Source organism: Salvelinus namaycush, chromosome 3 (assembly GCF_016432855.1).
Source record: "Salvelinus namaycush isolate Seneca chromosome 3, SaNama_1.0, whole genome shotgun sequence".
Lineage (NCBI taxonomy): Eukaryota > Metazoa > Chordata > Actinopteri > Salmoniformes > Salmonidae > Salvelinus > Salvelinus namaycush.
In genome coordinates this window covers 57,319,358-57,380,305 of record NC_052309.1, presented here as the reverse complement: position 1 = coordinate 57,380,305, position 60,948 = coordinate 57,319,358, and the positions used below count along the sequence as shown (strand labels likewise).

The 60,948-nt window shown below is 43.1% G+C and overlaps 2 protein-coding genes across 3 annotated transcripts; one reads left to right on the top strand and one right to left on the bottom strand.

Moving 5' to 3' along the window:
* Positions 1-696: 696 nt before the first annotated feature.
* On the bottom strand, positions 697-26,306 carry cln3 (CLN3 lysosomal/endosomal transmembrane protein, battenin). Of its 2 annotated transcripts, none has more exons than XM_038979341.1 (15): positions 25,927-26,306; positions 25,761-25,797; positions 21,995-22,091; positions 21,804-21,878; positions 21,390-21,469; positions 21,081-21,166; positions 11,187-11,259; positions 10,898-11,041; positions 9,600-9,745; positions 9,366-9,418; positions 8,985-9,053; positions 8,779-8,834; positions 7,007-7,100; positions 1,666-1,806; positions 697-1,423 (listed from the first exon to the last, which is right to left on the bottom strand). In XM_038979341.1, the coding sequence occupies exons 1-15, from the start codon at positions 25,979-25,981 to the stop codon at positions 1,307-1,309; spliced, it is 1,323 nt and encodes a 440-aa protein (XP_038835269.1). In that variant the 5' UTR covers positions 25,982-26,306; the 3' UTR covers positions 697-1,306. The 2 variants fall into 2 exon arrangements, with proteins under 2 accessions (XP_038835269.1, XP_038835277.1); XM_038979349.1 differs by having other exon boundaries at positions 25,933-26,306.
* Positions 26,307-39,022: 12,716 nt separating this feature from the next.
* LOC120043941 (tryptase-2-like) lies at positions 39,023-41,637 on the top strand. The gene is made up of 4 exons (XM_038988538.1): positions 39,023-39,101; positions 39,861-40,118; positions 40,894-41,033; positions 41,449-41,637. Exons 1-4 carry the CDS (start codon positions 39,023-39,025, stop codon positions 41,635-41,637), a joined length of 666 nt encoding a protein of 221 aa, XP_038844466.1.
* The last annotated feature ends 19,311 nt before the right edge of the window (positions 41,638-60,948 follow it).

Below are 60,948 nucleotides of genomic sequence, written 5' to 3'. Positions count from 1 at the left end.
AAGCAACATCTCAAGACATCAGTCAGGAAGTTAAAGCTTGGATGCAAATGGGTCTTCCAAATGGACAATGACCCCAAGCATACTTCCAAAGTTGTGGCAAAATGGCTTAAGGACAACAAAGTCAAGGTATTGGAGTGACCATCACAAAGCCCTGACCTCAATCCTATAGAAAATGTGTGGGCAGAACTGAAAAAGCATGTGCGAGCAAGGAGGCCTACAAACCTGACTCAGTTACACCAGGTCTGTCAGGAGGAATGGGCCAAAATTCACCCAACTTATTGTGGGAAGCTTGTGGAAGGCTACCCAAAACATTTGACCCAAGTTAAACAATTTAAAGGCAATGCTGCCAAATACTAATTGAGTGTATGTAAACTTCTGACCAACTGGGAATGTGATGAAAGAAATAAAACCTGAAAAAAATAATTCTCTATTATTCTGACATTTCCCATTCTTAAAATAAAGTGGTGATCCTAACTGATCTAAGACAGGGAATTTTTACTAGGATTAAATGTCAGGAATTGTGAAAAACTGAGTTTAAATGTATTTGGCTAAGGTGTATGTAAACTTCTGACTTCAACTGTATAATTAATTTAAAAGTCTAAATGGATGTAGCAACTAAGGATTCTAGCTTTAATTATGCAATTTATCTTATTTAAAAACAAAGTAGGCCTACAGAACAATAAACCACACATTTGATTCAAAATCAAATCTTTAATCACTTGTCCGTTTTCAAAAGTTACAACAAAATATAACATTGATCATAAAAGCCCACATGTAAAACACTGTTAGTAGAGCTAAGTTAGAGCATTCACAATTTTATAACAGTAATCAATAACTCAACAATAGCAGCAAAGAAAAAGTTAGTGGTTACATTTTTTTATATGGAGGATACTAGACATTGGAATGTAGTGAAAAGAGAAATATATTAAAACATAAAATCCTGATAATTATCAAAGGCACATTGACAAATGTTGTCTTTGGTGATGGCAGAAAAATATTAAAAGTTACAGTTGGCTAGTGACCGTTATCTTTCGAAGTGATATGAAACTTGTACCAGTTGTAACAATGTGATTTCTAAGTAAATGGAGGAATCTACCACACCCAGCAAGGTTGCTAAGGTGCAGGAAGATGTGTCTGAACAGACCTCTAATTTAAGCAAAAATGTAACACAATAATTATCAGCAATTTCCATCCACCCCAGCTGCAGAGAGTCTCTTCTTCAGACCTCCAAGGAAATACCAAGCACTTCAAAACATGACACTACCTCTTTTGCACTTCCCACCAGTCTTTCTCCCTCTACTATCGCTTATAGTGAGCAGAAGTATCTGTGGACTGGGAAAGCTGTGAGGCCGGAGATGGCGATGCCCAGACTGTCTCCTACACTGGCTGCCGCCATGGCAAACTCCCTCTGTCTGTCTCCAGTCTGCAGGGAGAGAGGGGAAAGGTAAGGGGAGTGGCACACAAACACACACAAACATGTCCGATGGCTGACCCTCCAGCTAATGTTATATATTGACATGCACACAACCGTATACGCAGGCTGACAAACACACACAAACATGTCCGATGGCTGACCCTCCAGCTAATGTTATATATTGACATACACACAACCGTATACGCAGGCTGACAAACAAACACACACACACACACACCCTGGTGACTGACCTCCTTGCTGATGAAGTAGAATGTGTTGACGTATGCAGCTCCTCCCAGCAACCCCTCGTAGAGGACTATCACAAACACCAGCCACGCACTGGGCAGGAACTGGTAGTACACCGACAATAACAGCAACACCGCGTTCACACACTGAGGGAGACAGAGCAACACCTCGTTCACACACACTAAGGGACCAGGGACCGTATTCACAAAGCATCTAAGAGTAGGAGTGCTGATCTAGGACAATAAAATGACATGGACAGGGGGGACCCGATCCTAGATCAACACACCTACACTGAGATGCTTTATGAATAAGGGTACAAAAGGTAGTGGTGGGGATGGTGGGGGAGGGGAGGAAGAAGAAAATATAAAGCCAGCTGGAGAGAGATAAAGATCAAAGAAAGTTATAGCTCCAACACTAGGTCTGTTACGGTGACTGTATTACCCCAACACCGGCAATCACGAGTCATGACCGTTGAGTCACTGTAACTATGCTTCTCCAAAACTGCGCTCTAATCCATATCCTTGCTGATATCATGGATAGTAATGGTTCGTGAACATTCCAAGAATTGAAAAACAGATACCTACCAGGCAAATCTCTTTTCTATATTTACAATTTAGCTCAGCTTTGCTGGCCTATGGAGTCCCTTGGGAAACCCAACTACCGAACCATCCAATACTGGGATTTATAAATAAATGATCTGGGCTCCTGAAAGGACTGATCTCTATAAATTTAGAAAACTTTTGGAAAGCTCATATTCTGATCTAGTCATAAAAAAATGGTCCACAGATCTAATTGAATCGGAACAACCCTTTAACTGGAACAGAACATTGAAAAATATGACTTTGGCATCCTGTAAACTGAACCATCAATTTATACATTAAGTCTGTTCAGACTGTATTTAACACCAAGGAAATGTTTTACGATTAAATTGACCCCAACTCCTAGCTGTGTCCCCTAAATCAGGTAGGCACATTCCTCCATATGTGGGTGTACCCTGCAGTTAAATGCTTCTTGGGCAAAGACACAAAATTAATTTAGAAGCGCATGAATGTAAATGCAATGCTTTGTATCTATTATGTTACTTAACAATGATAGCTCCTTGAATCTCTCAATCAGAGATGATTAATGCTGACAGGCAACACTGCCGCAAAATATTATGTTGGATCTTACATGGCAATCACCTCACTCTCTCCCAATTCGCCAGTGGATACAGTTACTTTTAGAAGTTATAACATCATTTGTATTTATTATGGATCCCCATTAGCTGCTGCCTTGGCATTGGAAAACCTTCCTGGTCTTTGAGGTTAAATCTGTTTGAAATTCACTGCTTGGCTGAGGAATCTTACAATTATCTGTATGTGTGGGGTACAGAGATGAGGTAGTCATTTAAAAAATCATGTTAAACACTATTATTGCACACAGAGTGAGACCATGCAACTTATGTGACTTGTTTAGCAAATGTTTACTCCTGAACTTATCTAGGCGTGCAAAGGGGTTGAATACTTATTGACTCAAGACATTTCAGCTTTTAATTTTTTATTAATTTGGAAACATTTCTAAAAACATAATTCCATTTTTACATTATGGGGTATTGTGTGTAGGCCAGTGACACAATCTCAATTGAATCCATTTTAAATCCAGGCTGTAACACAATAAAATGTAGAAAAATCTAAGGGGTGTGAATACCTTCTCAAGGCACAGTACCAAATAAAAATGGCCTAGAAGGCCAGCATCCCGGAGTCGGCTCTTCACTGTTGACGTTGAGACTGGTGTTTTGAGGGTACTATTTAATGAAGCTGCCAGTAGAGGACTTGTGAGGCGTCTGTTTCTCAAACTAGACACTAAATGTGTCCCACTCTTTCTATTCTGGTTAGAGCCAGTTGCCACAGATGTCTCAAGTTTTTAGGGAGAATGCAATTGGCATGATGACTGCAGGAATGTTCACCAGAGCTGTTGTCAAATAATTAAATGTTCATTTCTGTACCATAAGCCACCTCCATTGTTTTAGAGAATTTGGCAATACGTCCAACCGGCCTCACAACCGCAGTCTGTATGGCATCGTTTGGGCGAGCGGTTTACTGATGTCAACGTTGTGAACAGAGTGCCCCATGGTAGGGTTATGGTATGGGGAGGCATAAGCTACGGACAACGAATACAATTGCATTTTATCGATGGCAATTTGAATGCACAGAGATACCGTGACGAGATCCTGAGGCCCATTGTCGTGCACGGCCCCATGTCGCAAGGATCTGTACACAATTACTGGAAGCTGAAAATATCCCAGTTCTTCCGTGGCCTGCATAGTCAGACATGTTACCCATTGAGCATGTTTGGGATGATCTGGATCGACGTGTACGACAGCGTGTTCCAGTCCCGGCCAATATCAAACAACTTTGCACAGCCATTGAAGAGGAGTTGGACAACATTCCACAGGCCACAATCAACAGCCTGATTGACTCTATGCAAAGGAGATGTGTCACGCTGCATCAGGAAAATGGTGGTCACACCAGATACTGACTGGTTTTCTGATCCAGCCTCTTTTTTTTTTTTTAAGGTATCTGTGACCAACAGATGCATATCTGTATTCTCAGTCATGTGAAATCCAAAGAGTAGGGCCTAATGAACTAATTTCAAATGACTGATTTCCTTACATGAACTGTAACTCAGTAAAATCTTTGAAATTGTTGCATTTTGTGTTTATTTTTGGTCAGTACATTATTTAGTATGTAAAGACAACATTACATTGAGAATAGTCTAATGTGTGAGAATAGTATCACTTGTGAATGATGCCCAGTGTGTGCAGTCTAAAGAAAAACAGCACATGCATTATTTTTCAACTTTTTCAGCTCATAGGCCTATATGTTTTGATACGGTTTGTATCACTGTTTGTATCATGGCCAAATTACTCGAAGCGTAGCCTATAAGCCTAGGACCCCTGGAACAGGGTTGGAGAGCCCATAGCCAACAGAACTTAGTGAAACGTGTTCTTATAAGCCCAGTCATTGCGCCATAGCGTGTGAACAGAGTTTTGACTGGCCACTATTTAAAAGAGGATCCCAGCTTTCTTGTGATGCTATATTTATTGCTCAATTCTTAAAATTAAGCACATTAATCCTCTTTATGACCAGTGTAGCCTTCCTGGCATATAAAACATTAAATCCCACGTAAGGTTCTTTCTATTTAAGTGCAGGCTAAGGATTTTTTTTTGTGGGCCATTCTAAATTAAAGTGCACAAATATGTAAACACCAGATTACATTGAGAATAGTCAGATGGGTGAGAATATTATCAAGTACTTGTCAAATTGTGAATGAGAGACTGATGAAGTGTGTGCAACCTGGGCAAGAAACAGCAGAGCGCATGTCTTTCATCCAATTTTTTCCAAATCATCATTAGTCGCACAACTAAAGTTGCATACATAACTACATATTCAGCATATAGAAGGACCTGTTTCAAATCATCACTTTGTTTACCACTCAACACAGAATAGCCATGTGGGCACACCCTCTGAAGTCAATATCCTTTCTATTTTATTCAAACTATTTTCAATTATATTCTTCTCCCTATCAAATAATGCCACAGAATTCTAAAAAAATCTTGTCTGCCAAAATAATTAGTGTAGCTCACAGCCATATAGCAGAGCCAGATCAGGGCCTAACATGAGGACAACTCAAAGTATGCTGTTCTGTTCTTTGGTATAGGCTACATTTTCTTCATATCATAATTTTTCTTTAGACCTGCTTAAAATAATACATTTATTGTGATGGTGTAGGCTATATTAAATGGATTTATTAGACTTTAAAATGCAGATGTTCCAAAGATCTGCATCAGTGGCTTGTAGGCTATGCATGGAAGCCCGAAGATGCTAAACATTTTTGTTATTTAAAGGACTATTACCGTGAGACAGGCAGTTATTTGCATAACAGTTACCGGCTGATAAAAATTCATGACCGACACAGCCCTCTCCATCACGCAGTAACTAAAAAAAGTGTGAAACAAATCAAAATATATTGCATTTGAGATTATTCAAAGTAGCCACACTTTGCCTTGCACACTCGTGGCATTCTCAGCTTCATGAGGTAGTCACCTGGAATGTATTTCAACTAACAGGTGTGCCTTGTCAAGTTAATTTGTGGAATTTCTTTCCTTCTTAATGCGTTTGAGCCAATCAGTTGTGTTGTGACAAATTAGGGGTGGTATACAGAAGATAGCCCTATTTGGTAAAAGACCAAGTCCATATTATGGCAAGAACAGCTCAAATAAGCAAAAATAAATGACAGTATCATTACTTTAAGACATGAAGGTCAGTCAATCTGGAACATTCCAAGAACTTTTAAACTTTCTTCAAGTGCAGTCGCAAAAACCATCAAGTGCTATGATGAAAATGGCTCTCGTGAGGACCGCCACAGGAAAGGAAGACCCAGAGTTACCTCTGCTGCAGAGGATAAGTTCATTAGAGTTACCAGCCTCAGAAAATGCAGCCCAAATAAATGCTTCACAGAGTTCAAGTAACAGACATCTCAACATCAACTGTTCAGAGGAGATTGCGTGAATCAGGCCTTCATGGTCAAATTGCTGCAAAGAAACCACTACTAACAGACACCAATAAGAAGAAGAGACTTGCTTGGGCCAAGAAACACAAGCAATGGACATTAGACCGGTGGAAATCTGTCCTTTGGTCTGATGAGTCCAAATGTGACATTTTTGGTTCCAATCGCCGTGTCTTTGTGAGACGCAGAGTAAGTGAACGGATGATCTCCGCATGTGTGGTTCCCACCGTGAAGAATGGAGGAGGATGTGTTATGGTGCTTTGCTGGTGACACTGATTTATTTAGAATTCAAGGCACACTTAACCAGCATGGTTACCACAGCATTCTGCAGCGACAGTCCCAAACCAGATGGAGTGGCATATCATTTTTCAAGGGCTATTTGTCCAAGGAGAGTGATGAGTGCTGCATCAGATGACCTGGCCTCCACAATCACCCGACCTCAACCCAATTGAGATGGTTTAGGATGAGTTTGACCGCAGAGTGAAGGAAAAGCAGTCAACAAGTGCTCAGTATATGTGGGAACTACTTCAAGACTGTTGGAAAATCATTCCAGGTGAAGCTAGTTCAGAGAATGCCAAGAGTGTGCAAAGCTGTCATCAAAGCAAAGGGTGGCTACTTAGAAGAATCTCAAATATATATTTGTATAACACTTTTGTTTACTACATGATTCCACATCTGTTATTTCATAGTTTTGATAATTCTACAATGTAGAAAATAGTCAAAATAAAATAAAAACCCTGGAATGAGTAGGTGTCTAAACTTTTGACTGGTACTGTATCTCATCTATTGTTCACTCACCTGAAGCAGAGAGAGAGCCCAGATTCTCCTGAACTTCACACAGCAGAGAGAGGATCGCGAGACCAACACCCCCACCTGGTACAGTGTCTGGTACCTGAACACACACGAAGAATGTGAGTTAATAGCTTTACACCACTTAATCATACCATTACTATGGAGAAATATTAATCTTTATATGGCACTAAAGTAAAAAAAGATATACAGTTGAAGTCGGAAGTTTGCATAGACCTTAGCCAAATACATTTTAACTCAGTTTTTCACAATTCCTGACATTTAATCCTAGTAGAAATTCCCCGTCTTAGGTCAGTTAGGATCACCACTTTATTTTAAGAATGTGAAATGTCAGAATAATAGTAGAGAGAATGATTTATTTCAGCTTTTATTTCTTTCATCACATTCCCAGTAGGTCAGAAGTTTACATACACTCAATTAGTGTTTGGTAGCATTGCCTTTAAATTGTTTAACTTGGGTCAAACGTGTCGGGTAGCCTTCCACAAGCTTCCCACAATAAATTGGGTACATTTTGGCTCATTCCTCCTGACAGAGCTGGTGTAACTGAGTCAGGTTTGTAGGCCTCCTTGCTCGCACACACTTCTTCAGTTCTGCCCACAAATTTTCTATAGGCGTGAGGTCAGGGATTTGTGATGGCCACTCCAATACCTTGACTTTGTTGTCCTTAAGCCATTTTGCCACAACTTTGGAAGTATGCTTGGGGTCATTGTCCATTTGGAAGACCCATTTGCGACCAACCTTTAACTTCCTGACTGATGTCTTGAGATGTTGCTTCAATATATCCAGATAATTTTCCTCCCTCATGATGCCATCTATTTTGTGAAGCACCCCCACAACATGATGCTGCCACCCCGTGCTTCACGGTTGGGATGGTGTTCTTCGGTTTGCAAGCCTCCCCCTTTTTCCTCCAAACATAACGATGGTCATCATGGCCAAACAGTTCTATTTTTGTTTCATCAGACCAGAGGACATTTCTCTGTTTTGGAGCAGTGGCTCTTTCCTTGCTGAGTGGCCTTTCAGGTTATGTCGACATAGGATTCGTTTTACTGTGGATATAGATACTTTTGTACCCGTTTCCTCCAGCATCTTCACAAGGTCTTTTGCTGTTGTTCTGGGATTGATTTGCACTTTTCGCACCAAATTACGTTACTCTCTAGGAGACAGAAGGCGTCTCCTTCCTGAGCGGTATGACGGCTGCGTGGTCCCATGGTGTTTATACTTGCGTACTATTGTTTGTACAGATGAACGTGGTACCTTCAGGCGTTTGGAAATTGCTTCCAAGGATGAACCAGACTTGTGAAGGTCTACAATTTTTTTCTGAGGTCTTGGCTGATTTCTTTTGATTTTCCCATGATGTCAAGCAAAAAGGCACTGAGTTTGAAGGTAGGCCTTGAAATACATCCACAGGTACACCTCCAATTGACTCAAATGATGTCAAATGATGTCAATTAGCCTATCAGAAGCTTCGAAAGCCATGACATAATTTTCTGGAATTGTTTAAAGGCACGGTCAACTTAGTGTATGTAAACTTCTGACCCACTGGAATTGTGATACAGTGAATAAGTGAAATCATCTGTCTGTAAACAATTGTTGGAAAAATGACTTGTGTCATGCACAAAGTAGATGTCCTAACCGACTTGCCAAAACTATAGTTTGTAACAAGAAATTTGTGGAGTGGTTGAAAAACGAGTTTTAATGACCCCAACCTAAGCGCATGTAAACTTCCGACTTCAACTGTATATATTCTGAATGGTACTGACCAGCGATACTGCTCTGCATGGGAGAGATAGAAGTTTGGGAAATATAGGAGTTCCAACTGTAAAGAAAGTTGAAAAATTAGGAAATTAGTTCTACTGTAACAAGAAGTTGGCGTTCATCCATACAATGAGAATGGAAGTGATGGTGAGAATATCAACTAGTTGCAGTGACACTATAAACTGCCAAGGGGCGACAGAGGCCTACTCACCAGGCCCTGGTTGATGAAGTACTCCGCGAAGTAGACAACTCCTAACGGAACCACAAACCTCAGCAGACCCTGAGGGGAGGCGGTAGAATTGATATTAGCAGATTGGCAATAACACATATAGTACTGCAGCACATCAAGACTGAGTAAAACTTACTAGGCCAGGGTTAAACTGATTATTTAGCACATGTGAAAATGAAATTCAAGTAAAGCTGTTCTGTGTATTTCGCATTGGGGAATTGAGTTTGTATCAACTGGGAAATAAGGATATTTATGAGATTTTGGCCTGGCTTACCCTGGCCTGGGCCAACTTTGAGAGTATAACTTTTTAATCTGAAAATGGTACAGACCAAGTCCACTTTTCTAAAGTGACTTCAAACTCACTTTAATGATGTGTCGTTTCTCAATAAATGTCAGTGGTCCAGTGACCTTGTCTTCTGTTATATTCAGAAGGAAGAGAAGATGGGCTGTTTGGTTAATCAATGTCCTACAAAATATTTTACAATTAAAATGTAATATTTCACTACTTAGAAATATCTTGTGTTAAACATCCATATTACCACACATCACTTTCCTCAAAATTCTTTACCTTACCACATGCTGACATGATAAACACACCTTCAGCACCTTTCTCCCGCTCCTCCTCTTCATCAGTGTCATCCAATAGGGGCCGCCTGTTCTGTGAGTCTCCGCCCCTCACAGACTCCACCTCCCTGCACTTCCACTGTGGGAAGGATGGGGGGAAGACTAGCAGGAAAAAATAGCTGAGGGGAATGTGGGGGAAAAGGAAGAGAAAAAGACAAAAAGGGGGTGAAGGGTTCAGATAAACTGACAGAAAAGGAGTGATCCTTTCCCCACTCACCTAACAAACGACACATTAACTTAACATCACATCAACATTGTTTATGGGACCGACCAGGGGTGAAAGTATACAGAACAAAAATATAAACGCAACATGCAATTTCAACAAGTTATTGTTCATAAGGAAATCAGTCAATTGAAATAAATAAATTAGGCCCTAATCTATGGATTTCACATGACTGGGCAGGGGTGCCGAGTCACTTCCACATGGAAGCAAAGCCCACCCAATCAGAATGTGTTTCCCCCCCCAAAATTGCTTTATTACAGACAGAAATTCTCCTCAGTTTCATCAGCTGCCCGGGTGGCTAGTCTCAGAAGATCCCGCAGGTGAAGAAGCCCGGATGTGAAGCCCGGATGTGGAGGTCCTGGGCAATGGCTGGCATGGTTACACGTTGTCGGCGGTTGTGAGGCCGGTTGAACGTACTTCCAAATTGTGCACAACATTTTAGAGAAATAAGCTGTTTGTGTGTACGGAAAATGTCTGGGATGTTTTATTTTCAGCCCATGAAACATAGGACCAACACTTTACATGTTGCGTTTATATTTTTGTTCAGTAGAGAACGAATTTCTTCCCAGTATGGGACCTCCTATGTGTGCATGCGCTTGTCAAACTATCACTTCAAAGGGCTCCTTTACTAGACTACCGACACACGCTCATCCACTCACAACATATTTCCAGCCTCCAAACAGTGGTGAATGAAAAGAGACATCGGTTACACAAAACACAAAAAAAAAATGTAATGACATTTGGCGATTTGAGAATTTATGCACCCACTGCTGTCCTCGCGCGTCTCGGCCACTCATCTCTGCCTTGGCAAAATGTCAGTGTTCACGTGGAACCACATCGCAGTTGAGTGTAGACTATACCACCATTCGCAAATTTTTCATGCCTCTGACTTGCGGTAATGATAAATAGTGTCGGAATAGCCTACAGTTTAATTTACATTTTGTTTGAATTATTGTGGTAGGCTCATGTTTCTTGTACGATGTACCCCCACTATTTACTTTGCCAGGACGCCTTACCGAACTACCTTACTTTCACCCCTGGGACTGACCTGATCACCATGGCTACAGGTACGACCAGCATGATGAGCAGCGTGTTCCTGGGCGAGAGGCCAGCCTGCGTGAGAGCAGAGTACAGCAGAGCCCCGGCCACACCTGCTCCACCGGTGCCCGAGCCCCAGCCCCCCAACACATCTCTGAGAGGGCGGATAGGAGACATGGGGTGAGAGTGTCGAGAAAAAAAACTATGAGGGGGTTGAGTGAGAATACCTTTTATGTAAAAAAAAGAACTGCAAAGTAAACAACTTACTGAACTGTTAGTAAATCAGAGAGATAGTCTACCTGCTAAAGAAGACAGTGAGAGAGAGGAAGGAGAGCTCTCCCAGTCCAGCGCTCACACTGGCAAAGATCACACCTAGAAGATACACAGTACTTTAATATGGATGCAAATATGTACTCTAATACGATACACATAGTAATAGGGTTTCAAAAATGAATGGTTAAAATACGGTCTCACAGCATATAGAGTAAGGGTGAAACAATTGTAATACAGTGCCTTATGAAAGTATTCATTTTCCTTGAATTATTCCACGTTGTTGTTCCAGCCTGAATTCAAAATGGATTAAATAAAGTAAGTATCACCCATCTACACACAATACCCCATAATGACAAACTGAAAACATGTTTTTAGAAATGCTTTGTTAATTTATTGAAAATGAAATACAGAAATCTCATTTCCTTTTCCTCTAGGATTTTGCCTGTGCTTAGCTCCATCCTGTTTCTTTTTTATCCTAAAGTACTCCCCAGTCCTTAACGATTACAAGCCTACCCATAACATGATGCGGCCACCACTATGCTCGAAAATATGGAAAGAGGTACTCAGTAATGTGTTGTATTGGACTTGTCCCAAACATAATACATTGTATTCAGGACAAAAATGTAATTGCTTTGCCATTTTTTTTTGCAGTATTACTTTAGTGCCTTGTTGCAAACAGGATGCATGTTTTGGAATATTTGTATTCTGTACAGGCTTCCTTCTTTTCACTCTGTCAATTAGGTTAGTATTGTGGAGTAACTACAATGTTGTTGATCCATCCTCAGTTTTCTACTATCACAGCCATTAAACTCTAACGGTTTAAAAAAAGTCGCCATTGGCCTCATGGTGAAATTCCTGAGCGGTTTCCTTCTTCCCGGGCAACGGAGATAGGAAGAATGTCTGTATGTTTGTAGTGACTGGGTGTATTGATACGCCATCCAAAGTGTAATGAATAACATCACCATGCTCAAAGGGATATTCAATGTCTGCTTCTTTTTTACCATCTACCAATAGGTCCCCTTCTTTGCGAGGCATTGGAAAACCTCCCTCGTCTTTGTGGTTGAATCTGTGTTTGAAATTCACTGCTTGACTGAGGGATCTTACAATTATCTGTATGTGTGGGGTACAGAGATGAGGGAGTCATTAAAAAATCATGTTAAACACTATTATTGTACACAGAGTGCATGTAACTTATGTGACTTGTTAAGCAAATGTTTACTCCTGAACTTATCTAGGCTTGCCATAACAAAGGGGTTGAATACTTATTGACTCATGACATTTCAGCTTTTAATTTGTAATTAACATAATTCCACTTTGACATAATGGGGTATTGTTTGTAGGCCGGTGACAAATTCTCAATTCAATACATTTTAAATTCAGGCTGTAACACAACAAAATGGAAAAGGGGTGTGAATACTTTCTGAAGTTACTGTACGTCCTGCCTTTCTTGTGAGTTGAAAGGGTCTATCTGGGATTGGTACATTATTTTTAAACTATATACAGTATATAGCCATGGATTCTTGAAAAATACTTATCTAATGCTTCGTGAGCTTAGTTCAACTGTCCTAACCCATCAAAACCCCAAATGTAAGTCTGCTTTACTCCATTGTTTGTAAACAATGGCATTGTAAACAAATAAGGTTAAGATTCAAAACATGGTTAACATGGCCTTCAGAAAGTATTCATACCCCCTTGACTTATACCACATTTTTGTTGTGTTACAGCCTGAATTCAAAATGTTTCTCACCCATCTACCTCATAATGACAAAGTGAAAATATGTTGTGACATTTTTGCAAATATATTGAAAATTAAATACAGATATATCTAATTTACATAAGTATTCACACCCCTTTGCTATGACACTCCAAATTGAGCTCCAGTGCATCCAATTTCCTTTGAACATCCTTGATATGTCACAACAACTTGGAGTCCACCTGTGGCCAACTCAGTTGTTTGGACATGATTTACAAAATAAATAAACTCTATATAAAAAGGTCCCACAGTTGACAGCTCATGTCAGAGCAGAAACTACACCATGAGGTCCAAGGAACTGTCCATAGATCGCCGAGATTTGTGATGAGGCATATATCTGGGGAAGGGTATAACACAATTTCTAGAGTGTTGAAAGTTTCCAAGAGCACAGTGGTCTCATCATTGCAAAATTGAAAAAAATATGGAATCACCCATACTCTGCCTAGAGGTGGCCATCTGACCAAACTGAGCAACCAGGCAAGAAGGACCTTGGTCAGGGATCTGACCAAGAACCCAATGACCACTGACAGAACTACAGAGTTCCTTGTCTTAGATAGGAGAACCTACCAGAAGGACAACAGTCTCCAGAGCACTTCACCAATCTGGGCTTTATAAGAGAGTGGTCAGACAGAAGCCACTACTTAGAAAAAGGCACAACAGGAGTTTACAAAAAGACATGAAAGACTCAGATCATAAAGTAAAGGATTCTGTGGTCTGATGAGACAAAGAATGTACTCTTTGGCCTGAATGCAAAGCACCATGTCTGGAGAAAAGGATATTTGAAATTGGATGACAACTTGTTTTTAACAGGAAAGAATCATTTATAACTTACTTTTTCCTGACATAACATAGGTACTGCAGATCCCCTTATTGTATGGGACACTTTTAAAAATGTGCCTTTAGAGGCCATGCAATTCAACTCATCTTTTTTTTAAAAGCACAGGAAATAGCAGGACTAACAGTACAGATAGATAGCAATAAAAACTGTACCATAGAGGCACAGAAAATGTTAGAGGGAAAACAAAAACAAATAGACTTATTCAAGAAAGATCAAGTGTAATATATTATTAAAAAATAACGCCAACTGCTAAAAGCTTGGAACACCTGTATTTGGGGAGTTTCACCCACTCTTCTCTGCAGATCCCCTCAGGTTTAAGTCCGGGCTCTGGCTGGGCCAATCAAAGACATTCAGAGACTTGTCCCGAGGCCACTCCTGTGTTGTCTTAGCTGTGTGCTTAGGGTTGTTCTCCTGTTGGAAAGGTGAATCTTCGCCCCAGTCTGAGGTCCTGAGAGCTCTGGAACAGGTTTATCAAGGATCTCTCTGTACTTTGTTCCATTAATCTTTCCCTCAATTCTGACAAGACTCCCAACCCCTGCTGCTGAAAAACATCCCCACAGCATGATTCTGCCACTATCACGCTTCAATGTAGGGATGGTGCCAGGTTTCCTCCAGACGTGATGCTTGGCATTCAGGCCAAAGGGTTCAATCTTGGTTTCATCAGACCAGAGAATCTTGTTTCTCATGGTGTGAGAGTCTTTAAGCGCCTTTTGGAAAACTCCAAGAGGGCAGCCATTTTACTAAAGGAGTGGCTTCCGTCTGGCGACTCCACCATAAACACCTGATTGGTGGAGTGCTGCAGAGACGGTTGTCCTTCTGGAAGGTTCTGCCATCTCCACAGACGAACTCTAACACTCTGTCTGAGTGACCATCGGGTTCTTGGTCACCTCCCTGACCAAGGCCCTTCTCTCCCGATTACTCAGTTTGGCCGGACAACCAGCGCTAGGAAGATTGGTGGTTCTAAACTTCATCCATTATTGAATGATGGAGGAGGACACTGTTCTTGGGGACCTTCAATGCTGCAGACATTTTTTGGTACCCTTCCCCAGATCTTTGCCTCGACACAATACTTTTTCAGCGCTCTACGAACAATTCCTTCAACCTCAAGGCTTGGTTTTTGCTCTAACATGCACTGTCAACTGTGAGGCTTATATAGAGAGGTGTGGGCCTTTCCAAATCATGTCCAATCAATTGAATTTACCACAGGTGGACTCCAATCAAATTGTAGAAATATATCAACGATGATCAATGGAAACAGGATGCACCGGAGCTCAATTTCTAGTCTAATAGCAAAGGGTCTGAATACTTACATAAATAAGGTCTTTTTTAAAGTTGAAATAAATGTGCTAAAATTTCTAAAAACCTGTTTTCGCTTTGTCATTATGGGGTGTTGTCTGTAGACGTTGTCTGTAGGCTGTAACGTAACAAAATGTGGAAAAAGTCAAGGGGTCTGAATACTTTCCGAAGGCACTGTATACACACACACACACACACACAGTACCAGTCAAAAGTTTGGACACACCTACTCATTCCAGGGTTTTTATTTTTACTATTTTCTACATTGTAGAATAATAGTGAAGACATCAACACTATGAAAGAACACATATGGAGTCACTTAGTAACCACAAAAGTGTTTTAAAAAATCTAATCTTTAAGTAGCCATCCTTTGCCTTGATGACAGCTTTGCACACACTTGGAATTCTCTCAACCAGCTTCATGAGGTAGTCACCTGGAAAACATTACATTAGCAGGTGTGCCTTGTTAAAAGTTCATTTGTGGAATTTATTTCCTTCTTAATGCGTTTGAGCCAATCAGTTGTGTTGTGACAAGGTAGGGGTGGGTGGTATACAGAAGATAGCCCTATTTGGTAAAGGACTAAGTCCATATTATGGCAAGATCAGCTGAGATAAGCAAAGAGAAATGACAGTCCATCATTACTTTATGACATGAAGGTCAGTCAATGCGGAAAATTAAGAACTTTGAACGTTTCTTCAAGTGCAGTCGCAAAAACTATCATGCGCTATAATGAAACTGGTTCTCATGAGGAACGCCACAGGAAAAGGAAGACAGAGTTACCTCTGCTGCAGAGGATAAGTTCATTAGAGTTACCAGCCTCGGAAATTACTACCCAAATAAATGCTTCAGAGTTCAAGTAACAGACATCTCAACATCAACTGTTCAGAGGAGACTGCGTGAATCAGGCCTTCATGGTCAAATTGCTGCAGAGAAACTACTACTAAATGACACCAATAAGAAGAGACTTGCTTGGGGCAAGAAACACGAGCAATCAACATTAGACCGGTGGAAATCTGTCCTTTGGTCTGATGAGTCCAAATTTTACATTTTTTGTTCCAACCGCCGTGTCTTTGTGAGACGCAAAGTAGGTGAACGGATGATCGCCGCATGTGTGGTTCCCACCGTGAAGCACGGAGGAGGAGGTATGAGGGTTCTTTGCTGGTGACACTGTCTGATTTATTTCGAATTCAAGGCACAACTAACCAGCATGGCTACCACAGCATTTATGTAAATAGCATTTATGTGAATATTTATGTAAATTACATATTTCTGTATTTCATTTTCAATAAATTCTTAAAACATGTTTTCACTTTGTCATTAGATGGGTGAGAAATGTGTAGATGGGTGAGAAAGTAATATATTTAATCCATTTGTAATTCAAAATGGAAAGATGTGAAACCACAACAAAATGTGGAAAAAGTCCAGAGCTGTGTTCGAATACTCATACTAACCGCACTATTTGTGATGTGAATTGACTATATATAGTATGCTTACTCATAGTATGGATATAGTTAGTAAGCCAAAGGTTCCCGGATGTCGGACTAAATTCGCCAAAATAGGAAGTATACACGCAGATGACACTATTTCTGTACTTTTCGGGCCCAAAATGCAATTCTTCAGAAAATGGGCATGGCTTCACAACATTTTCAGATTTGAAGCAAATGGCAGAAAATATGCAGCTGAAGTCCGACGAGAGTGAATACAATGTCATTGAACTAATTAATGACAAATGTTAAGAAAATGTTGAGCAATGTAAAAAAAGTAATGACTTTTCAAATAAGTTACGTTACGTTGGCTGACAATTTGTTAGCTACGCTATCCTTACGAACCGCATAGCATTACAGCAGTATGTACCGGTATGTTAGCTAGTTAACTAACGTTTGTTGGATACTAATACATCGAACTTGCCAGGCAGTATATTAACTAACCAACGTTTAAAGACTTGATTATTCACATCATTCTTAGCTAAGTGGTATAGTCGTTGTGCGTTTCCATGGACATTTTTAATTTTGGCTAACTACTACGATTTCAGAGCACTCACTCTCGATGTCAGTAAACATTGGCAAAAAAAGCATAATAAATTGTTGCCAGCAGCACAGTTACAGTCACCAACGCTCTGGATAACCAGCTCTGCTATGGCGAATAAAATGGTCAGAGTGAGGTGTTCTCTCATTTGTGTCTGGAAGTAGCTAGCCAATGTTAGCTAGTTAGCTTGGGTTCTTGACTGCAGTTGAACGCTTGGATCAACCCAACTACTTGGCCAGAGCGTCCAGCGTGCGCTCTGAACGCTCTGAGAGCAAAACGCTCTGAATTTACAATCTGACAACGCTCTGGATTTACGAACGCCCAGTGCACACTCTGGCACTGCAGATTGAATTTACAAACTCACCTGAAATCGTAAAATGTTTAGCTTGTAAATTGTTACGCTAACAAGCTACGATACTGTTTGTTTAGAGTATAATAAAATGAACTAATAGTACATGGTATATACTCATTAAGTATGTAGTATACAGTATGTTAGTATGGGTTTTCGAACACAGCTAAGGTGTATGGATACATTCTGACGACACTGTATAATTTTGATCTCATGGACTCACAACTGTCTATGAATTAATATTTACATTTCTCCAGCCACATTCATCTGTTTACCAAAACAAGTGGCGTGGGGTGACTGCTTTGTTGTTTTTTACCCTTTAATGACCGAAAGGTTGCTGGATCGAATCCCTGAGCTGACAAGGTAAAAATGTGTCGTTCTGCCACTGAACAAAGCAGTCAACCCACTGTTCCCAGGAACCACTGCTTTTAAAATCAGGTTAAGGCGACTGGAAACATGACTGAATACAATCAGTGTAGCTATTCCCTCCGCAAGGCAATCAAACAAGCTAAGCGTAAGTATAGAGACAAAGTAGTCGCAATTCAACGACTCAGACACGAGAGGAATGTGGCAGGGTCTACAGTCAATCACGGTCTACAAAAAGAAAAACAGCCTTGTCGCAGACCCCGATGTCTTGCTCCCAGACAAACTAAACTTCTTTGCTCGCTTTGAGGACAATACAGTGGCACCGACACGGCCTGCTACCAAAACCTGAGGACTCTCCTTCACCGCAGCCAATGTGAGTAAAACATTTAAACGTGGTAACCCTCGCAAGGCTGCCAGCCCAGACTGGATCCCTAGCCGCCTCCTCAGAGCATGCTCAGACCAGCCGGCTGGTATGTTTACGGACATATTCAATCTCTCCCTATCCCAGTCTGCTGTTCCCACATGCTTCAAGAGGGCCACCATTGTTCCTGTTCCCAAGAAAGCGAAGGTAACTGAGCTAAACGACTATCGCCCCGTAGCACTCACTTCTGTCATCATGAGATGCTTTGAGAGACTGGTCGAGGATCATATCACCTCCACCCTACCTGACACCCTAGACCCACTTCAATTTGCTTACCGCCCCAATAAGTCCACAGACGACGCAATCGCAATCACACTGCCCTAACCCATCTGGACAAGAGGAATACCTATGTGAGAATGCTGTTCATCAACTACAGCTCAGCATTTAACACCATAGTACCCTCCAAACTCGTCATTAAGCTCAAGACCCTGGGTCTCGACCCCGCCCTGTGCAACTGGGTCCTGGACTTTGACGGGCCGCCCCCAGGTGGTGAGGGTAGGAAACAATATCTCCACCCCGCTGATCCTCAACACTGGGGCCCCACAAGGGTGCGTTTTCAGCCCTCTCCTGTACTCCCAGTTCACCCATGACTGCGTGGGCATCCACGCCTCCAACTCAATCATGAAGTTTGCAGACGACACTACAGTGGTAGGCTTGTTGACCAACAACAACGAGACTGCCTACAGGGAGGAGGTGAGGGCCCTTGGTGTGGTGTCAGGAAAATAACCTCACACTCAACAACAAAAAAGGAGTTGATCGTGGACTTCATGAAACAGCAGAGGGATCACCCCCCTATCCACATTGACGGAACAGTAGTGGAGAAGGTGGAAAGTTTTAAGTTCCTCGGCGTACACATCACGGACAAACTGAAATGGTCCACCCACAAAGACAACGTGGTGAAGAAGGCGCAACAGTGCCTCTTCAACCTCAGGAGGCTGAAGAAATTTGACTTGGTCACCAAAAACACTCAAACTTTTACAGATGCACAATCGAGAGCATCCTGTCGGGCTGTATCACCACCTGGTACGGCAACTGCTCCGCCCACAACCGTAAGGCTCTCCAGAGGGTAGTGAGGTCTGCACAACGCATCACCGGGGGCAAACTACCTGCCCTCCAAGACACCTACACCACCCGATGTCACAGGAAGGCCAAAAAGATCAACAAGGACAACAACCACCCGAGCCACTGCCTGTTCACCCCGCTATCATCCAGAAGGCGAGGTCAGTACAGGTGCATCAAAGCGGGGACCGAGAGACTGAAAAACAGCTTCTATCTCAAGGCCATCAGACTGTTAAACAGCCATCACTAACATTGAGTGGCTGCTGCCAACATACTGACTCAAATCTCTAGCCACTTTAATAATAATAAAATTGGATGTAATAAATGTATCACTAGTCACTTCAAACAATGCCACTTTATATTATGTTTACATACCCTACATTACTTATCATTTGTATATACTGTACTCTATACGAGAGGTCGACCGATTATGATTTTTCAACGCCGATACCGATTATTGGATGACAAAAGAAAGGCCGATACCGATTAATCTGGCAAATTTTTAATTTTTTTTGTAATAATGACAATTACAACAATACTGAATGAACACTTATTTTAACTTAATATAATAGATCAATAAAATCAATTTAGCCTCAAATAAATAATAAACTTGTTCAATTTGGTTTAAATAATGCAAAAACTAAGTGTTGGAGAAGAAAGTAAAAGTGCAATATGTGCCATGTAAGAAAGCTAACATTTAAGTTCCTTGCTCAGAACATGAGAGCATATGAAAGAAGTTTTAGGTTGTAGTTATTATAGGAATTATAAGACTATTTCTCTCTATACGATTTGTATTTCATATACCTTTGACTATTGGATGTTCTTATAGGCACTTTAGTATTGCCAGTGTAACAGTATAGCTTCCGGCCCTGGGCCTGGGCTCGAACCAGGAACACATCGACAACAGCCACCCTCGAAGCAGCGTTACCCATGCAGAGCAAGGGGAACAACTACTCCAAGTGACGTCACCGATTGAAACGCTATTAGCGCGCACCCCGCTAACTAGCTAGCCATTTCACATCGGTTACACCAGCCTAATCTCGGGAGTTGATAGGCTTGAAGTCCTAAACAGCTGCTGGCAAAACGCACAAAAGTGCTGTTTGAATGAATGCTTACGAGCCTGTTGGTGCCTACCGTCGCTCAGTCAGACTGCTCTATCAAATCATAGACTTAATTATAACACACAGAAATACAAGCCTTAGGTCATTAATATGGTCGAATCTGGAAACTATCATCTCGAAAACAAAGCGTTTATTCTTTCAGTGAAATACGGAACCGTTCCGTATTTTATCTAACGGGTGGCATCCATAAGTCTAAATATTCCTGTTACATTGCACAACCTTCAATGTTAAGTCATAATTTCGTAAAATTCTGGCAAATTAGTTCGCAACGAGCCAGGCGGCCCAAACTGTTGCATATACCCTGACTCTGTTGCAAGAGAAGTGACACAATTTTCCTAGTTCAAAGAAATTCATGTTAGCAGGCAATATTAACTAAATATGCAGGTTTAAAAATATATACTTGTATATTGATTTTAAGAAAGGCATTGATGTTTATGGTTAGGTACACGGCGCAACGACAGTCCTTTTTCGCGAAATAAAAATTATTAATTAAATCAGCTAAATCAGCTATTAACAGAACTGCTTACTGGCTAGATGCGTCCCCATGTTTACCATATCAGTGAAATAGTGTCTGGTTTCAGGGGAAATGTCAGAGCTGCAATGTTCTAGGAATTAAAATAGTGATCAATGATCATATCATTTTTCAAATGTTGCCGTCCCCATGCACAAACATAGGCCTACACACACATTACCCAAAATGCTTATCCACACGGTAGAAGAAAAGGACACCAGAAGGAAGCTTGTAATTGCTGTTGCAACGCATACCAACACTCGGAAACTGTGGACAAAAACACAACCTCCAAATTGACATGTGCACTCAAATTGCCAAACCTTTGCAAACTCAAACAAACTGGTAATGTAGGATAATATTGTTCCTGTATTATGTTATGATTAGCAAAAGCTAAGATACGGCCATTGTCAACATCTTACTACAATGTTAATTTACTGTAAGAAAAAGTATTCAAAGACAACTGGGAAAGCACCGTCTGTCCTTCTCTTACCCATAAGGGAGTTTGTGGATGAAGAATGGAGCAGAGAACTTGATTAGGAGAGTGGGAAGAATATCAGCCAACAAAACAGCCTTGGAGAGGGGGGACAGAGAGGTCACACACATGTTAACCAGGCAGGATCAGGCTGGTCACTTTAATAATGTTTACATACTGCTTTACTCATTTCATATGTATATACACTGTATTTTAGTCAATGCCACTCCGACATTGCTCGTCCTAATATTTATATATTTCTTCACTCCATTCTTTTACTTTAGATTTGTGTGTATTGTTGTGAATCGTTAGCTATTTCTGCACTGTTGGAGCTAAGAACACAAGCATTTCGCTACACCCGCAATAACATCTGCTGAATAAAATAAAATTTGATCACACACACTTTCACAGCTGCAGTGCATCTCTATTTACCGCGGTAGAAACAGGGCTGCAGTCGTAGTGACTTCCTTTTCCACCTTCAACGTCCAAGGCAACTGTGGATGGGGTCTGAAGAAGGAAACGAAGAGAGAGAGAGAATGAAAGAATATTGCAAATATAGTACTTTGACACTAACAATAGATAGGAATGTTATGGTGATACAGCATTCTACAACCCATTCTTACAGGTGATGTGGAGTTGTGAGACCCTTGTTGTTTTAAGATGTCATGGGCTGCACTCAGCATCACCACGTACGCAAAGTTGTTGCACAACCCCAGCAACCTGAAGACAAGGGTCAGGAGGAAAGGTGGGAGACACAATGTTGAATTTCAAATAATGAATTTCTATTGCTTGCATTTCAGAACATTCAGTGCAGGGAGGGGGGGCATGCAGAGATGATAAGTGTCAGTGGGCCAATGAATGATAGCAAGTTCACTGAGGCTACGCAATGATGTTGTAGGGCAAACTGAGGCTAAGATGTAGCCAGCCTTCCTATGTAGATTAAGACACCGCGGAGCCAGTGCAAGATATGGCTTCAAAACGTACCTCAAACTAGGGATGACAATTGCGTTGTACTACGAATTGTCCCAACTGCTACACCGAGTAGATGGAACGACTGCTAATTTAAGTAAACTGACGTTTTAGTCCTCATGCTAGCTAGCAGAAGCCACAGCAGACATTTTAGAATTCCATAATGGCTGCTGTGGCTACATACATACTTATCGCTGGGGCCAGACAGAATCTACAAGGAGTGGTTCAGTCAGTCTTTACAACATATTGTGCCTTCAGAAAGTATTCACACCCCTTGATGGTTTCCACATTTTGTTGTGTTACAAAGTGGGATTAAAATGTATTTAATTGTCCTTTTTGTCAACAATCTACACAAAGTATTCTGTAATGTCAAAGTGGGGGGGGGAAAAACACTAATATAAACTACTTAACCAAAAGTATGTGGACACCTGCTCGTCGAACATCTCATTTCAAAATCATGGGCATTAATATGGAGTTGGTCCCCCTTTTGCTGCTATAACAGCCTCCACTCTTCTAGGAATGCTTTCTTCTAAATGTTGAAACATTGCTGCGGGGACTTGCTTCCATTCATCCACAAGAGCATTAGTGAGGTCGGGCACTGATGTTGGGCGATTAGGCCTGGCTCGCAGTCGGCGTTCCAATTCCTCCCAAAGTTATTCGGTGGGGTTGAGGTCAAGACTCTGTGCAGGTCAAACAAGATCTTCCACACCGATCGACAAACCATTTCTCGATGGGACCTCACTTTGCACACGGGGGCATTGTCATGCTGAAACTGTTGTCAAAGTTGGAAGCATAGAATGTATGCTGTAACGTTAAGATTTCCCTCCACTGGAACTAAGGGGCCTAGCCCGAACCATGAAAAATAGCCCCAAACCATTTTTCCTCCTCCACCAAACTTTACTGTTGGCACTATGCAATGGGGCAGGTAGCGTTCTCTAGGCATCCGCCTAGAGATTCATCACACCAGAGTCCAATGGCGGCGAGCTTTACACCATTCCAGCTGACGCTTGGCATTGCGCAAGGTGATCTTAGGCTGGTGTGAGGCAGCTCGGCCATGGAAACCTATTTCATGAAGCTCCCGACGAACGGTTATTGTGCTGATGTTGCTTCCAGAGGTAAGTTGGAACTTGGTAGTGAGTGTTGCCACCGAGGACATTTTTATGAGCTATGCGCTTCAGCACTCGGCGGTCCCGTTCTGTGAGCTTGTGTGGCCTACCACTTCGCAGCTTAGCCGTTGTTGCTCCTAGATGTTTCCAATTCACAATAACAGCACTTACAGTTGACCGGGGCAGCTCTAGCTAGACAGAAATTTGACAAACTGACTTGTTGGAAAGGTGGAATCCCATGACAGTGCCACGTTGAAAGTCACTGAGCTCTTCAGTAAGGCCATTCTACTGCAAAGGTTTGTCTATGGAGATTGCATGGCTGTGTGCTCTATTTTATACATCCGTCAGCAACGGGTTTTTAAGGAGTGTCCAAATACTTTTTTTTATTTCTGGGTACGTCTCTAAGAGCTTTCCACACCTGGATTGTGCAACATTTGCCCATTCTGTTTTTCAAAATCCGTCAAGCTCTGTCAAATGAGTTGTTGATCATTGTTAGACAACCATTTTCAGGTCGTGCCATAGATTTTCAAGCAGATCTAAGTCAAAACTGTAATTCTGCCTCTCAGGAACATTCACTGTCGCATTGGGTAAGCAACTGCAGTGTAGATTTGGTCTTATGTTTTAGGTTATTGTCTTGCTGAAAGGTGAATTCATCTCCCAGTGTCTGGTGGAAAACAGACTGAACCAAGTAAAATCCTTTATTTTTTATCCTGAAAAACTCTGCTGTCCTTAATGATTACAAGCATACCCATAACATGATGCAGCCACCACTATGCTTGAAAAATATGTATTGAATTTGACCGAAACATAACACTTTGTATTCAGGACAAAAAGTGAATTGCTTTGCCACATTTTTTGCGGTATTAGTGCCTTGTTGCAAACAGAATGTATGATTTGGAACATTTGCATTCTTACATTTACATTTACATTTAAGTCATTTAGCAGACGCTCTTATCCAGAGCGACTTACAAGTACATACATTCATACTTTTTTTTGTACTGGTCCCCCGTGGGAATCGAACCCACAACCCTGGCGTTGCAAGCGCCATGCTCTACCAACTGAGCCACACGGGACAGGCTCTTTACAGGCTTCCTTATTTTTACTCTGTCAATTAGGTTAGTATTGTGGAGTAACTACAATGTGGTTTATCCATCCTCAGTTGTCTCCAATCACAGTCATTAAACTAGTTTTTAAGTTACCATTGGCCTCATGGTGAAACCCCTGAGTGGTTTCCTTCCCCTCCGGCAACTGAGTTAGGAAGGATGCCTGTATCTTTGTAATGACTGGGTGTATTGATCCACCATCCAAAGTGTAATTAATAACTTCACCATATTGAATGGATGATTTTTTTTTTTACCCATCTAAGAATAGGTACCCTTCCTTGAAAGGCATTGGATTACCTCCCTGGTCTTTGTAGTTGAATCTGTGTTTGAAATTCACACCTCAACTGAGGAACCTTACAATTATCTGTATGTGTGGGGTATAGCGATGAGGTAGTCATAAAAAAGGGCTAGTCATAAAAAAGAAATCATGTTAAACACTATTATTGCACACAGTGAGTCCATTCAACTTATTATGTGACTTGTTAAGCAAATTTTTACTCCTGAACTTATTTAGGCTTGCCATAACAAAGAGGTTGAATATGTATTAACTCAATACATTTCAGCTTTTCAGTTTTAATTAATATGTAAAAAAAAAAATATATATTTCTACTTTGACACTTTGGAGGGGCTCACGAGTGGTGCAGAGGTGTTATAACCGACCCTGGTTCGATCCCAGACTGTACCACAACCGGCCGTGATCGGGAGTCCCACAGGGCGGCGCACAATTGGCCCAGGGTTGTCTGGTTAGGGGAGGGTTTGGCCGACATAGTAAATAAGAACGTGTTCTTAACTGACTTGCCTAGTTAAATAAAATACAATTATGTGGTGTTGTGTGTAGGCCAGTGACAACAAATCTCAATTTAATCAATTTTAAATTCAGGCTGTAACAACAACCTAGGGAAAAAGTAAAGGGATGTGAATAGTTTCTGTAGCTTGCCTGCCCTATTCCATCGAATACTTAACATGCGCACCACTAATTCAATATTCAACTGATTATGGCATTAGGCCGAGTATGGCATTAAACTATTGTATTAACCTGACTATCCACAGTAATCACATGATTGTGTGCATGTAACCGTGTTCACTGTAGTTAACTAAATAGGTTTGATTCAAATAACGTTACATTTAAATAAATAAAATACTGGTAGTTAGGCTCATTTCTGATTTCACATCACATTCACCATAGTAGAACATCTCAAAACTAAACTCACCAAAAACCAGTCCAATTTCTCCAGCGCGAGCTACGACCTACAGACAGTACAGAGACATGGTGTTAATAAAATATAAATAGTTAAATAGCCTACTAGCTAGCCAGCCACACAGCAGTGTGATCTGTCTGGTCGGTGTAACAAATCATAAGTGTGACACACGATTTACCCTCACTGTCAGATGGCATATCTGGGTCTGCATTGACGCCGACTGCTTCGTCCATGATTAAAAGCGATTAAAATCTAATTGTAAACAAAAGCTACATAAACAGCTAACGTTACTCTTACACAGCTGTCCAATTAGCTAGCAATCTAGCTAGCTACTTCCTCAATGTTATCTTGTGGTGTTCCGCAAATTTCCATACGTCACAGATTTGACAGCATTTTTTACAGAACTTCAGGCAGACAGGCGAATGTTATAGCTAACTGACTAGTATAAAACGTTTTCCTTATCGCTTTCATTTTGGTTCATAGATGTTTACTACATTGCAACTTCGGACCGATTCAAGGCAAACAACAAAACATCGCGTGTAGCAGCGAAATATCCCCCCTTAGAAATACTACTGCACACTGGTTCCACATATTGCAGATAGAGTACCACAGTATGAGTCATAATACTAAGAAAACCTAGAGGTCAAACAGGGAAATGGTTCCAATCGTTTTTCCACCATTCATTTTTCCCATAAGGAATTTCAAAAACATTTAAAATAAGGGCTACATTTTGTATAGACTTACCCTGACATGACGTTTTGATAATCATGCATATCTCTCTAGGACAAGGTAACTTTTTTTGACAAAAACTACTCAGCTGCAAATGTAATGATGTCCAGCTAATTGGACTTCTTGGACACTTGTGCAGTACAATTAATAACTGTGGCTATAAATGCTACAAAATCCACCTTCTTCACAATAAGTGTATCTAGATCACTTGATTGACATATAACATTTGCAACTGGTTGAGGTGCATCCAACGCCACATCTTCTCCAACACTGTGGCCTCTTGCCCCTTCAACTCTCTTCACAACCTCCACATAGGAGATTTGCTGTACAACCCTGATCCTTGACACCTCAACCTCTTTCACCCTAACCAGGGTACTGAGGGAATTCAGGAATATGATCCCCACCACAGTTGTAACATTCAATAACGTCTGCAAACACTTGACACGTGGCCAAACGTTTTACACTTCTTGCATTGCATCAGGTTTTGCACGAACACTCACAAAGTATCTTATACAGTGTATTCGGAAAAGTATTCAGACTCCCTGACTTTTTCCACATTTTATTACGTTGCAGCATTATTCTAACATGTATAAAATATTTTTTCCCCTCATCAAGCTACACACAATACCCCATAATGACAAAGTGAAAACAGGTTTTTAGAAATTTTAGCAAATGTATTACAAATAAAAAACAGAACTACCTTATTTACATAATCATTCAGACCCTTTGCTATGAGAATTGAACTTGAGCTCAGGTGCATCCTGTTTACAATGATCATCCTTAAGCTGTCTCTACAACTTGATTGGAGTCCACCTGTGGTAAATTCAATTGAATGGACATGATTTGGAAAGGCACACACCTGTCTATATAATGTTCCACAGTGGCAGTGCATATCAAATCAAATCAAATTGATTAGTCACATACATGTGTTTGGCAGATGTTAATGCGGGTGTAGCAAAATGCTTGTGCTTCTAGTTCTGACAGTGCAACAATATCTAACAAGTAAAATCTAACAATTTCCCAACAAATACCTAATACACACAAATCTAAGTAAAGGAATGGAATTAACAATATATAAATATATGGATGAGCAATGTCAGAGCAGCATAGACTAAGATACAGTGGATAGTATAGAATACAGTATATACATATGAGATGAGTAATGCAAGATATGTAAACATTATTAAAGTGACTAGTGTTCCATTTATTAAAGTGGCCAATGATTTCAAGTCTGTATATGTAGGCAGCAGCCTCTCTGTGCTAGTGATGGCTAACAGTCTGAAGGCCTTGAGATAGAAGTTGTTTTTCAGTCTCTCAGTCCCAGCCTTGATGCACCTGTATTGACCTCGCCTTCTGGATGATATCGGGGTGAACAGGCAGTGGCTCGGGTGGTTGTTATCCTTGATGATCTTTTTTGCATTCCTGTGATATCGGGTGCTGTAGGTGTCCTGGAGGGCAGGTAGTTTGCCCCCGGTGATGCGTTGTGCAGACCGCACCACCCTCTGGAGAGCTTTGCGGTTGTGGGTGGTGCAGTTGCCGTACCAAGCAGTGATACAGCCCGACAGGATGCTCTCAATTGTGCATCTGTAAATGTTTGTGAGGGTTTTAGGTGACAAGCCAAATTTCTTCAGCCTCCTGAGGTTGAAGAGGCGCTGATGCGCCTTCTTCACTACACTGTCTGTGTGGGTGGACCATTTCAGTTTGTCAGTGATATATACGCAGAGGAACTTAACTTTCCACCTTCTCCACTGCGGTCCCGTCGATGTGGATAGGGGGGTGCACCCTCTGCTGTTTTCTGAAGTCCACGATCATCTCCTATGTTTTGTTGACGTTCAATAGCAGTCAATATTAATCGTCACCTTATTTCAGTCTCATCTGAAATTTGTAAATTCTTGGTTATCTTCATGAACCCTGGCTAACAAGTTGAATCAGCAATACAAAATTGGGTTTAATTATTTATTTACTAAATACCTAACTAATCACACAGAATTACATGTACACAGAATGAATCATACCTTGATTACAAATTATGTCATAAAAGAAAACGTCCCTAGCGGACGGAACAGATATGACAGCTGGTTACACAAAGAAAAGGGGTTGGGTTTGAGTGAAAGAGCGGGAAGACTGAAGAACAAAGGGAGATGCGATGTCTCTATCGGGCCGTAGGCAGCTACTCTATCGTAAATACAGAATCTTATGCATTCTAAATTACCGCCCATTTGGAAAAGGAAAATGCAATAAATATTTACTCTGAGGTGCGCTTCAATAGGTTGGTGGTAGATGGAAGGCTGTGTTGCCCAACAGAGTCCTTTGTCCTTTGAAGAGTGTCTCTGGTGGTGAACGGGAAACGTTATAGTGTCGTCGTTGTGTGGTAGACGGGATACTCTGTCCGTCCTTTGCTAGCCCACGTTTACAGCGGCCGCTGCTAACTCAACGGCTAGGAGGTATCACTTCTGTAGCGAATAAGAGTTCAAAGTTCATACCATTCGCAACCAAAGCTCATGCTGAGGTTGGCTTCGTTCTGTAGTTATTATCTGAATCATTCTGACATCGGATCGTCATCCTAATGTACCCGGAACAGGAGGTTACATTTACATCAAGGGCTTATATAGTGGAGGGAGAAGGGTGTGTTTCATAGTTTATAACCCTTGTCACTTCACAGGGGCAGGCCTCTGATTGAGCAGAACCCTAACTTTATGAAAACCCAAATCTCTCATTTGGAAGCTAAAATTACATTTAATCTTTTCACCAATAATTTTATATTTAAAAATTTGAATTGCACAACAATTCCAGGTGAATCTGATAACTATAATGTGTAGACTTTCCCAGATACAGTTTAGGTCGTCCTGTCATCAGTCACAATGTCTCAGATGACCACCGAACTGACATCATATTCATTAAGTACCAACGCATATTTTCAACTGGTTCTATTACCGAAATATGGTTCCTTTCCCGCCACTTGTTTGATGTTCCCAGACTCTCTATGTTTAACAAAGGCTTTACAAGAGTCCCTCTGTAGAGTCAAGAGAGAGGGAAGGGAGAAAGGTATTTATGGGGGGGTCATAAACCTTACCCACAGGCAAACGTCATGACACCAGGGCCTGAACATTAGCGAGTAAAATACTCGGAAGTGGTGGGTGGTGTGCGCGCCACCTAAGTCGGACTAGAAGACCTTATCGAGTCCCTCTTTTTCACCGGCGTTGTTTTGGTCGGCCTCTGGAATCAGTTCAATTGCCCAAGGTGGTGCGAACAAAGGATCTGATTCGGGAAAGTCGTATTCCTGATCGTAATGCTGATAGTGCTGGTGATTTACCGCTGTTGTCACGCCCTGACCTTAGAGATCCTTATTATTCTCTATGTTTGGTTAGGTCAGGGTGTGACTCGGGTGGGAAAGTCTATGTTGTCTATTTCTTTGTTTTTGGCCGAGTGTGGTTCCCAATCAGAGGCAGCTGTCTATCGTTGTCTCTGATTGCGGATCATATATAAGTTGTCATTTTCCTTTTGGGTTTTGTGGGATCTTGTTTTCTGTTTAGTTTCTTAGCCTTACAGAACTGTGCGCTTTCATTTTTTTTACTTTGTTATTTTGTTTGGTGTCATCAATGAAGTTACGATGTACGCCTACCACGCTGCGCCTTGGTCCACTCTTCATCATTCCACAAACGAGAGCTGTAACAGCTGTTCTTATATCAAAAAGTTATTTCCAGCTGTATGTAATAACACATAACATTTTCTTGGCTAACAATGTAAGAAATAATACATAAATTCACAAAATACTGCAAAGTTTCCTAAGAACTAGAAGCAAGGCAGCCCTCTGTCAGCGCCATCTTATCTCAATATCAGAGCAAAAACCAAGCCATGAGGTCGAAGGAATTGTCCTTAGAGCTCCGAGACAGGATTTTGTAGAGGCACAGATCTGGGGAAGAGTACCCAAAACATTTCTGCAGCATTGAAGGTGCCCAAGAACACAGTGGCCTTCATCATTCTTAAATGGAAGAAGTTTGGAACCACCAAGACAGGAAGGACAAGCATCTCTGCAGCATTCCACCAATTCCTTGCTGAAAACCTGCTCCAGAGCGCTCAGGACCTCAGACTGGGGCGACGGTTCACCTTGCAACAGGACAACAACCCTAAGCACACAGCCAAGACAAAGCAGTGGCTTCGAGTCAAGTCTATGAATGTCCTTGATTGGCTCAGCCAGAGCCCTAACTTGAACCCGATTGAACATCTCTGGTGAGACCTGAAAATAGCTGTGCTGCGACGCACCTCATCCAACCTGACAGAGCTTGAGAGGATCTGCAGAGAAGAATGGGAGAAACTCCCCAAATACAGGTGTGCCAAGCTTGTAGCGTCATACCCATGAAGACTTAAGGCTGTAATCGCTGCCAAAGGTGCTTCAACAAAGTACTGAGTATAGGGTCTGAATACTTGTCTAAATTAGATTTTCATTTCTATTATTAATTTTTTAGCAAAAACTTCTAAAAAACTGTTTTTTCTTTGTCATTATGGGGTATTGTGTGTAGGTCAGTTTTAGAATAAAAAAGTCAAGTGGTCTGAATACTTTCCGAATGCACTGTATATCCAAGCTTTACATAGGTTGGTAGATACTCTTCATCAAACATCAATAATATACCTCCTTTTTCTCATTCTCCATATGGGTCAAGCGATGTGCATTAACTGGCCCTGGATTCTTTTGCCTAAGATATTGATTATCAATGTCCAACGGGATGCCAGAAAACACCTTTTACCGGTGCCGTGCTCCAAAAATCAAAGCTGTCCAATTCATGCTTTGATAATTTTGAGAGCCACAATGGGCGCTCCTTTTGCTCTTTAGATACACACAATATTAACACCAAACCACTCCTGGTTACTTTGACTGCATCCACTTTTCCCAGCGCCTTCTTCACCTTGTGACTTCGAAAGGGTTTCCCAAATGAACTTAAATTTTAGCACTTTTTGTTTCATTCTTGGACTTCACTGTTGTCCACTCATCTTTCTCACTAACTGTAGTCGACATGCTTTCAGCTTCAAATAACACTTCTGATTCCACCATGTCAACCTCCTCCATTCGGCTCAATGTTACAGTCCTTCCTCAGTCAAAATCGACACAAAACACAACAACAACAGCCTACTTTCTAGGACTAAATTAATTAAATTGCATTGTTAAATACATATGAGAATTGCTTTAGGAAATGCAGTTCAAATGTACAGTATTTAATTGAGTGAAGTCTGACAGGTACCGGTAGCCACATTTTGATTTGGTCCTTTCTAATTTGCCCATCTAGTGATTATTACCCCCTGACCTCTACATAAAGCAACCATTAACCTACAAAATGGAGGTGATAAGTATAGTGTGTGTGTGTGTGTGTGTGTCTGTGTCTGTGTGTGCAAATTGTAAAGCTACACACAAGGCATTGTGTCTGTCTTGTCTTTCATTTGGTTGGATGGTAACTGGAAGAGCTATGGGTTGTTGATGACTACTGTCTGTAGTTCTGCTGGTCCGTGATGCTGCAGGTGAGGTCAGAACATTATTTATCAAAAGATAATAAATCATTAATTTTACTTACAGTACCAGTCAAAAGTTTGGACACACCTACTCATTCAAGGGTTGTTCTTTATTTTTACTATTTTCTACATTCTAGAATAATAGTGAAGACATTAAAACTATGAAATAACACATATGGAATCATGTAGTAACCTAAAACATGTTATACAAATCAAAATATATTTTATATTTGAGATTCTTCAAAGTTGCCACCCTTTGCCTTGATGACAGCTTTGCACACTCTTAGCATTCTCTCATCCAGCTTCACCTGGAATGCTTTTCCAACAGTCTTGAAGGATTTCCCACATATGCTGAGCACTTGTTGGTTGCTTTTCCTTCACTCTGCGGTCCAACTCATCCCAAACCATCTCAATTTGGTTGAGGTCAGGTGATTGTGGAGACCAGGTCATCTGATGCAGCACTCCATCACTCTCCTTCTTGGTCAAATATCCCTTACACAGCCTGGAGGTGTGTTGGTTCATTGTTCTGTTGAAAAACAAATGATAGAACCAGATGGGATGGCGTATTGCTGCAGAATGTTGTGGTAGCCATGCTGGTTAAGTGTGCCTTGAACTCTAAATACATCACAGACAGTGTCACCAGCAAAGCACCAACACACCTCCTCCTCCGTGCTTCATGGTGGGGACTGTACATGCAGAGATCATCCGTTCACCTACTCTGCGTCTCACAAAGACACGGCGGTTGGAACCAAAAATCTCAAATTTGGACTTATCAGGCCAAAGGACAGATTTCCACCGGTCTAATGTCCATTGCCCGTGTTTCTTGGCCCAAGCAAGTCACTTCTTATTGGTGTCATTTAGTGGTGGTTTCTTTTCAGAAAATAAGGCTCCCGAATGGTGCAGCGGTCTAAGGCACTGCATCTCAGTGCTAGAGGTGTCACTACAGACACCCAGGTTCAAATCCAGGCTGTGTCACAACTAACCGTGATTGGGAGTCCCATGGGGCGGCGCACAATTGGCCCAGTATCGTCCGCGTTTGGCCGGTGTAGGCCGTTATTGTAAATAAGAATTTGTTCTCAACTGACTTAAAAATAAAGGTTACTTTTGACCATGAAGCCCTGATTCACAGTCTCCTCTGAACAGTTGATGTTGAGATGTGTCTGTTACTTGACTCTGTGAAGCATTTATTTGGGCTGCAATTTCTGAGGCTGGTAACTCTAATAAACTTATCCTCTGCCGCAGAGGTAACTCTGGGTCTTCCTTTCCTGTAGTGGTCCTCATGAGAGCCAGTTTCATCATAGCACTTGAAAAAACTTTAAAAGTTCTTGAAATTTTACAGATTGACTGACCTTCATGTTTTAAAGTAATGATGGACTGTCGTTTCTCTTTGCGTATTTGAGCTGTTCTTGCCATGGACGTGGTCTTTTACCAAATAGGGCTATCTTCTGTATACCACCCTTACCTTGTCACAACACAACTGATTGGCTCAAATGCATTAAGAAGGAAAGACATTCCACAAATTAACTTTTAACAAGGCACACCTGTTAATGGAAATGCATTCCAGGTGACTACCTCATGAAGCTGGTTGAGAGAATGCCAAGAGTGTGCAAAGCTGTCATCAATGCAAAGGGTAGCAACTTTGAAGAATCTACAACTATAAAATATATGTTGATTTGTTTAACACTTTTTGGGTTACTACATGATTCCATGTGTTATATCATAGTTTTGATGTCTTCACTATTATAGTAAATAGTAGAAATAAAGAAAAACCCTGGAATGAGTAGGTGTGTCCAAACTTATGACTGGTAATGTACATATTATTATAAGGCAGGTTAACGGTTCTTATGCCGGGATTCAGTCCATGGAGCATTGTGCCATTTAAAGGTAATTTCAGCCTTGCCTGGTTCCTCTATATATAGTAAACACAAATTCTGGTTGAAAACTAGAAATGGCAGTGGACACTGTTTCTTTAATTTAATAGCTTGAGGTAGAAATATCACCTCATCTCTCTTTTTGAGAATTTGCATTCTGGAAAAAAAAAAAAAGTATTTTATCAGCAACCCAGACGAGCAGCCTGCTATCATTGGAACTGTTAATCAGATTGCACATGTGTAACATTGATGTAATCTAAGCATGGACTTCTATAAAGCTGGACATCAGTCAGTCTGTCTATCCATTGAACAGCCGTCTGGTTGGTTGGATACTGACAGGAAAAGCTATGGGTTTTTGGGGACTACTGTCTGTAATTTTGCTGGTCCAAGATGCTGCAGGTGAGGTCAAGAGAAATTTATTAATTAAAAGAGCATCAAATCGTTTTTAGCTTGCTTAGTCCACAGTAACATTTACATTCATCAGATATTTTTTTTATTTTTTTTACTGGTGTTGTTTTAATTTGAGCATCATTAGCCTACATATTTGGGCATGTACATAATTGTTTTATTTTCCATCCACTGGAACCAAGAACTTCAAGCATATCTCTCTGTTTTGGCATTAGTGATCACTAAGGGCTCGATTCAATCCATATTTATAGCTCAGATTTAAATGTAAATGTAATTTCCAACTGAGACGACATATGTAGCATTTACCGCGGCATGAATGCAGTTTCTGCTAACACCTTTACATTTTTTATTGCACTGTTATGCAGCTCTTCAGCGCTACGAATATCACCACTAAATATAAATACATATCACCACTATATCTTCTTAAAGGGGAAATCGGCAGTTGCTACTGTCACGATCGTCATAATAAGCGGACCAAGGCGCAGCGGGATATGAAGACATCTTCTTTTATTAAAGATGACGAAACACGAAACGAACACTTTTACAAAACAAAAACAACAAACGACCGTGAAGCTACAAACGTAAGTGCATACACAAGCTACAAACGTTCAACATAGACAATTACCCACAAATACCTAAAGCCTATGGCTGCCTTAAATATGGCTCCCAATCAGAGACAACAATAAACAGCTGTCTCTGATTGAGAACCAAATCAGGCAACCATAGACTTTCCTAAACACCTACACTGAACACAACCCCATACATATTAAAAACCCCTTAAACAATACACACACCCTAAACTAGACAAAACACACAAACATCCCCCATGTCACACCCTGACCTAACTAAACTAATAAAGAAAATCAATATAACAGAGGCCAGGGTGTGACAGTACCCCCCCCCAAAGGTGCGGACTCCGGCCGCAAAACCTGACACAGAAGGGGAGGGTCCGGGTGGGCCTTCCTATGGTGGCGGCTCGGGTGCGGGACGTGGACCCCCCTCCACCATAGTCACTAACCGCTTTGGTGGCGCCTTTGGAACGGCGAGTCCCGGACTGAATACCATCCCAGAGGGCGCCACTGGACTGAGGGGCAGCTCCGGACTGAGGGGCAGCTCCGGACTGAGGGGCAGCTCCGGACTGAGGGGCAGCTCCGGACTGAGGGGCAGCTCCGGACGGGCAGACGGCTCTGGCGGATCCTGGCTGACTGACGGCTCTGGCGGATCCTGGCTGACTGACGGCTCTGGCGGATCCTGGCTGACTGACGGCTCTGGCGGATCCTGGCCGGCTGACGGCTCTGGCGGGTCATGGCCGGCTGACGGCTCTGGCGGGTCATGGCCGGCTGACGGCTCTGGCTGGTCATGGCCGGCTGACGGCTCTGGCTGGTCATGGCCGGCTGACGGCTCTGGCTGGTCATGGCCGGCTGACGGCTCTGGCTGGTCATGGCCGGCTGCCGGCTCTGGCTGGTCATGGCCGGCTGACGGCTCTGGCTGGTCATGGCCGGCTGACGGCTCTGGCTGGTCATGGCCGGCTGACGGCTCTGGCTGGTCATGGCCGGCTGGCGGCTCTGGCTGGTCATGGCCGGCTGGCGGCTCTGGCTGGTCATGGCCGGCTGGCGGCTCCGGCTGGTCATGGCCGACTGGCGGCTCTGGCAGACCCTGGCCGACTGGCGGCTCTGGCAGATCCTGGCCGACTGGCGGCTCTGGCAGATCCTGGCCGACTGGCGGCTCTGGCAGATCCTGGCCGACTGGCGGCTCTGGCAGATCCTGGCCGGCTGGCGGCTCTGGCAGATCCTGGCCGGCTGGCGGCTCTGGAAGATCCTGGCCGGTTGGCGGCTCTGGAAGATCCTGGCCGGTTGGCGGCTCTGGAAGATCCTGGCCGGTTGGCGGCTCTGGAGGATCCTGGCCGGTTGGCGGCTCTGGCGGATCCTGGCCGACTGGCGGCTCGGGCGGATCCTGGCTGACTGGCGGCTCTGGCGGCTCCTGACTGACGAACGGCTCTGACGGCTCGGGACAGACGGATGGCTCAGATGGCGCTGGGCAGACGGATGGCTCAGATGGCGCTGGGCAGACGGATGGCTCAGATGGCGCTGGGCAGACGGATGGCTCAGATGGCGCTGGGCAGACGGATGGCTCAGATGGCGCTGGGCAGACGGATGGCTCAGATGGCGCTGGGCAGACGGATGGCTCAGATGGCGCTGGGCAGGCAGGCAGCTCAGACGGCACTGGGCAGGCAGGCAGCTCAGACAGCGCTGGGCAGGCAGGCAGCTCAGACGGCGCTGGGCAGATGGATGGTTCAGGCGCCGCTGGGCAGACGGGCAGTTCAGGCGCCGCTGGGCAGACGGGCAGTTCAGGCGCCGCTGGGCAGACGGGCAGTTCAGGCGTCGCTGGGCAGACGGCAGACTCTGGCCGGCTGAGACGCACTGTAGGCCTGGTGCGTGGTGCCGGAACTGGAGGTACCGGGCTAAGGACACGCACCTTCAGGCTAGTGCGGGGAGCAGGAACAGGGCACACTGAGTTCTCGAGGCGCACTATAGGACTGGTGCGTGGTACCGGGACTGGTGGTACCGGGCTGAGGGCACGCACCTCAGGGCGAGTGCGGGGAGAAGGTTCAGTGCGTACAGGGCTCTGGAGACGCACATGAGGCTTGGTGCGTGGTGCCGGAACTGGTGGTAACGGACTGGAGACACGCACCTCAAGGCTAGTGCGGGGAGCAGGAACAGGGCACACTGAGTTCTCGAGGCGCACTATAGGACTGGTGCGTGGTACCGGGACTTGTGGTACCGGGCTGAGGGCACGCACCTCAGGGCGAGTGCGGGGAGAAGGATCAGTGCGTACAGGGCTCTGGAGACGCACATGAGGCTTGGTGCGTGGTGCCGGAACTGGTGGTACCGGGCTGGGGACACGCACCTGAAGGCTAGTGCGGGGAGAAGGCACAGGGCATACTGGACCCTGGAGAAGCACATTAGGCCTAGTGCGTGGTGCCGGCACTGGTGGTGCCGGGCTGGGGACACGCCTCTCAGGGCTAGTGCGGGGAGCAGCAACAGGACACACAGGACTCTGGAGGCGCACAGGAGGCTTGGTGCGTGGTGTAGGCACTGGTGGTAATGGGCTGGAGACACGCACCTCAAGGCTAGTGCGGGGAGCAGGAACAGTGCGTACAGGGCTCTGGAGACGCACATTAGACCTAGTGCGTGGTGCCGGAACTGGTGGTACCGGGCTGGGGACACGCATCTCAGGATGAGTGCAAGAAGCAGGAACAGGACACACCGGGTTGTGAAGGTGTACTGGAGACCTGGTGTGTATAGCCGGCATCAAATCTTCCTGAACTTTAACACAAGTTTCAGGCTGAGTACGAGGAACTGACACAGGTGGCATCGGACAGCTAACACGCTCCTCAGGGAGAATGCCATGCATACTCTGCCAAATCAACAGCTCTCTCTCTTCACTCTCCTCCAATTTCGTCAACAACTCCTCGAATGTCTCATAATCTCCCCTTCGTTCACTCTCCTCCAATCTGTCCAATAACTCCTCGACAATCTCAGACTCACCCCTCAACTTCGCCGACTGCTCCAAGTGCCCCCCCCCAATAATTTTTTTGGGCTGTCTCTCGGGCTTCCTACCGTGTCGCCGTGCTGCCTCCATCTCTGCCTTGGGGCGGTGATATTCCCCTGGCTGTGCCCAGGGTCCTCTCCCGTCTAGGATTTCCTCCCATGTCCAGAAATCCTGCGATCGCTGCTGTTGCTTTTTATTCCGCCGCTTGGTCCTTTGTTGGTGGGTAATTCTGTCACGATCGTCATAATAAGCGGACCAAGGCGCAGCGGGATATGAAGACATCTTCTTTTATTAAAGATGACGAAACACGAAACGAACACTTTTACAAAACAAAAACAACAAACGACCGTGAAGCTACAAACGTAAGTGCATACACAAGCTACAAACGTTCAACATAGACAATTACCCACAAATACCTAAAGCCTATGGCTGCCTTAAATATGGCTCCCAATCAGAGACAACAATAAACAGCTGTCTCTGATTGAGAACCAAATCAGGCAACCATAGACTTTCCTAAACACCTACACTGAACACAACCCCATACATATTAAAAACCCCTTAAACAATACACACACCCTAAACTAGACAAAACACACAAACATCCCCCATGTCACACCCTGACCTAACTAAACTAATAAAGAAAATCAATATAACAGAGGCCAGGGTGTGACAGCTACATCCATTTAGGACTTGTAAATTAAGTTGATTCTTGAAGAATATCACTTAATAAATGCCTCATGAGTTTAGTTTGTAACCCATCAGAACCCAAAGCTTATTTCACTCCAATGTTTTTGCAAAGTAGATGTAAACAAACATTATATAGCCTCAAAACATGGTTTAAACTGTAATTGTGATATCATGGATGGTCAGTCCTTGCATCCAGAGCTGTCTGTGAATTTGAAAGTGGTTACAATCCTCCAGCCCAATCCCTCCACTTTTTACCAAAACAGGGGTGGGAAGGAACACTTTGTAATTATTTCAACTGCTCAGATTTTCTGTTGCAGTGGCACTAACTTCAGAGTTCTGATAGGAGCAAAGAATCAGATGCAGACAAGTGTTTGTACATGAAAGAGGGTCACAGTCTGGCATTCTTTCCACCCTCCAACACCTCCCTCTCTAGAGTCGTTTGTGCCCCAGGCTCGGAGCACTATCGTGGGGGAAAGGATGCTCAAAAGGGCAGCTGGCCGTGGATAGCCTACCTGTTAATCACGGATGATACAGGCTTCTTTAGCTGAGGCGGATCCCTCCTTACTGAGGAATGGGTGCTCACGGCTGCACACTGTGTTGACCCGTAAGTGTGTTTGTGTGGGAAGGAGGTTTGCATGTTGAACTCATTATCGTGTCTGCAACCAAAATTATGTTTTTTACGTGGTTGTAATTTTCTTAACGTGTCTACAAGCAGAAAACCAGCTTACAAACCAGAATGACATCATTAAGATTTCAAAGGCCAAATTTGCGTGCTGGAATAGAACCGAAAGATCTGTATGTGGTTGTATGAAACATGTCAATGTCTGTGTAATGTTTTTATCCAACCTGGACTCGGGGGTAGACATGACATAGTAAAAGTAAATCTGGAACATGCAGATTAGTATGATATGTTACGTTTCGTATGGTATCTATTAATTTGTGGATGTCCATCATCCATGTCGTATGATATGTTACAAATTACAATTCGTATGATATGTTACGAATTGCAAGTCGTACAATGTGTTACGAATTTTCTAAATGTTAAGTAGTAACAAGGTAGCTAAAAAGTAGTAAGTAGTTGCAAAGTTGCTAATTAGCTAAAATGCTAAAGTTGTCCGTGATAAGATTCAAACACCCAACCTTTGGGTTGCTAGAGATTCACGTTATACCCATCCACCCCGACTAACCATCCTACTTTCGTTTTTGCCTTAAGTAACCTTATATCTTATGTAACCATACCAAACATAACATATCATTCTAATTTCCGTGTTCTGGATTGACATTTACTATGTTACACCTAGTCTATGAGACCAGGCTGTTTTATCTGTCTGCGTGTGTATTAGGAATGACAACCCTATTCCAGACCGTTCCTACATTCGTCTGGGGACACACAGCCTGAATGAGCCATCAGTGTTTTATCGATCCATCTCACGCATCGTCAGTCACCCACAGTACAAGAAACAGCATTTGGCCCTGCTGCACGACATCGCTTTGGTGAAGCTGAGTAAAAAGGTGACGTTCTCCTCCCTGGTGAAGCCCGTGACCCTGCCCAAACCGGGTGATGCCTTCCGTCCATTGAGGAATTGCTGGATCGCTGGCTGGGGCAACGTCGGGAACAATGGTGAGCAAACACACAGCAACACCGATATACAAACACTCACAGTGCCAGGTTCTAAAGCATAGCTTTGGTTGGTTTTGTCTTGATTGAATGTCAGCATTCAATTCTGAGGGTGACATTTTAGTAGTGTAAAATAATTTTGCAAAGTGCAAGATTTACCACAAACCTCATTATAAAGCGTGGTTCTAGCATTGAATGCTGATTGGCTGAAATGCTGATAGGATATGACCCCCCAAAAATGTTTTACTGTTCTAATTATGTTGGTAACCAGTTTATAATAGCAATAAGGCACCTCTGGGGTTTGAGGTATATGGCTAATATACTACAGCTAATGGCTGTATCCCAGCACTCCACATTGTGCTTGGCCGGGGTATATTGGCCATATACCCCCGCCCGTGCTTTATTGCAGTGTGATTTATACACTTTTATTTACTCAGGGGAACCCAATTGAGACCAGTTTCTCATTTACAATGGTGCCCTGAGGACCCCCCCAAAAATACAATCAATACAACAACAAAAAAGATAAAAACAAGTTATAATAAGCAATTGAAACATTTGCACATTGTTAAAGAAAGATTTCAAAATTAAATCACAATGCCAGATTATTATAACATTTACTGTATTTTGTGCACTTTGCACAATGTATTTTGTTTTCCTCCAGCTTCTGTGGTTTGTAGTTGGTGAGTATTTCTCCCTCTCCCTGCCCTGCCCGTTCACTTCCTCCCCCACCCCTGTTTCTATCCTACATCTTACTCTTCTTCTTTTTCCCTCCCTCCAGTGGAATTGTCTGGTAATAGGACCCTCCAGGAACTGGAGCTGCCCATTGTGAAACGGCGCACCTGTAAGCAAAAGTTTTCGGGCTTCACTGACAACATGCTGTGTGCTGGCTCCATGGAAGGAGGGAAAGACTCCTGTCAGGTGAGTCCTCTTTCCTGGTCCCCTGATTGGTACGTATACATGTCTTATACAAACACAGACCCTCCCTCTCTCTCTCACACACACGTGGGTCCCCGTGGGGCGGGTGGGTTTAGGGTCATGAAATATTGTTAATTGTTCAATAAATGTTCAAGAGGAAAAAAAGGAACTGTACAGATCATTTTCTATATTTTTTGGTTAGGGTCGGGTAAGGGCCTTAGATTTTCGCTTTATCACATAATCAGCTGGTTGCGGATGGGTTATTAGCAATTGTGGGTGGGTGCAGGTGAACAAACAGCTGACCCACATCACTGACCCACATCACTGACACACACACACACACACACTCTCTTTTTCTCTCTCACACTTACTTCAATGCTGTAAATGTATGTTTGTGTTGTTTTTCTTTGTTCTACAGGGGGACTCTGGTGGGCCGTTGGTTTGTCGCTCATCTGGTGAGTTTGTCCAGGTGGGAATCATGAGTTTTGGGGATACCAATGGCTGTGCTTTGGAAGGCTTCCCTGGATTCTACACCCGTGTGGCCCGCTATGTGGACTTCATCCAGGAGGCTATAACCTCAGACAGACAGGCTTCTGCTGAGGCCTAGGTCACCATGAAACGCTATCTGTTTACAGTCCATATCCCCCTCTCGCTCTCTCTTCCCTTTCTCTTCAGTTCCCTATTGAGCCAAAGTCCTTACTTGAGATGCAGCACGCATTGATTTAAAAAGTCAAGATATTGGCATTGATTGTGAATTACTTTGTGGTTTTATTCTTTACCAGACATGGGTTAAAATACAATTTATTTTATTTCAATTCTTTTCAAATATATTTCAAAGTAAGTATTTAGACAACTCTTCCTTGAAAATACAAGATGTTGAATATTGGCATGTTGTCACGACTTCCGCCGAAGTGGGCCCCTCTCCTTGTTCGGGTGGTGTTTGGCGGTCGACGTCACCGGCTTTCTAGTCACCACCGATCCATGTTTCATTTTCGTTTTGTTTTTTCTGTATTACACACACCTGGTTTCAATTCCCATATCATGTTCCTTATTTAACCCTCTGGCATACCTTTCTGTTCTGTCCGTGATTGTTGGTGTCTTAGTGGTTGTTGTAGGTGTTATTTTGTATGTATTTTCCTTATTGGAATATTGCTTGTTTTTTGTTGTTGAGTAAACTCAGTTGTTTTGCTCAAACCTGTGTCCTGCGCCTGACTCCCCTACATCTCTGCACCCAATCGCTGACACATGTATTTGAAATATTTAAATACTCCATGCATTTGAACCCATGGGTATTTTAAATGTATTTGGAAACAAGTATTTCAAAATAGTTTAAAATATAATGTATAGGAAATTATTAGAAAATACACAGAAAATACATATTTAAAATATAAATACTTTAATTAAACATGTATTGGAACCCAGGTCTGTTGTAAAAAAAATGTTCAACGAATTATTGACTATGTACATTTCAATAGTAGCTCCTTAGTAAACTGCAAGCATCAACCCTTCTGTTCCAGTTTTTTTTGTGTGAGAGTGTCACAAAGTATAAAGTGACTGGTTCTAGAATCTAGGTTGAGCGGTGTGAAGCAGCGACCAGAGCTAGGGTCCTCTTTTATCATCTGGGCCAGGGGTTCCGATATCAAAGTATACAGCAGGAGAGACAGGGGACATCCTTGTCTGACATCCATGATCACTACATGCCAGGCATGTGCACAGATAGGGCTCCACCAGTGCTCAAGCCTTTTGCCCCTACTATGAGTAAGTGCCCTTTTGCCCTCCTATCAGCTCGGGAATTTTTTAGTTGATGAATTACTTTATAGTCTCTTTAAAAAATATAGATTTTAAATGTAACGCTATGCTCAGCTGATAGCCTCTTTTCCCAATGTCACTCATTATCCCACTGGGCACACAGTGGTTGAATCAACATTGTTTACATGTAATTTGAATGAAATTATTTTGAACCAACGTGGAAAAGACGTTGAATTGAGGTATGTGCCCAGTGGGACGTCTCTAGTTAGTACCCTACTAGGAGTCACTGGCATGAGTGTGTTGTTGCATGAAGTAAATAGGCCATTGCAACAAAACAAAAACAAATTTGATATAGAAACAGTTTGTAAATTATGAATTTCGAGTTATGAATTTTCTGGCGGCATTTTTTTGTTGTTGAGAACCTGCATCCCCAAAGGTCTGTGTCTGACCATGCTACATGCAGCAAAGTTTAATGGGATCGTGGTGGAAACTAGTGATGCACCGATATGACATTTTTGGCCGATACCGATATCCAATATTTTCCTTGCCCCCCCAAAAAACTATACCGATAAGCGATATAAAAAATGTTGGCCTTTTAAGCATTCTAGTACAGTTAAATAGTTAACACACACACATGGACGCAGCGGTCTAAGGCACTGCATCTCAATGCAAGAGGAATCACTACAATCCCTGGTTTGAATCCAGGCTGTATCACATCCGGCCGTGGTTGGGATTCCCCTAGGGCGCCGCACAATTGGCCCAGTGTCGTCCGGGTTTGGCCAGGGTAGGCCGTCATTGTAAATAAGATTTCGTTCTTAACTGACTTGCCTAGTAAAATAAAGGTTACACACACACACCACACTGACCAAAAAGTTATTTTTTTGGCATTTACTGTACGTACAGTTGAAGTCGGAAGTTTACATACACTTAAGTTGGAGTCATTAAAACTCGTTTTTCAACCACTCCACAAATTTCTTGTTACAAACTATAGTTTTGGCAAGTCGGTTAGGACATCTACTTTATGTATGACACAAGTAATTTTTCCAAGAATTGTTTACAGACAGATTATTTCACTTATAATTAACTTTATCACAATTCCAGTGGGTCAGAAGTTTACATACACTAAGTTGACTGTTGTAAGAAATTGTAATAGAGACTGGAAACTAGCAATAACTACACTTCAACATAAGCCATATTTTATACAAAAATACACATACTCCTCATTTCTCTTGGACATATGCTGGGCTTATTAAGACACCGACTACAGACACACATAATTCCCCTCCCCCATAATAACCACAGAACACACCCAACACATGCTTGAAGCTCAGGACAAAGAACTGTCTCAGGAACCAATGGAACGTGGACACCAGGCCTGTTCAGGACTACCCAAGACCCAGATCGACCAATCGGAAGGCCAGGCTCGCAGATCTACCTACTTTGCTTGTTGTCTATATAATACTGTACGAGTCTTGAAACTTTCTCTTTCCGGACGATTTCATACAAATCAGACAGAAAGAGCCGTGCCGCACGCTTTGCCTAATATCTTTACACTTGAATAAATCTGCCTTATTATACAATTATCCACCTCGTCCTATTGTCTCCTCTTGTTCTCCTGTCAACAGTAAACGTTTTACTAACAGACTTGGTAGCAGAGGATGGTTAAAACATATTTGAATTCGGCCCAATAGAAAATTCATCGGACAGGAGACGAGAGGGAGAAAGATTCCAGAGGAGAGGTGACCTTTTCGAGGGAGTTTCGCGATTCAACCCACCCAGGAAACTGATCAGAGAGCTCGAAACTAAAGAGGTGAGCAGATGCCCGTTTAATCAAAATCTGTATATTGTATTATAGCCAATATCTAAATTATGATCAGGAGTACTTGGGTGAGTGTGAATCGTGTTAAATTTATGTGAAGAATCTAAGGCATTGTGTAAAGATATTTGCGAAGTATAAAATCAAGTTGTATTAGTAATCTGGAACTAGTTGAATTGTCCTTCAACTAGGAGTATCGGTGATAAATCTAAGCTTGGCGTTTCTGTTCAAGTCGTATTAGTAATCTGGGACTAGTGGAAATGGCACCCCACGAGGAGCATCGGTGAGAAATCTAAGCTTGAACTGGGGGTAATGGTATTAAACCTGAAACTCGAAGTGTTGAAATGTAATGTGATTTTGATGAAGTGTTGAAATGTAATGTGATCTGTTCAAGTCGTATTAGTAATCTGGGACTAGTGGAAATGGCACCCCATTAGGAGCATCGGTAATAAATCTAAGCTTGGCGTATTGGGATTCAAGTCGCATTAGTAATCTGGGACTAGTTGAAACATTTTTCAACTAGGAGCATCGGTAATAAATCTAAGCTTGAAATAGGAGCAAGGGTATTAAACCTGAAACTCTCCAAATTAATGTGCGTGATTGAGCGTTCCACGAGATCTATTGCTACTATTTAGCTATATGCTAAGTTCAGGCTCCGTTTGTAGTGACCGCCGAGTCAGAATCTGTGTGCCGCGGGGAAGCAGCCATTTACGGTTGATGAGTTGACCTGGTTTTCCCCTCTTATGCTGTTGGTAAATCCTTAAGGGTTAGAATTAATTTGAAAATTATTATAGAAGCGCGTGAATTACTAGTATATTGTCCCCAAAGGAAATTTCTGAAATGTTTTGGCAAAGTATTTAATTAATCGGAAAAAGTTCAAATTAATCGGAAAAGTTAAAAGTAACAATATCTTTCGAATTAAAGATCTTATAATTGTCATTCCAATTATAACAGGAGCGCGTGAATATATTCGTATATTGTTTCAAAAAGATATAGTTGAAATATTGTTGGAAAACGAAAATAATTCATCGAATACACGGCAATAAAATTCTTTGTCCACGCGAGTCGGACACGAGACTGAGGGAGGTTAGAGGAAGAAAAATACATCGCTGGTTTCGATCAGTGACGGGCTAAAGTATACAAAGATAATAATAGACCCAGACATAGCTTAACGACAAAATGACCACGACTATCGTCCCCAAACACAAATTCAACGAATATTTAGATCAGAGAATGAAAGACAGAGCAGGCGGGAAATTACACTACAAACCCGTTAAAAGAATTTGGGAAGAAGTGAGGCTGAGATGGACTCAAGCAGGTTTCCTTAGTGGAGTCGCCCCATCAAAAGGGCAACTCCTCATTATGGAGAAAGAATTGGAGGAAGCAGTGAAGCAAGGGATAGAATGTGAAGTTGATAAGAATAAGAGTCACTTATTTAAAAAAGAAGGGACAAAGCAAAGGGAAAAGGCAGAGGCTGAGATGAAAATAGGATTATGGGCGATTGAGGAAATTAGGAAAGCTCTCCCTTACAGGAAACCTGATACGATGGGAGTGGGCACTGGAGCACCAACTGACACCAAAGAGGGCAGGCCCAACAATAATGACGCCCCACCTACCACCACAGCAGCCCCATCGGCCCCAACCCATCTCAGGGGCACTGTGGGGTTAATGGCAATTCCCCAGGCTCAGTTCAACTCCCATGTGCATCACCACATCACCCAATACAATAAGGATAAGGGAGGGGCTGAAACACAAATCCAGTCCCTACAGGTACAACTTTTGAAACTACAATTGAAAGAGGCCCAGAAAGGAGAGAAACCCAAGAAACAGATGGTGGCTGAAGACCAACAAGAAATCTCACAAATTATTGAAAAAACTGTTTCCCGAATGATACAGCAACAACAACTACCCATCTTCACCCAGCAGGGACCACCTATACACCCACCCCAGGAGCAGCCATTCCAACTGCCGTATGCCTACCCGCTTCAGCCATACCCTTCGTCGGAACCACCACTACAACCCTACTACCCACTACCACAATCAAACTATTCACCCACATGGGGACAGCCCCAGAGGTACTCTGGATCTTATGGAAGCTGTCATAATTGTAAACGAGCTGGGCATATGGTGCGACAGTGTCCGCACCCAATAACCCCGGCCCAAAGCCAGTTTCTGGCCAAAAGGGGACGAGGATACGCCCCTAGACCAAGGGTGGGTCAGGCCAATGATGTATCAACCACGTGCGGCCCTTCAACCCGCATACAATCACCCCAATCCAGACTTGAATCAGCAATCACCTCCCCCTTTTCAGGGCATGGCTGACGAATATGCCCCATGGCCCTGAAGCTGCTCACCACTAACCTACACTCATCATTGACCTGGACTACTGAAGCATCAAAGGCTTTTGCACTCTTGAAAACAGATCTCTAAGTGGCAGTAGCCCTAACAGCACCTGACTAAAAAAAAAACAAGTTCCATCTGGATGTTTCTGAAAAAGAAGGATTTACATCATCCATCCTTTTCCAGAACCTAGAGGGGGAGAGTAGAGTGTTGAGGTATCACTCCTCCAAACTGGGCCACATTGAAGAAGGACAAACCACATGCTCCAGGTATGTGGCTGCAGTGGCAAAAGCTATTGGAAAAACAGCCCACATGATAATGTGCCATCCATTGGAAATCCACACCCACATGGGGTTGCAGCATATCTGATGAGCAATGGTTATACACAGATGGATGTCGCTATAGAGGAGAAGAAGGGAACATAGCAGCATACACAGTGGTGCAGCAGCTCCCGGATAGATCACATGTGACTTTGGAATCTGCCATCATCACACACCTGCATCAGCCCAGTTAGCTGAAATCATAGGGTTGACACAAGCTCTGGAAAGAGCTGAAGGGAAGACTGTGAACATCTACACCGACTCAGCTTATGCTCATGGAGCAGTCCATACGAATGGATCACGATGGCTGAGACGCAACGTCATCACCACAGGAAACCTTTCAAATCAAACACAAGACACAGATGGAAAAACTGATTAAATCGGTCTCATTACCTGAGGAGGTGGCCATCATGAAATGTAAAGGACACCAACAACTGAAAAACAGAGTCAGCGAGGGAAATGATGCAGCTGATAAAGCAGCCAAGAAAGCTGGCGGATACAACCCGAGACAAATGGTACTACGGACCCAACCAGCTCGGACTGAGCTCACAAAGCAACACATAAAAGAACTCCAGTTCACAGCAGGACCCTATGAACACTCAGTATGGGCATAGAAAGAGGCCACCAAGGGACCTGATGAACTGTGGAGATGCCATGATGGCAGACTAGTGGCCCCAGCAAACCTATGTCCAGAACTAATACGAGAAGCTCATGGGCACACACACGAAGGCAAACTAAAGACTTTACAGAAGGTGTCCCACATCTGGTGGCACCCACACATGAAAGACATGACAGATTTGTGTTGTGACGAGTGTAGCATTTGTGGTAGCCACAATCCAAAGAAACCATACCAAACGCCCATGGGCTCATACCCAGTCCCAAATGCTTGTTTTCAGGACATCAGCATAAATTACACAGATATGGGGAAAGACAATGTGACAAATGGAAAAAGGTACCTGTTAGTTATGGTAGACAGGTTCTCTAAATGGGTTGAGGCAATACCAACAGCAGGGGAGGGTGCAAAATAGGTCATTAAGTGGCTGCAAACCGAACTCATGTGTGTTGTTTAATGACAAACGCTCCATGTACCAATAGGGTCGGATGTGTAAATGTCAACTGATTAATGGATGTTGTTTAATGATGGGGTTAGTGTACAGGCCACAATCTCATAAGTCTCGTGGAACGCGCCAATCAAATGTATGTGCAAGTTTGAAGTTGATTTGGGTTAAAGTCCTGCCCCTGGCGTTGCTGGCCATGATAGCCTCTCCAGGTGCAGGCACCCATCTCTCTCCTCATGAGACAATGGCTGGAGGAGTCATGCTGGGTTCACCAGGGGAGGGAGGTCATATGCCCGCCCTTGATGTACAACAAATTGTAATGTTTGATAATTGACGGAACTTTCTGCAGCTCTCTCCACACAGATTCACAAGGTCCAACGGGGAAGCAGAAGGGAGATCTGGCACACGGAAGGTAAAAATTGGTGACTGGGTGGGGTTAATGTCCACAAGAGAAAGTGGCTAGAACCCAGGTGGACTGGACTGTACGAAGTGAGGGAGGTTACTTCACACTCAGTCCAGGTCAAAGGTAAATCAGGCGCACCTTGGTACCACCCCACACATTGCACTCCAGCCCCAATCCCTTCTAGAACACTGACAGAAGTCAGAGCTGATTTAAACAGCTTAAATTCGATTCCAAATGAAGACATTCCTGACTCAGGTGATGCGGAATCAAACTCCGCCTCCCCTGATAAAGGAACCTCGCCCAGTTAGAGGGATATTTCTCCCTCCCTGGGCAAGGCTAGGGATATCTGGCCCCTTATTTGTGATATTCCTACTGATATTTGGGGTGTCCCTGGGCACTTTCACATGGTTAATAGAATAACTATAACCGGATCCCCATGGATGTATGTCACGGACACTCTAGTCTAACTAGGTAATAATAGATTAAAAAATTAAAAAAATAAAAAATTTAGAAAACAATAGTTAAAATAAGAAACTAATATGGCTCAAATTGAGAAGGTTGAATAAGAGTGGGTGGAGAGCTGTGCAGAGAATGGACAGAAGATGGCAGTATTGCAGCACCCAATGGTCTCCCAGCCGACTGGTTGAATGCTGGTGACATAATTTTGTTTTTTGGAGTAAACATTAAGGTTAAGGGTTTCCGTGTACCCAGAGATAAGATATCTTAAAAGAATACACTCATATGGGAATAGGAGTTTTACTTTCTGAGTTTTATTTAGGCAAGGGACTTTGAGAAGATAAAGGGTTCTTTTGGTATGTTTAGATATGGAACACGAATGTAGGTGTAACATTTTGACCTGTTTTCTGTTTTCATTGCATTTTCCGGCGACTTGATCACTCGCGGGGAAATGTAGTGAGAATAATGAGATTGTGTCATTTGGGATACTAGTTTTGAGGTAAATTGATTATAATAGAGTTTATAACTCTTGACCATAAGGTAAGCATTTGTATTGGCCATTAGAAGATAGAGATAGGTTAATTAAGGTTATGTTAGGACTTTAGAGATTGACACTATAAGACCTGTGGTTATTTTTAAATCCATGCAGATAAAGTCAAAACAGTGAGACACTTAGTTAATATTGTAAAGGAACACACAGTTGTTATTGACTATTATTAGAAAAAGGCAGACAGATGGGTCTACCCCGCACTGTTGAGACCTTGAAGGTTTGAGAGCAGAGTGGGGAGGGTGGACCAGGAAATGAGCAAGGTAGGCTGTGAAATAAGATAGGAGAGAAAGGGGTTAACATATATAAGCAGCACAGATACATTTCAAAGTAGATAAGTCACTTGACAGAGAATTAGAAAAGAATAGATATGAATGTACGCCCAAGGGAGAATTGGATATGCGGGGAATAAAAGGGACGTTCCTAGAATATGATGTACTAAGTTATTATTTAGAGTAGGTAAGGTTGATACCTGGCCAGAGCCAGGTATCAAACGAAGGAGGGTACATTGTGGACTAGGAAAGGATGGGGCCTATTGGATAATAAACTTATTTAAAATTAAACATTTATAGCTAAAAAAATAAATAATTAGGCATAGAAGTTAAATATATAATCAGAAAGAACAAATGAGGAACTGTTTGCTAACCAAACCTGTATGTCCAAGAGTTTATACATTGCAGGTGAATTAAGGGAGAAGGTGAATCACTCGACCTGGGGGCATATCGCACTTGGAGGGTGAGACACACTGACACTGCCGAATGATCACAGAGTTAAGGAGAAGAACCGTTGCTAATAGAGCTCGGGGATCAACTCCTTAATGAAGAATTCCTTGCCCCCGACCTTTCCTCACTGTGTTCGTTCATAGAAGTGAAAGTGTTGCTTGATCTCTGGCTGATGATGTGTTCTCTGGGAGAGGGTGGGGTTTTACAGGACTGCTTGTAGTCCTGAGCTGTCTGATCAGGATACGATGGGGATGTTACCATCGCAGTGCTGCCAGAACCACCACCAGTTCCAACGGACCAGGGTTCAGCCGGCCTCCTCCACCACTTCAAGACCAAGTCCCACGCCATCACCTAAGCTCTCCAATCTGGTACAGATAATAAATATAAAAGACATCTCAGATAGTGAACATTTGGGGACTGAAACTGTTTATGAGGAAAGGGAGAATATGTGGTTGGCCTACAAAACACTTAATAGAAAGGACTGTGTCGTATGTGGACATGCCAGACCTATTCTGGCTGCTCACCCATTTGTCCTAAGTAATGGGGAAGGTTGGATGTGCATCCAAATTTAACCCTGTGTAAAACTCTGAGTCTTGTGTTCCCAGAAGTCCCTCCCCAGAAGGACCGTGGGGAGTTAAGGCATATGGGGGACATAACAGCTGTAACACTGGTACAGGTAGAGGTATAGACTATGGAGGGCTCCCTGCTACTACCTGCATCACTAATACCACTATTAACTAGAGGTGTTGCTGATGTATGGTGGATGTGTGGACCTGCCAGGCGGTTGACCCCATTTTTGAAAGGAAATTGTCGTTGCTCATGTGCTTTGGCCAGTCTGATACCACCATTGCCTATTATTATAGCTAATCAACTTCTGGGAGCTACACAGGACACAGAGGCTTGGGACCAACCCAGGAGACGGCAGAAACGTGACGCTCCTTGGTCCGAGGGTACAGATAACATGCACACCAACCTGTTGGGGGTCCCAATAGGGGTCCCCCACGAATTCCAGACATTAACCAGGAATGATGGCCTGTGGCATCTGATGCCCATCATTGGCCCAGCTATTGTTGATGCTAAAACAAAAGGTCTGGATCAATTATATCTACTATAATTAATGATGATTTGTTAAACACACCCACACAGGACTTACAGGGATGGCTGAACAATTGGATGCTACCTCACAAACCAGTAGACACAATAGACTAACACTGGACATAAGTCTGGCCAACTAGGGAGGTGTAACAGTGTTGCACGTTTGTTCCTAACAATACTAGTCCGGATGGGAGCATTTCAAAAGCTCTGAGTGGGTTGGCAAGGTTATCAGTGGAGATGAAGGGTCTTGCAGGTGTGGAGGAGAGTGGACTGTTCCCCTGGCTGGGTGGTTGTTTTGGTAAGTACACTGCAATGATGATTACTGGATTTCTGACACTAGTTGTGGTTTTTCATTTCTGTGTTGCCTGTATCATACCTTGTTTGAAGAAGTTTGTTACAGATGTGTAAGGGGCCTCTGGTATGATGCCGTTGCTTGATGCTCCAGTTGGAGAGGCTGATACGAAAACGAGCTTCCGCAGGAGAGTGGGCTGACAGAGGAGGACCCTTGGTTTGCTGTAGTTGATGTTGTTGAATGAATAAAAAGTGATGTTTGTCCTCCCTGTGGTGAAGGTTTGAAGTTCCCGGGTGGCGACGAGCCCACCTGGTACAGGTTGTATAGAGGGATGGACCGGAGGGTTTAACATATTCTCGTTTTTTGGTTTACTAATGTGTGGTTGGCCACTCCAGGAGTAGTTATTGGAGTGGTCTCCTTTTTGGTCCTTGCTCATTTACGACTCAACTTACATTGATGCTATTGGTGTCCCTAGGGGGTGCCAGATGAATATAAACTGGTGGACCAAGTGAAAGCTGGGTTTGAATCTTCTGTCTGTTGGTGGTGAACAGTTAATAAAAATGTGGACAGAATTAACTACATTCATTTTAATGTCCAGAAACTGGGCAATTGGACTCAACAAGGCTTCGAGGCGGTCCATGGACAATTGGCAGCTACGTCCCTGATGGCATTTCAAAATAGAATCGCGGTTGATATGTTATTGGCTGAACGGGGGGGGGTCTGTGCAATGTTTGGTGAACAGTGTTGTACTTTCATTCCCAATAACACAGCTACGGATGGGAGTCTGACTGTAGCATTGGAGGGACTTCGTACCCTTAATGGTAAGATGAAACAGCATTCTGGAGTGGACACTACTATGTGGGACTCATGGATGGATGCTTTTGGTAAATATAAGACGCTGGTTTCCTCCATCCTAGTATCAATTTCTGTTTTTGCGGCCATTCTTGTACTTTGTGGATGCTGTTGCATTCCATGTGCGCGCACGCTTGCTAGCCGTGTTATAACTGCAGCCATAGACCCTAATCAGGAAAGGGCCCAAATGTTCCCATTGCTTGAGGATGGGGAAGCTGGACCTGTCTATCTATTTGAGGACTAAGATACTTTTATGTCACGTCTCTTGTGAGACGTGAAGAGAGGGAATCAAAAATTTGTCTTCTGACAAATTTTATCCCTTAGCTTTGTGTTTTTTATATACTTTTATGTCACGTCTCTTGTGAGACGTGAAGAGAGGGAATTAAAAATTTGTCTTCTGACAAATTTTATCCCTTAGCTTTGTGTTTTTTATATACTTTTATGTCACGTCTCTTGTGAGACGTGAAGAGAGGGATTTGTAAGAAATTGTAATAGAGACTGGAAACTAGCAATAACTACATTTCAACATAAGCCATATTTTATACAAAAATACACATACTCCTCATTTCTCTTGGACATATGCTGGACTTATTAAGACACCGACTACAGACACACATAATTCCCCTCCCCCATAATAACCACAGAACACACCCAACACATGCTTGAAGCTCAGGACAAAGAACTGTCTCAGGAACCAATGGAACGTGGACACCAGGCCTGTTCAGGACTACCCAAGACCCAGATCGACCAATCGGAAGGCCAGGCTCGCAGATCTACCTACTTTGCTTGTTGTCTATATAATACTGTACGAGTCTTGAAACTTTCTCTTTCCGGACGATTTCATACAAATCAGACAGAAAGAGCCGTGCCGCACGCTTTGCCTAATATCTTTACACTTGAATAAATCTGCCTTATTATACAATTATCCACCTCGTCCTATTGTCTCCTCTTGTTCTCCTGTCAACAGTAAACGTTTTACTAACACTGTGCCTTTAAACAGATTGGAAAATTCCAGAAAATTATGTCATGGCTTTAGAAGCGTCTGATAGGCTAATTGACATCATTTGAGTCAATTGGAGGTGTACCTATGGATGTATTTCAAGGCCTACCTTCAAACTCAGTGCCTCTTTGCTTGACATCATGGGAAAATCATAAGAAATAAGCCAAGACCTCAGAAAAAAAATTGTAGATCTCCGTTCTGGTCTGGTTCATCCTTGGGAGTTATTTCCAAACGCCTGAAGGTACCACGTTCATCTGCACAAACAATAGTACGCAAGTATATACACCATGGGAGCACGCAACCGTCATACCGCTCAGGAAGGAGACGCGTACTGTCTCCTAGAGATGAATGTACTTTGGTGCGAAAAGTACAAATCAATCCCTGTCACGACTTCTACCGAAGTCGGTTCCTCTCCTTGTTCTGGCGGTGTTCAGCAGTCGACGTCACCGGTCTTCTAGCCATTGCCGATCCATTTTTAATTTTCCATTTGCTTTGTCTTGTTTTCCCACACACCTGGATTTCATTCCCTCATTATGTGTTGTGTATTTAACCCTCTGTTCCCCCCATGTCTTTGTGTGGTATTGTTTGTTGTAAGTGCTTGTGCACATGTTGACTGGTTTTGTACCCAAGTTGTTATTTTCTTGATACCAGTTACGCACCTCTTACAATCCCAGAACAACAGCAAAGGACCTTGTGAAGATGCTGGAGGAAACAGGTACAAAAGTATCTATATTCACAGTAAAATGAGTCCTATATCGACATAACCTGAAAGGCCGCTCAGCAAGGAAGAAGCCACTGCTCCGAAACTGCCATTCTGTCACGGCCGTCGAAAGAACTGGACCAAAGCGCAGCGTAGATATTCCATTTATTTAGAATGACGCCGACAAAACAATAAACAATACCAAAACGACCGTGAAGCTTAAGGGCATATAGTGCCACAAACAAAGACAACTTACCACACAGAAAGGAGGGAAAAGGGCTACCTAAGTATGGTTCCCAATCAGAGACAACGATAGACAGCTGTCCCTGATTGAGAACCATACCCGGCCAAAACAAAGAAATACAAAAACATAGAAAATAGAACATAGAATGCCCACCCAAATCACACCCTGACCAAACCCAAAATAGAGACATAAAAAGCTCTCCAAGGTCAGGGAGTGACACATAAAAAAGCCAGATTACGGTTTGCAACTGCACATGGGGACAAAGATCGTACTTTATGGAGAAATGTCCTCTGGTCTGATGAAACAAAAATAGAACTGTTTGGCCATTATGTTTGGAGGAAAAAGGGGGACGCTTGCAAGCCGAAGAACACCATCCCAACCGTGAAGCATGGGGTGGCAGCAGCATATTGTGGGGGTGGTTTGCTGCAGGAAGGACTGGTGCACTTCACAAAATAGATGGCAGACCACGATGTCTTGCTCCCAGACAAACTAAAAAACTTCTTTGCTCGCTTTGAGGACAATACAGTGCCACTGACACGGCCCGCTACCAAAACCTGCGGGCTCTCCTTCACTACAGCCAACATGAGTAAAACATTTAAACGTGTTAACCCTCGCAAGGCTGCCGGCCCAGACGGCATCCCCAGCCGCGTCCTCAGAGCATGCTCAGACCAGCTGGCTGGTGTGTTTACGGAAATATTCAATCAATCCTTATCCCAGTCTGCTGTTCCCACATGCTTCAAGAGGGCCACCATTGTTCCTGTTCCCAAGAAAGCGAAGGTAACTGAGCTAAATGACTATCGCCCCGTAGCACTCACTTCAGTCATCATGAAGTGCTTTGAGAGACTAGTCAAGGACCATATCACCTCCACCCTACCTGACACCCTAGACCCACTCCAATTTACTTACCGGCCCAATAGGTCCACAGACAACGCAATCGCAATCACACTGCACACTGCCCTAACCCATCTGGACAAGAGGAATACCTATGTAAGAATGTTGTTCATCGACTACAGCTCAGCATTTAACACCATAGTACCCTCCAAACTCGTCATCAAGCTCGAGACCCTGGGTCTCGAACCCGCCCTGTGCAACTGGGTCCTGAACTTCCTGACGGGCCGTCCCCAGGTGGTGAGGGTAGGTAACAACATCTCCACCCCGCTGATCCTCAACACTGGGGCCCCATAACGGTATGTTCTCAGCCCTCTCCTGTACTCCCTGTTCACCCATGACTGCGTGGCCATGCACGCCTCCAACTCAATCATCAAGACTACAATAGCAGTAGGCTTGATTACCAACAACGACGAGACGGCCTACAGGGAGGAGGTGAGGGCCCTCGGAGTGTGGTGTCAGGAAAATAACCTCACACTCAATGTCAACAAAACAAAGGAGATGATCGTGGACTTCAGGAAACAGCAGAGGGAGCCCCCCCCTATCCACATCGACGGGACAGCAGTGGAGAAGGTGGAAAGTTTTAAGTTACTCGGTGTACACATCACGGACAAACTGAAATGGTCCACCCGCACAGACAGCGTGGGAAAGAAGGCGCAGCAGAGCCTCTTCAACCTCAGGAGGCTGAAGAAATTCGGCTTGTCACCAAAAACACTCACAAACTTTTACAGATGCACAATCGAGAGCATCCTGTCGGGCTGTATCACCGCCTGGTACGGCAACTGCTCCGCCCACAACCGTAAGGCTCTCCAGAGGGTAGTGAGGTCTGCACAACGCATCACCGGGGGCAAACTACCTGCCCTCCAGGACACATACACCACCCGATGTCACAGGAAGGCCAAAAAGATCATCAAGGACAACAACCTCCCGAGCCACTGCCTGTTCACCCCGCTATCATCCAGAAGGCGAGGTCACTACAGTTGCATCAAAGCGGGGACCGAGAGACTGAAAAACAGCTTCTATCTCAGTGGCTGCTGCCAACATACTGACTCATCTCTAGCCACTTTAATAATGAAAAAATGTATGTAATACATGTATCACTAGCCACTTTAAACAATTCCACTTTATATAATGTTTACATACCCTACATTACTCCTCTCATAGGTATATACTGTACTCTATACCATCTACTGCATCTTGCCTATGCCGTTCGGCCATCGCTCATTCATATATTTTTATGTACATATTCTTATTCATTCCTTTACACTTGTGTGTATAAGGTAGTTGTTGTGACATTGTTAGGTTAGATTACTTGTTAGATATTACTGCATGGTCGGAACTAGAAGCACAAGCATTTCGCTACACTCACATTAACATCTGCTAACCCTGTGTATGTGACAAATAAAATCTGATTTGATTTTAAATATGTGGATATATTGAAGCAACATCTCAAGACATCAGTCAGGAAGTTAAAGCTTGGTCGCAAATGGGTCTTCCAAATGGACAATGACCCCAAGCATACTTCCAAAGTTGTGGCAAAATGGCTTAAGGACAAAAAAGTCAAGGTATTGGAGTGGCCATCACAAAGCCCTGACCTCAATCCTATAGAAAATGTGTGGGCATAACTGAAAAAGCATATGCAAGCAAGGAGGCCTACAAACCTGACTCAGTTATACCAGTTCTGTCAGGAGGAATGGGTCAAATTACACCCAACTTATTGTGGGAAGCTTGTGGAAGGCTACCCGAAACGTTTGACCAAAGGTAAACAATTTAAAGGCAATGCTACCAAAAACGAATTGAGTGTATGTAAACTTCTGACCCACTGGGAATGTGATGAAAGAAATAAAAGCTGAAATAAATCATTCTCTCTACTATTATTCTGACATTTCACATTCTTAAAATACAGTGGTGATCCTAACTGACCTAAGACAGGGAATTTTTACGAGGATTAAATGTCAGGAATTGTGAAAAACTGAGTTTAAATGTATGTGGCTAAGGTGTATGTAAACTTCAACTGTACATCCTCTCCCTTTGTTCACTGGAAATAATCACAGGAGTGAGTAACTTGAGAGAATCACTGAGGACAGGGGAGCATGAGAATCTACTATATACCTCTCAGCATAACATCTATGATTTATCCTCTTTGAATAAACCAATTTTCTTCCCCCTGATTTGCTTTGGGGTCTGTGTTATTAAAGAATGACATCAACTGCTAACAATAGTATTGTCCTCACTAAAGGGCCTGTGAAAGGAAGCTACTAGATTATTCAGACACAGCCACAGTGTGTCCTCAAGGTGAGGAGGTGTTGAAGGTGCACCCCAGGGATCGGCAAGAGAGGAAGAAGTCCTCGCGGAAGTTGCACATCATAGCGTGGAGCTCTGGGTGCTGCTGCAGGTACTCCACATTCAACTCCTACTGTAAGACACACACACACACACACGTCAGGTCATGTTGGAAACGTAGGGGTTAGTGTTTTGTGTGCGTTCCTGTGTACAGTCGTGGCCAAAAGCTTTGACAATGACACAAATATTAATGTTCACAGTCTGCTGCCTCAGTTTGTATGATGGCAATTTGCATATACTCCAGAATGTTATGAAGAGTGATCAGATGAATTGCAATTAATTGCAAAGTCCCTCTTTGCCATGCCAATGTACTGAATCCCCAAAAAACATTTCCACTGCATTTCAGCCGTGCCACAAAAGAACCAGCTGACATCATGTCAGTGATTCTCTCGTTAACACAGGTGTGAGTGTTGACGAGGACAAGGCTGGAAATCACTCTGTCATGCTGATTGAGTTCGAAAAACAGACTGGAAGCTTCAAAAGGAGGGTGGTGCTTGGAATCATTGTTCTTCCTCTGTCAAACATGGTTACCTGCAAGGAAACACGTGCCATCTTCATTGCTTTGCACAAAAAGGGCTTCACAGGCAAGGATATTGCTGCCAGTAAGATTGCACCTAAATCAACCATTTATTGGATCATCAAGAACTTCAAGGAGAGCGGTTCAATTGTTATGAAGAAGACTTCAGGGCGCCCAAGAAAGTCCAGCAAGCGCAGGACCGTCTCCTAAAGTTGATTCAGCTGCGGGATCGGGGCACCACCAGTACAGAGCTTGCTCAGGAATGGCAGCAGGCAGGTGTGAGTGCATCTGCACGCATAGTGAGGTGAAGACTTTTGGAGGATGGCCTGGTGTCAAGAAGGGCAGCAAAGAAGCCACTTCTCTCCAGGAAAAACATCAGGGACAGACTGATATTCTGCAAAAGGTACAGGGATTGGACTGCTGAGGACTTGGGTAAAGTCATTTTCTTTGATGAATCCCCTTTCTGATTGTTTGGGGCATCCGGAAAAAAGCTTGTCCGGAGAAGACAAGGTGAGCGCTACCATCAGTCTTGTGTCATGCCAACAGTAAAGCATCCTGAGACCATTCATGTGTGGGGTTGCTTCTCAGCCAACGGAGTGGGCTCACTCACAATTTTTCCCAAGAACAAAGTCATGAATAAAGAATGGTACCAACACATCCTCCGAGAGCAACTCCTCCCAACTATCCAGGAACAGTTTGGTGACGAACAATACCTTTTCCAGCATGATGGAGCACCTTGTCATAAGGCATAACTAAGTGCCTCGGGGAACAAAACATCGATATTTTGGGTCCATGGCCAGGAAACTCCCCAGACCTTAATCCCATTGAGAACTTGTGGTCAATCCTCAAAAGGCGGATGGACAAACAAAAACCCACAAATTCTGACAAACTCCAAGCATTGATTATGCAAGAATGGGCTGCCATCAGTCAGGATGTGGCCCAGAAGTTAATTGACAGCATGCCAGGGCGGATTGCAGAGGTCTTGAAAAAGAAGGGTCAACACTGCAAATATTGACTCTTTGAATCAACAATAAAAGCCTTTGACACTTATGAAATGCTTGTAATTATACTTCAGTATTCCATAGTAACATCTGACAAAAATATCTAAAGACACTGAAGCAGCAAACTTTGTGAAAATTAATATTTGTGTTATTCTCAAAACTTTTGGCCACGACTGTATTTGTGTACCTATGTGTACTTGGAGTGGGACCAGCAAGAGCCTCAAGTTGACGTAGAGCCAATCTGCACATGGCTGGCCAGGTGCCTAAACAGAAACAGGTTTGACATCACAAAGGGGGAAAATGAAGACCGGAGCAGTGGTGTCCGGTATGTAAATAAAATTAGCTTGATAGACTGTACAAGTAGAGTGACGTCCTCCAACCCGTCAAGGAAGAAGTAACAGTGCCAACACTGCCAAGTGGCTGGAATGTCATCCACTGAGTCCACTGTCCTCTCCACCCCAAACACCTCCACTCCCACCATCTGCTGTCTGCACCCCAGAGCCCTCTGATGATAGATAGACCACACATTAAGCACAAAACAAAGTCAAATCAAACACAATTTAGAACACACACACTTCACAGTGAATATACTTACACTACATAACTAAAAGTATGTGGAGAACTGCTCATCGAACATCTTATTCCAAAATCATGGACATTAATATGAAGTTGGACCCCCTTTGCTGCGATAACATCCTCCAATCTTCTGGGAAGGCTTCCACTATGTTGGAACATTGCTGCGAGGACTTATTCCATTCAGCCACAAGAACATTAGTGAGTTCGGAAGCGGATGTTGGGCGATTAAGCCTGGCTCGCGTCAGCATTCCAATTCATCCTAAATATGTTCTGTGGGGTTGAGGTCAGGGCTCTGTGTAGGCCAGTCAAGTTCTTCCACACCAATCTCGACAAACCATTTCTGAATGGACCTCGCTTTGTGCACAGGGGAATTGTCATGCTGAAACAGGAAAGGGCCTTCCCGAAACTGTTGCCAAAAAGTTGGAAACACAAAATCGTCTAGAATGTCATTGTTTGCTGTAGCGTTAAGATATCCCTTCACTGGAACTAAGGGGCCTAGCCTGAACCATGAAAAATAGCCCCAGACCATTATTCCTCCACCGAACTTTACAGTTGGCACTATCCATTCAGGCAGGTAGCGTTCTGCTGGCATCCGCCAAACCCAGATTTGTTCGTCTAACTGCCAGATGGTGAAGTGTGATTCATCACACCAGAGAACGCGTTTCCACGGCTCCAGAATCCAATGGCAGCGAGGTTTACACCACTCCAGCCGACGCTTGACATTGTGCATGGTGAGCTTAGGCTTGTGTGCGGCCGCTTGACCAATGAAACCACTTTTATGAAGCTCCCGACGAACAGTTCTTGTGCTGACGTTGTTTCCAGAGGCAGTTTGGAACTCGGTAGTGAGTGTTGCAACCAAAGGACAGACAATTTTTACGTGCTTCAGCAATCGGCGGTCCCGTTCTGTGAGCTTGTGTGGCCTACCACTTCGCGGTTGAGCCATTGTTCCTTCTACACATTTCCACTTCACAATAAAAGCACTTACAGTTGACCGGGGCA

What these genes read in the sequence shown, in the direction of transcription:
- LOC120043941 (XM_038988538.1), top strand. Translation starts at nt 39,023, where the DNA reads ATGATACAGGCTTCTTTAGCTGAGGCGGATCCCTCCTTACTGAGGAAT. An exon ending in GCTGCACACTGTGTTGACCC is followed by an intron (nt 39,102 to 39,860) that starts GTAAGTGTGTTT and finishes ACCCTATTCCAG; the next exon opens with ACCGTTCCTACATTCGTCTG. An exon ending in GAGGGAAAGACTCCTGTCAG is followed by an intron (nt 41,034 to 41,448) that starts GTGAGTCCTCTT and finishes TTTGTTCTACAG; the next exon opens with GGGGACTCTGGTGGGCCGTT.
- cln3 (XM_038979341.1), bottom strand. Translation starts at nt 25,981, where the DNA reads ATGGACGAAGCAGTCGGCGTCAATGCAGACCCAGATATGCCATCTGAC. An exon ending in TATGCCATCTGACAGTGAGG is followed by an intron (nt 25,798 to 25,926) that starts GTAAATCGTGTG and finishes TACTGTCTGTAG; the next exon opens with GTCGTAGCTCGCGCTGGAGA. An exon ending in GCAGCCCTGTTTCTACCGCG is followed by an intron (nt 21,470 to 21,803) that starts GTAAATAGAGAT and finishes CCCCTCTCCAAG; the next exon opens with GCTGTTTTGTTGGCTGATAT.